This window comes from Cervus canadensis, chromosome 23 (genome assembly GCF_019320065.1).
Source record: "Cervus canadensis isolate Bull #8, Minnesota chromosome 23, ASM1932006v1, whole genome shotgun sequence".
NCBI classification, from domain to species: Eukaryota; Metazoa; Chordata; class Mammalia; order Artiodactyla; family Cervidae; genus Cervus; species Cervus canadensis.
In genome coordinates this window covers 56,539,582-56,602,526 of record NC_057408.1, presented here as the reverse complement: position 1 = coordinate 56,602,526, position 62,945 = coordinate 56,539,582, and the positions used below count along the sequence as shown (strand labels likewise).

Below are 62,945 nucleotides of genomic sequence, written 5' to 3'. Positions count from 1 at the left end.
GACTTGAGGCCTCACTCTGGTAGGCCTGGAGTTCTCTTCTGAGCTCCTCCAAGGCTACCGGGCGCTCAGGAGGAGGTTTGTCAGTAAAGGAGGCTGAGTGTCACCTCACAGTGGCTGAGGAAAAGCAGGGACCACATGGAATCAGGAGGACATTCTGGACTCTGCTGGTGTTTTTCATAAATAAAACACTTATAACAGAAGGCGTGACTTCCATGAGTTTTCTGCCCCTTTGAACAAAGTAGCATCAATAATTCAACTCTTTGTGTTATAGACTCTCAGCACTAGTTGGACTTTAGCATCTGCGTAAAACTTGGTAAAACAGATGAGGACACGTGTGACAGTTTCCATTTTTTTTTTTCCTGAGAAAGCCATAGGTTTTTTGATGTGATGGTGCTGATACTGTTTGATGTTCTTTAATTTTTATCACCATCACTATCATCTTTCATCTTTAGTTTGAGGGATCATAACAGGCACCATCTGCCTACCTCACGAAGATGTGGTAAGGGTTATGTGCCTATGTTTGCAAATCTGGAGATGAATAGACTGTCATGTGTGAAAGAAGGGACAGTTGTGTCATAAAACCCTGGAGCAGGAACATAGCTGAGTTGAGCTTGCATTGCAGCATCTCTCTCTGGGCCAACTCTTCTCCATCCCTTGCTTGTGTCTGTTTCTAGGTTTGGGTAGTCAATTATGACCTGTGAGATTTGAATGTTGCCCATGGGTCAATAGGGTTTAAAGCAGGAACTTGATTTCCTCATGAATGTTGGGCAGTTGGGAATGATATAAACAGCATATTTGACTGCTTAAACAGGACTTAGCCTTGTCACCAACAATACATACTGGAAGGTGTCTCGCTTCTCTATGCCTTCTGTCACTGGATGCCTTTTAGTCTATCAGGAAACATTTGAAGCAAGCAAATGACACGAGAGAGTGTGTAGGATGATGTGTTTATGTACAAGCAACTGGTCATTGAAATGTGAAGGTCATTCATCGCATGTTAGCAGAACAATTAGGTGATAATTTTCATAAATGATTATTTGATCCTGTCATTTAAAAGGAGAAGAAAGCCAACAGGTCAGCCATGATTTAGTGTCATCATAACCATCAAGTTGATACCATTTTTGTCTTTCCAACTGGTCTTACTGGTGTGGTAGAAACAGAGCCAAAGTGATGTCACCAGTTTCAAATCTGTTTTGCCAGTTTATTTTCCACATGTGATGTCATCACTTAAAATGCTCAACCCTCAACATCCAGCCAGAGTTGCTGCTCCCAGAAATTCCCTCACCACCTTGTGCTGGTCTAGAAAGATAGAGTGTTCTCTGTATAGGGCTCATTTTCTACATTATTTTTTGCAGTTGATATTAGTGTACTCACTTCTGGAAGAGAACAGTGATAAACAAACAAACAAATGGTTTGTTTGTCTTAGAGTGGTTACATGCGGATAGATGATTAGAGTCACAGAATTGGAAGGGAGGCATTTCCAGGCAGGTAATAAGGTGACTATGGGCTGCACCTCAGAAGCTGGCCCCCTGAAACCAGCACAAGAAACTTCCCTGGGCACTTGTAAGGACCAAGTCTTGAGCAGGTCCTGGGGTGTTGGGAGAATTCCAGGCAGGCAGAGCTGGACAAGATGCCCTTAGCAGCATCAATCAGCAAGCATGTTAGACTATTTGGAGCTACTCATAAATAACTTTTGTCATGTTGATGGGGAAGAAGAAACACAAAGCGGCTGCTCCAGTTCAGAGGTGCACTTGGAACCCGTGACTGTTCAGTCACCCACTCACAAGGCCGCTCACATGTTTACCAAGAGGTCCTTTCCCACGAGCATTGAAGATCCTTGGAGCCTCTGTAGCTGGCTCAGTCTTTGAAAACCAGACCTTTGCTCTCCCCCAGTAACCCTGGATCATGAGCAGGTTTTCAGGGATGGACTGTGCTGGGCACAGAGTTTGGATGGTCACCTTGGCTGGATTTTCTCAGAAGGTGTCTCCTATCTTAGGGAGCAGAGAGCAGCTCAGTGTCACTTGCATTATCTTGGGAAACGCAAGGACCAAAATCCTTTAAAGCTTTGGCCACAATTTGGTTTCCTAATGTCTGTGAAATTGACCTAAAGGCATGCGATCCTGCAAATCATTTGGAATTTCTAAGATCCCAGGCCTTTCAGTTCTTGAAGAAAATGACAGTTTTAAGAAGGATCAGAGGGGGACTTCCCCAGCGTTCCATTGGAGCTAAGATCCCACAGGCCAGAGGCACATCACAACTAGAGAACCTGCACTGCAATGAAGATCCCACATGTCCCAACTGAGATCTGATGCAGCCAAATAAATATTTTTTTTTTTTAAAAAGAAGAGTCAGAGGAATTAAAGCATCTGTCTGACCGTGAATGTGGTTGAAAGCATCATCCCACATCCTCAGAGGATGGGCAAGGTCTCCAGGAATAGACTTCTCTCATAATTTGCTATTAGATGTCAATGCCAAGCCCATGACACCATGGTGATTCCTCGGTACGTAAGAGCCCAGAGGACAGAAACGGAGCTGGGTCACCTCCCTACCGCTTTGATCACCTGAGCCAGTGTTTCCAGTATTTCACCCACAGCAGAGCTTCACTGGTAAAGACAAAAAACTTGAAAAATCCTACACATCTTCCTCAGAGGCAGAGCTAATAAAATTATTCTGAAGAGTCCTTAGAAAGGGATGGCCTTCTGGGCTGTATCTTTAAGACATGTTAATTAGAGCAAACTCTATTTTGAAATGCATCTCTGTTTAGATGCATCTCTGAACAGCAGTCTTCTGAGCTTAAGAAGTTAAAGTTTACTTTCCATTCTACATTCATAGTTGTCAGAGAAAACATTCAAATGTTTGTGAGCTTAGCAACCGTTCCTTCATCCACCCACCCACCCATCCATCCGTTAGCATGTGTTAATCAATTGCCAAGTGGTGGTGCTAGCCTTAAAGAACCCGCCTGCCAATGCAGGAGACATAAGAGGACACAGGTTCAATCCCTGAGTCAGGAAGATCCCCTGGAGGAGGAAATGGCAACCAACTCCAGCGTTCTTGCTTGGAGAATCCCTTGGACAGAGGAGCCTGGTGGGCTAGAGTCCATAGAGCTGCAAAGAGTCCAAAATGACTGAAGCGACTTGGCACTCGAGCATCTGAAAACAGGGGCAGACATGGATAAGGCTGATTCAGTCTAACCGTCTCTTCACCCTATGTCACAAATTTGTCTGGGAGCTGCTGACAAACTGAAGCCCTACCCACTGAAAGAAAATAGAAGATCCCCCAGGGGCATGAGGCAATACAGGACTTGAGTAGCATTTCTGTCGTACTTTCACATCCTCTTATAACATGCTTTCCTGTAGGGCTGGCTGGATGCGAATTGCTTTATCTGCTCCACTCAATCATCTGGCTCTTTGAGGAAAGGAAGAAAATTGGGTATTATGTTACATCTCCTCCCCTGGCTCCTTCGCAAGACTTTCCATAATGGGCGTTTGTTGTGCTGGTTGATGAGGCTGGATAAGATCAGAGCATCAAGAAAGAGTCTTTATGAGGCCAACACGACCCTTGGCCACCACAGGACACGGCGACAGAAGCAGGAGGAGAACACAGAAGCTTTGGCAGTCAACCCCAGCATGCGCTAGGTTGTCAGTGCACTCGTAGCAATGTTCAGACAAGCTTGACAAATGAGAGGCAGGATGGCGCTTGACTAAGGGGGCCAGAGTCTCCAGGCTCAGATCCCTCGGCTCTGGGGCCTCAGGCAAGCTATTTAACACAGCTGTGAGATGGGAGGAATAAGATTATGGGCCTGCACATGGTCCAGCACTCTGTAAGCGTGCCCTAAAAATAACCCACCGACACTGAGCCCTGCCACTGGGCCACCTGGTGCAACTGTACTGCACCCCCCATCCCAGATTGCATTTGGTGGGGGACGGTGTGAAAAAGACGCAGCTACTGCAATAATCTGTGGCCCTCCAAAGGGTGAAATGTGTACCCATGTTAACTACAACTTAATGGGGGAGAAATTAAGAAGAAATGTCTAAAGCAGTTCCCTGTTGCTGCTGCTAAGTTGCTTCAGTCGTGTCCGACTTGGTGTGACCCCAGAGACAGCAGCCCACCAGGCTCCTCTGTCCCTGGGATTCTCCAGGCAAGAACACTAGAGTGGGTTGCCATTTCCTTCTCCAGTGCATCAAAGTGAAAAGTGAAAGTGAAGTCACTCAGTCGAGTCCGACTCTTAGCGACCCCACGGACTGCAGCCTACCAGGCTCCTCTGTCCATGGGATTTTCCAGGCAAGGGTACTGGAGTGGGTTGCCATTGCCTTCTCCAAAGCAGTTCTCAGGGGGCAACAATGAGGAAAAGTTTGAGAAACACTGTGTTAAAAGACTAAACTATAAGATGACTGCTATTATAATTAAGGATATACTAAAGTTGTGCAATAACTTCGTTTCTTTATTTCACTGTGTACATTTTGATTATATGAAACCAAATTATGTTTCACTTCAACCGGACATCTGGATGGCCTTCTCCCATCTGGTTACATCATCGTAACATCACGTTCAATATTGTTTATCTTTGATTTAAATACTTCAGCTATTACTAATCTCTTTTTACAGAGGGGAAAACAAAGGCCAGAGAGATTCAATAGTTTGCCTAGAAATCACACAACTTTTGGAGGGTAGAAGCAGTAGGTTTTCTAACTCCCAGGAAGGTGCTGTTTTCAGCTCTAAAATGTTAGTTGCTCAGTTATGTCCAACTCTTTGCAACCCCATGGACGGTAGCCCTCCAGGATCTTCTGTCCACGGGAGTCTCCAGGCAAGAATACTGGCGTGGGTAGCCATTCCCTTCTCCAGGGGATCTTCCCCACCCAGGAATGGAGCCTGGGTCTCCTGTATTGCAGGCAGATTCTTTATCATCTGGGTCAACAGCAAAGTCATTCAGCTCTAAGGCTGTACTGTAAAAAAATAAATAAATGTTGTTTACCTCTCAGAAGTAGAAAATTGATTTCCATGTTGTTCTGAGATATTCAGACTCAAAGGGGCTGCTAGCCAGGTTATCTGGACATTTATTGCAGTTGATATCTGGGTACTTGTGTCTGCAGTTCACTGTTTTATGTGTCAGGTCAGTAGCTCAGTCATGTCTGACTCTTTGTGACCTCATGGACTTCATTATGCCAGGCTTCCCTGTCCATCACCAACTTCCGGAGCCTATTCAAGCTCATGTCCATCCCTTCGGTGATGCCATCCAACCAGCTCATCCTCTGTTGTCCCCTTCTCTTGCTTCCTTCAACCTCTCCCAACATCAGGGTCTTTTCTGATGAGTCGGTTCTTCCCATCAGGTGGCCAAAGTGTTGGAGTTTCAGCTTCAGCGTCAGTCCTTCCAATGAATATTCAGGACTGATTTCCTATAGGATTTACAGGTTCGATCTCCTTGCAGTCCAAGGGACTCTCAAGAGTCTTCTCCAACACCACAGTTCAAAATCATCAATTCTTCAGTGCTCAGCTTTCTTTATACTCCAATTCTCACATCCATACATGACTACTGGGAAAACCATAGCTTTGACTAGATGGACCTTTGTTGGTAAAACAATGTCTCTGCTTTTTAATATGCTGTCTAAGTTGGCCATAGATTTTCTTCCAAGGAGCAAGCGTCTTTTAATTTCATGGTTACAGTCACCATCCGCAGTGATTTTAGAGCCCCCAAGAAAATAAAGTCTGTCACTGTTTCCATTGTTTCCCCATCTGTTTGCTGTGAAGTGATGGGACCAAACATCATGATCTTAGTTTTCTGAATGTTGAGTTTTAAGCCAACTTTTTCACTCTCCTCTTTCATTTTTATCAAGAGACTCTTTAGTTCTTCTTTGCTTTCTGCCATAAGGGTGGTGTCATCTGCATATCTGGGGTTATTGATATTTCTCCTGGAAATCTTGATTCCAGCTTGTGCTTCATCCAGCCTGGCATTTCACATGATGTACTCTGCATATAAGATAAATAAGCAGGGTGACAATATACATCCTTGACGTACTCCTTTCCCAATTTGAAACCAATCTGTTGTTCCATGTCCAGTTCTAACTGTTGCTTCTTGACCTGCATACAGATTTCTCAGGAGGCAGGTCAGATGGTCTGGTATTCCATCTCTTTAAGAATTATCCACAGTTTGTTGTGATCCACACAGTCAAAGGCTTTGCCGTAGTCAATAAAGCAAAAGTAGATGTTTTTCTGGAACTTTCTTGCTTTTGCAATGATCCAGCGAATGTTGGCAATTTGATCTCTGGTTCCTCTGCCTTTTCTAAATCCAGCTTGAACATCTGGAAGTTCACAGTTCACGTACTTCTGAAGCCTGGCTTGGAGAATTTTGGGACTTACTCTGCTAGCGTGAGATGAGTGCAATTGTGCGGTAGCATGTGAACAAGCACATTCTTTGGCATTGCCTTTCTTTGGGATTGGAAGGAAAACTGACCTTTCCCTGTCCTGTGGCCACTGCTGAGTCTTCCAGATTGGCTGGCATATTGAATGCAACACTTTCACAGCATCATCTTTTAGGATTTGAAACAGCTCAACTGGAATTCCATCACCTCCACTAGCTTTGTTCGTTTTATGTGTAAAATATCCAAACAGCCTAGTTTTTAGAACAGATCATTGCGATCAGTGAAACAGGTGGTTTGACCAGATAGCCACTGCAGTGCTGCCCTGTGGCTGTGAAGTTCCAGCTGTAGAGGGTATGTCTCCGTTGTCATGGTTTCCAGTGTACGTGTCAGAGTGACGAGCCTTGCAGGCTTGGCTGCACACACCACCTTCCAGCAATCTGAAGTTCAGGTCTCCAGGGCAGGCTGAGCCAAAACCAAACAGTGCTCTGGGCCACCAAGTTCAACAGTGCCAAGTCCACGGTCATGCTTAAATCTCCACACTTGTGTAACATGCTATAATCCTCAAAAGGCTTTCAGATGCGTGGTCCCTCTTGATCTCATGTGGTTTTGTGAAGTCCGGAGGACAGCCAGGGCGGCCCTGACTTGGACACGTGAACCTGACATTGGAGAGGTTTATTTTGTCTGTGCTAATATCTCTGGCTGACACATGGCACTCTGAGGTGGTTCCTCGCTGCACATAGACATTGTGTATTTCATTCATGTCAGATCACATCATGCCCTAACCTAGCATCTCTTTATTTTCATATACAGATTTCGATGCCTTTGCTGCCCCTCTCCTTACAAAGACAGCAGGGGGGAATCTTTTCTAAACACACACAATCATTCAAAAAGCACAAGAATTCAGCTGAAAATAAGGTAACCATATACACCTCAGAGAGCTATATGCATCTCTAGTTTGTTTTCTCAGATTTTGTCTAGATTTCTCATCAGCTTTAGCCCAGTGCCCAAGTTAGTAACTCTGTATGGACCCCCAGTCGATGCATGGATACAAGATGTTCTACTATATGAGAGCCCAGAGGTGAGTGAGAGACGCAGGATTTCTGGGGCAGGGTGGAAGCATAGCTCCCCCAGCACCATCTGGACAGCCACCCCAGCCTGGGCACCTGGGAGCCTCTGTGCTTGTGTGGACGGGGCCCCAGCTCCCTGTGGGGGTGGGGGCGAGGGGGCAGCAGGGCTTGGCTTCGCTGTGTTTATTTTGAACTCCACAAAGCCAGATTTCTCTTTGATTTATGTGATGGCTCTGGTGGTTTTATTTATGATGTTTAGCTGGGGGTGGAGAATTTGGTTACGCCACTCGGAGTGTTGTATTCAGGTTCTGTTCTGACTCGTCAGTGTTATCTAGTTCTGTTCTGTTTTCCACCTTATGTAACATAAATTCAGCACCTGAATTATCCGAACTGTGAATCAGGTTGCAAAACCCTACCCGTTCCCACGTGAAAGCAAAGGAAGATCAGGGAAGATGTGGCTCAGATCTCTAGGTTTGTGGGCTAGTGGCTTCTCCTCTCCTCTCTACATTTTGGGCAGCCCCGTCACCTCGCCCATGGCTCCCCCTGGCCTGTCACCACCCCTGAGGAAGACTTGACAGACAGGGCAGTCACCAAAAGCTCTGCCTGCTTTTCATTCCACACTTTGCCCCGGATCACTGCATCTTCCACTTTCTGGTGGCAATTTCTCCATCATCAGCAAGCCAGGGACCTGGGACTCCTGGGCCCTCTTCTCTGCTGGTCAGTGGCTTCACCCACAAGTCCTCCCATGATAGGTGGGCAGTTGATGCATTTCAAGAACTGGACTATGATTCGGTTATTGAACGCACTGACACACAGCCTTTGCGCTGTCCAAGGATGCTTCATAATGTGGGAAAATGCTGATGTCACCGGGCAATGGTACTTTGTGACATGATGGACCTGGCAAGTCAACGACACTGCATGAGGGTATGGCTGTCCCAAAACTCAAGAAAATTGTTCTAGTTCCGTACTACCTAAGGAAAACAGAGGAATCTATTTTTACACCTGGGACTTGAACATAAATGCCGACTATCACAGACTTATTTAGAGCTCATTATGAAAAGCAGTGTACCTGGCTCAAATAAACAAACCAATTAGGGCAGAGCCTAATTGAGGCCTTAAGATCCCTTCTTTCATTGCTGAGAAGTTTACTGTTTTGGCTCAGGTGGTAAAGAATCTGCCTGCCAATGCAGGAAACCTGAGTTCTATCCTTGGGGTGGGAAGGTCTAGAGAAGGAAATGGCAACCCACTCCACTATTCTTGCCTGGAGGATCCCCATGGACAGAGGAGACTGGTGGGCTACAGTCCATGAGGGTCATAGAGTTGGACATGGCTGAAGCAAATGAGCACAAAGAACAACTTCTCATAATATGAAGACGCATGGTCTCCAACTTACTCAGTTAATTTCACTTCAAGTGGAGACAGAAGTTGTTACAAAGGAAAAATGAAATAGTTTAGCTTTAGCTCATTTGTTTTTGGGGGGTGTAGTTTTACTTACAGCTCATAAAATACACCAAATGGCTAGAAACCAGCCTGACATTACACACACAAAGAAAAATAGCTGTATTAAATAACATTATTCTTACTACACAATGGAACCATCTTTCAGGCAGTTTAGCTCACTCAAGGATTTTAGCTAAACAACCACACTTTGTGTGTGTGGGTCTGTGTGTGTGTGGGTCTGTGTGTGTGTGTCTGTGTGTGTGTGGGTCTGTGTGTGTGGGTCTGTGTGTGTGTGGGGGTCTGTGTGTGTGTGTTTGCAGGGTTGTGGGGGTTGCCTGCTTCTCACATTCCCAGAATACCCGTGGTAAAATGAATAAACTGGAGAAAAAACAAACCAGAACTGGGCCAAGTGAACACTGCCAACTGGTTGACAATCTCCTGGGAGCATTTTGACACATTCATACAAAGAAGGAAAATATTGAGACCATATCGTGGAGAACCAGCTTGTCCTATGAAATTCATGAAGGGTAGATGGTGTCAGTAGCTTGGACAACACGGTTCTGTGAAACCAAACCAAGCCAGGTGCTGAACAAGCCCAGGGCAGGGAGGCAGGGTTGGAGTTGGTGTCTGCACTGAGTGAGCTTCTGGTGTCCTGATCCTCTGTGTCCCAACTCCATGGTGGTGTTGCCCAGCCTCAAGCAGGTGACAAAGGACGTGCTTCATCAGGTGGCCCCGTTGTGGGCTAAACTGACTGGGAGCCGTGGATCAGGCAGGGACAACCTGAGTGTCTCCTGGTGGGGCCCGAGGAGCAGGAGTGTTTGAGGACTTCAGATGACTGGGCTCTGAATATTCTGGCCAATCTACCCGGGGTGGCCTCCACCTTGCTGAGGGTTAGATGAAGGAACATGCATGGGGAATAGAAACCCACATAAGTCTGAACACGGAAAACACCCCCAAGTGTGGGGAACAGAGACCCAGGAGAACTGGCTGGAAACCCTCAGCCCCGGGGCCTTCCTTCCGAGAGGGGCTGGGTGTCTGGTCACTGGGAGGTCAGCGGAGAGAGTGTGGGCCCAGCCCCGTGGCTCCAGCACCCTGGGGCCTCCACCTTGGCGGCTGTGGAAGGTTGAAGAAGCCCCTCGTGCCCCCAGTGCTCCTGCTGAAGCCCAGGGTGGTCTAGCAAGGCCAGGCACCCTCCTGTCCCCAGGCCCAAGACACAGAGAGGAAAGTCTGTCTCAGGTATAATTGGCACATGTGGGTTTTACATCCCAACTCATGGTGATGCCTCTTCCCAAACCTGAGATCGGAGACAGGAAGATGGACACAAACACGGTTGGGAAAGCCATTCAGAGGGCTCATGTCCACCCCATGCCTGAGGGTGATGGAAAGAAAACAGTGGCATTCTGCTTACTTTATTCTTATGTTAGATTTTCAAAGAAGCATAGTCCAGCATGATGCAAGAAGATATTGTTTAATGCCATTAATAGTGTTCAAGAGTCTATTCAGTTTATCCTCTTTTTATCCTTTTAGAAATCATAGTCTTTGTGTATTTTTTTAAGGATATAGTGGAGTGATTTTTTTTTAAACTCAGGGATATGTGATCAAAAATGTTGAGCCATCAGCTCTAGATGTTTCGTAAAGTTGGAGGAAATTGGAACCCTTCCTTCAGGCAAGGAAAATGGAAGATGATCCTCTCTCCATTGGTCAGAGGCTGCTTTCTTTGCACCATATAAAGCTAAATTTAAAACCTCAAGGGGATTACTGAACTCTGCTCATTTGGTCTCAAAACAAAATGTTAAGGACAAAGGTTAGAGTATTAACGTGAGAAAGTGTGTATAATTTCACCTGTTGAACTCTTCATAAACATATTGACTATTACTTTAAAAAACATTACCTGAAAAAGCAAGGATCAAATAGAGCTGCTAGTGGTCAATCAAAAATTATAAAGCAAAAATTGTTGACCAATTAAATATGATAAAAGGAATTTTAGCCTGTTTCATGTAATTTCTGTATCTTTTAAACAACTCATTTTCAACTTCTAATTTGGACACATTTTCAAAATGGTTTACTAAAGAATATTGGAGTGTTTTTTTTTTTTAAGGATTCTTATTGATATGTTCTAAAGTGGAAGTTTTGGCTTCTTAGGTGGCTCAGTGGTAAAGAATCTGCCTGTCAATTCAGCAGACCTAGTTTGATCCCTGGGTGGGGAAGATCCCCTAGAGAAGGAAATGGCAACCCACTCCAGTGTTCTTGCCTGGGAAATCTCATGGACAGAGGAGCCTGGTGGGTTACATTCCATGGGGTTGCAAAAGAGTACGACACGACTTAGCAACTAAACAATAACAACAACAACAAAAATGGAAGTGTGGGGAATGTTTATGCCACATTAGCTCTATCACAAAGATTTACATATTCTGCATGTTCAGTGAAATCTAGTTATTTTAACTCTCTATGAGTACTGTTTTACATGATTTCTTTAAAAAATTTTTCTCTTTTAAAATCTATTTTTAATTGGAAGATAATAGCTTTATAGTGTTGTGTTGGTTTCTGTTGTACAACATGTATCAGCTGTAAGTATACCTATGTCCCCTCCCTCTTGAACCTCCTTCCCAACCCTCATACTTGACTTTAATTAGAGAATCCTATGGAGCTAATGATATAGCAGTGTGTGTGTCTTTGGTCTATTTACCTGCTCACTTTTGATCCATCAACATATTGTCACTTCTAGCAAGTTTTTCATTAGTCACCACCCATATCAATATACTCTTCACATTGTGACTGAATATAGCTGAATTGTAGAGGCACGAAATTTCTGGTCTGTTCAACTCTTATGCACAAAGTTAAGTTAAAAAGCAATGAGCATAATGCAAGATAATACAGTAACTTACAGTGTTACTGAACAGTTACTAAAATATTCAACCATCTATAATGAACCCACCACTGTTTCAGTAGTCAACAAACACATAAATAAGTGAAGTTTCTCATTTGATGCACTGTAAATATAGAACATTTCCTGCGTGAATTATAGTGTAGGTAACTGCATGATTGTATTTGGGTTTTTTGTGTGTCTATTCAACAAAATGGCACAGATAAGCTATTTCAACAAAATTGATCAATGAAGATGGGTCACATAAGCAGATTCCAAGCAAACTCTCAAACATTGTCATTAATAGCTTGGAGATAATTTTAAAATGCATTTTCTTACTTACTGACTTAAAAACCTTCTACTTAATTTTGACCCTAACTTTTCGGAGTCCTTCAGAAACCAAGGGCCCTGGTACGGGGTCTGCTTCCTACTGAGTGTTGGGGATGTCTCTCCCCAATTGCTTCCAGACATCTCCCCTCACCCACACCAGCTACTCGCCAACATGTGCACTTCTTTTGGGCAGGGGCGTAATCTTTTTGTATCAGAATCTGTTTTTTCAATGTTCAGGATATGAAACCGGACTATGAAAACTCAGGCATTTGATGTGGTCCAAAGCCCATCTCTTCTCGTGTATTTGATGAACCTTAATGATTTGTTTTAGGTTTCCTTCTAATGGTTTACTTCAAGAAATCTTCCCAAATGCTTACTCTTTCAAGACAATGTCATATAAAACAGACATCTGAAATGCCACATGTGGCTTGCTGAGAACAATCATGTTTCTTCACTGAAAGTTTTTTTTTCTTTTCTTTTTTCCATAGTTTCACTGACTTTTAAAATGTCAAGGAAAAATCCTAGGGAAAAAAATCAGTTAAATCATATTTATTTGAAAAATAACAAGTTGTCCTAGAAGGCAGGACGATTTGACCACAGCATATACATACTGGTATCCATGTAAATGCACTCACACGCGTGTGCATCTGTGTGTGCTCAGATCTCTGTCTTCAGGCACCCGATGGCAATCATAGACTTTGAAGATTAAGTCTATTTCAAAAAACACAAAGGAAAAAAGCTATAAAAGAGAAGAAAGCTTTGAAACATGTCTGTAAACCATGTGAAATGCATTTAGGTTTTTCAAAGGGAACTGAAGGCTTTCAATTTCAACAGAAGTAAATTGCTGTCATTATTAATAGCAGGCATGTGGCGGGGGTTTTAATTGAGACCAAAAGTGTACAAAGACAGTGGGGGCTCAGAGGCTGTAAAATATTCAAAATCAAATTTTAGTTCTCCAGAGGGTTGTGTTTTTTTTTTTTTTTTAATGTCTAAAACTTCAGTGCATGGCCTTAGAGCTCAAGGGTAACATATTATGAAAAGTAGTGATGATCCTTTGATCAGGAAAAGAATGTCTGTCATTATGACGAAATGAGGGGAACCAAGACCTGTGGCTTTTAGTGAGAATTAGGGCAAAACTCCCTCCCGAGCAACATGTGGACACCTGCTCTTTGTCATTTCCCCACCTCCTTTTCCCTGGGATCACACACTTCTCTGTAACGTGGTTTGACCTGGGGAACAAAACAGAACCTAATAAGTCTGTTCTGTTAATAAAAGAGTTAATAAAACTGCCAAGGATTTACAAAGATAGACTGATGTTACCCGGAGAGCAGCAGAAAGTGCCAATGCTGTCTTCAGAGAACTTGCTGGACAGAGTGGCGGGTTGTCAGCCAATAACTGCACTCAAGTGTCAACAGGAAAAACACCGCCAGGCTCATGGTGATGTGGACGTGGCTGGGGGCTGATGAACCAGCTGGGAAGTGGTCCCTGCTCAGGAAAGGTTTCTGGGGAACTGATTCTCACCCTCCAGGTACAATAACATCCCTGGAGGGCTTGCCAAAGCTCAGAGCACTCAGGGCCACCCCAGAGTTTCTGGGTCAGTAGGTCTAAGGTGGGGCCCATAGATGTGCATTTCTGACAAGGTCACAAAGGTCTCCGGAGCTGCTGGTTGGCGGCAACCCTCTGAGATGGTGCCAACCCACCATCCTGGAAGATGAGATGTAGGCTGGATTTTATAGAAGGAGATAAGAAGACCGTTCTCAACCCACAGAATATGAGGCCTGATGGCCCAGAGGAAGTCTTGGGGGAGCAGAGGGCTGCAGAGAAGAGTCCGGGTAGACAATGAGACCCATCCTATTTTCCTGGTTTGCCAGGGACTGGAAGCTTCCCAGGATGCATGACTGAAACAGGACCGTCCTGCGGGAACCTGGAAGGTTTTTCACCTGGGAAACACTGGGGATGTGACCAGACAGGTGGGCATCACTCACATCTGGTCAAGAGGCTGTGACTCTGACCAGGAAGCCATCAGAGGGGCCTTAGCAGAGGAGAAGCACAGTAAGGTTGTGTGTTGGGACAATCACTCTGGAAGGTGTGTGGATGACAGATTAGAGGAAGGGGGAGCTGCCTGGAGAACTTGCTGAATTCAGGGAGAAAGGAAAAGTGGTTGCTGTGTGACACGTGGATGGAAAAGATGCTCGTATGCTAAGAGGTGGGATCCGCTGGGCTTGCTGGCCCTGAAGTACGCAGGGTTGAGTGCTCAGGGTGATCCCTGGTGTGCGTGAGGGGTCAAACGAGTGGACCAGCCTCTCACAGATGAGGAAGCCGAGACAGTGATAGCTTACATGACCGACTGAGGCCTGAGGGTCAGCCAGCAGAGAGGCTGTGAGTCTACATTCCTACCCAACTCTTCTAACTCCTTACTCACCAATAACATGGTGTTCTAAACCTCTTCCTGGCTGGTGAGAAGCAGCATGCGTGCTGTGGTCTCTGCAGGGCCTTGGGGACCAGCCTTGATGAGGGGCTGTTTGTAACAGCTGTGCTCCAAGCATCTCTTTGGTCCCCAGTTTCCTTCAGGGAGGCATCTTGCCTGAGTCAGAGGGCAAACACCATCCGCTCTATTTCATTCATGGCTCTTCCCTGCCCTGGCCCTAGCATTCCTGTTTTCTCTGGTCCTTGCTCTGGACTCCACATCAGTGAGGCTGGCTACATTCCTGGCCTCTGCCTGTTTTCAGGTGTACCCTACAGGGACTAATTATAATTTTTAAATGAACATCCATTGCTTGAAATGAATCCCTTCTCATTTTTGGCCCATTGAGTATCATCCACTCCAAAATGGTCTCTGCGAACCATGCTGACCCAGGGGTGTTTCCTGGTGGCCTGAGCATCTCCTCCTGGACGTTCCTGCTGACTGGACAGTGTGACTCAGTCAGCCAGACAGGAGTTCAGTGCCACTTGTGAACGACTGCTTTGCAAACGGACCAATCAGGCTTTTGGCTTTTCTCTAGGAGTTGCTGTTGTTGTTCAGTCGCTCAGTTGCATCCGACTGTTTACAAACCCCCTGGACTGCAGCACACCAGGCTTCCCTGTCTTTCACTATCTTCCAGAGTTTGCTCAAACTCATGTCCCTTGAGTTGGTGAGGCCAGCCAACCATCTCATCCTCTGTCATCCCCTTCTCCTCCTGCCCTCTGTTTTTCCCAGCATCAGGGTCTCTAGGGGTAACTGCTTTAAAATTCAGGAACGGGTCGGGGTATTTGAAGTGGTGTGCGGGGTGACCAGCAGAGGGATAGTCCCTTCCCTCATCCAGAGGAGACCAGCGCTCTCTCCCTGGACAGATCCCTGTAGGGGCTCCTGCCTGGCTTGTCAGAAGAGATGTGTCCTGCAGGTCCCCCGGGCAAGGCTGCTGGAGACCCCGGGCAGGGCGAGGATGGGCGGGTGGGTCTTTGGGGCTTGATTACCTACTTTGCCTCTCCACATACCCTCCTCCTTCAGGGCCATGCTGTGCCCACTCCCAGTGGAGACAGAAACCTTCTTGGTCTCCAAGGTTGCGAGGCGACCCCACCCAAGCTATCCCACCTCGGACACACGCCCATTTATATTCCAACATTATCGCTACACTCCTCAGGGACCGAGACCTATGAGTTGAGCCTGTGATGTGAGCCAGAGTTCTAGAACATTTCTATTTCACGTTGTAGCATAGCTCTCTTTTGGAACAATTTCTTTCTCCCCGTTCTTTCACTGAGGCTATTCTATGCCCTGTTTCTTTTGATTTATCACTTGGTTAGCTGGATTTCATTCTCAAATGCTGGAAAGGAAGACTCCTGATTCCACTTAGAGTCCTGTAAGCTGCTTCACTATCTTCTGGAACTGAACATTACACTTCAGTTTCTCCATTTATGCCTCAGTCACACCAGCAAGTAGTTCTTTAGGAAGGACTCCAGGGTGCTGTATTTCCTGAGTCCTTTCAAGCTGGAGATATTTGTACTTGAACGCACCTTGGTTGGGTGTAACATCCTTGGGTCACGTTCTCTTTCCTTTATAACTTTGCTCCACTGTTTCTTGGCTTCAAATGTTGCTGTGGGCAAGCCTAATTCTGGCTAGATACTCCCTAGAAGATTCTTGACTTAGACAACTGAAGAATTCATGATTTTCTTCTAGAGAATTAAATAACAACCAGGATCATAATTTAGGTATTAATTTTCTGGAAAATGTGCCCTGTGATCCAGAGTTTCCCTACTCCCTGCATTTAAGGAAAATTCTTTTCATGGTTAATATTTTTGAGCCCTGTTAGTTTTTGTTTGGCTGACTTTTTTCTTAAGGACATCGACTTTTACGTGTTACATTGTCTTTGTTGTAAGTGACTTGTCTTTTTTCTTTACCTTGACTGTGATCATATGAAAGCACCCTTTTACTTTGGTCATTGATTTCTGACCTTAACTATTGTGTTTCTTGCTGTTTCTAATCTACTGGTTGATCATGTAACGGTATTATTTCCATGCTCAATTTATTTTTGCAACCGTACAATTCCATAATCCTCTATATGTGTTTTTTCTAACCCTATTTTGCCTATTGTTTTATGGGGTGCTTTCCAATGTTAGAGCAGTGATTTTATGTGCAGAAAAGATGACCTATGAGCTATTTGGCTTCAAATGAATATCCAACTGATTAAAATGGCAAATATTAACATCTTATTTCAAGACTTCAGGTGTAACTCACAAATATTATTGTTCTGTTTATACAGGTAAATTAACACAAGTAATTAATCTAATAAATTTAATCTGATTAGTTTATCTCTATATTTATTAATAGTTTTAGAAGCCCATGTACTGGTGCTTCCCATGTGTCACTAGTGGTAAAGAACCCACCTGACAATGCAGGAGACATAAGAGATGCACATTCAATCCCTGGGTCTAGAACATCTCTTGGAAGAGGACAAGGTAACCCATTCTAGTATTCTTGCCTGGAGAATCCTATGGACAGAGGAGCCTGGTGGACTACAGTCCATAGGGTCACAAAGAGGTGGACATGACTGAAGTGACTCAGTGCGTATGCATATATTGTACATTTCCATATTGAACAGGAAGGAGTGGTTTTGCCTACTGAGGTGACTTGGGGTCTCCTGGACAAAAACTCCTAGGGCATCAGTGCCTTTTTGCATTAAAGGGGGATCGGCACCCAGGGCTCAGGAACTGGGTCTGCACTCCAGTGGGTGAGTCCTTCCGGGTGAAGAAGCAGGAATGGAGGTGCAGGCTGTGCCCTGCACCAGGCACTGGGAAGGGGTGCCGACATCCAGCCTGCTGTCTGCCCAGCCGCGGCCCCAGACAGGGTGGGGAGGGAAGGACACCGTACGGTGGCTCTGCCCAGAGGTGGTGCCTTCTCTGACTGGTCCAGCCAGACGGGCGTCTTTTTATTCTTCAACGTATTCTAACTGGAGCTGGCTCCTTTTTCTAATGTGTCCCAAGTGCTAACAGTGGCCCCAAGCCCCAGACAAACATGCTCACCTTTCTGACAGTCAGAGTTAGGGCAGTGGAGAGCCCACACCCACCTCCCTTCTGGATGTGGTGGTAGGAGGGAGGTTGGTTTCACAGCCAGCCCCTCCTGAGTGTGCTGCCCAGCTCTGGGACCGCTGTCCCCTAGGTGTTAATCCCTGACCGGGACACACGGCATTCTGCGGGTGCTCGTGTTACTGCTGGTTTACTCTGCGACGCGATATTGGTACATTCAGTTAACCTTGCTCCTGCTGCGGCGGATATGGCATTACTTTACATTTCTCTTGGCTAGATCGCGGCCACATCCCATGATCATTTATTAACTTGCATTTTCAAAATCCTGTAGTTTGAAGCACTTGGGAAATTTCTTCTTTCCCTCAAGTTATTTTTGAACTTCTTCCATTTCTTAAGTTATGTGTTCTTCCTAATTGGGTCCTTTGTCATTTAATGCCTCCTTTTTTATCTTCTTTTTCCTTCTTTCTCTCTTTCTCTCTCTCCCCACCCCTAACCCCCACTCTTTGTTTTTAATTTTGTTGCAGCAGACTTGTGTACTGGCTAAGAGGAGGCTTTTGTTCTTATTTAAAACACTTTTTTAGTTGCTTAGGATGACAGAAAATTGAGGGAAAAGTGCAGAGAGCCCCAGTACACCCTCTACCCGCCTCCCCCCAACATCTCCCCTGTGACTAACGTCTTGTGTTGGTGTGGTCCATTTGTTACACCTGATGAGCCATCTTCACACATTATTATTGAACTCAGAGCCACAGCTTACGGTAGGGTTCACCTTTGTGTTGCACATCCTATGGGCTTTTGACAAATGCAGACTGACATGTGACCACCTCTACAGCGTCACAGAGAAGAGTTTCCTGGCCCTCCCATTCATCAGAGGAAGCCTGGTCGCCTGCACCAGGCCTGGGGCCCCGCTGATTCACTAGATGTTCTCGGAGGTCCCGTTTATACCACACACTGTGGACAAGACCTGACTCCTGAGGATTAACAAAACCTCCAAATACTAACCTCTCTGTTTGATGCTGCAGATAAGAAGGGGCCAATTGTCCTCAGACGAAAACTGTGGATTCCTTTACCATGGTCCCCACGTAAATGCCAACACTACTTAAGCCCTGGTAAGGCCAAGGTGACAAAATTACAGTTGGTCCACAACACGTTTCCTGAGTGGAAATTGTAGTAAAGTATATGTTAAAATATTTAACAGAAAAGAAATAGTTTGTGCACGAGTATCACTCACCTGCCCTGTTTATTGACATGATGGGAAATCTGTGGAAGTCTAGTAGAAACATTTGAAGTGTCTGAATGGGGAGGAAGTCCTCCTTTGAGCCCTTTCCCCCATGATTTCAACAACCTGATTCACAAAACCCAAGAATTAAAGGTAGGATTTTGACATCACTCCTGGTAACATTACTGACAATATCCCACAAAAACAAGCGAGAAGTGCCACAGGTTGGAGATAGGAAGAAAATGGCCTCAACTTTCAAAAGAGGGAAAACAGGCTGAAGGCAAAATTCCAGAGCAAATTACTGCAGAGTTAGGTTGTGTGTATTCCTTAGACAGGGGCCGTGGCAGCTTGATGGTCCCTCAGATGTGTATGAGTGTTGGGGACAGGGGGGCTATGGAGTGGCTTTGAGGGTCCCATTTGGGGAGGTTTCTTGTCATCTGAAGCATCTTTGAGAAGGAGTCACGCCTTTACCCTCTAAGCCCTGAAAGCCTCTTCTTGACCCCAAGAGGAGGGTGACCCCTTGTTATAGGACTTGCGAGGCCACAGAAAAAGGACAGCCTATGTCACCACTTAGCTCTGATGTCAGACGGACCCGGTTTAGAATCCCGCCTGTGCCTGTTGCTGCTCGTATGATCAAGGGCAAGTTAACTAGCATCTACCCCTCAGTTTTCTTGTCTATAAAATGCAGCAATCAGCAGTTTCTCTTCAGTAAGTTTGTTCCAAAGGCTGACTGAGGATGCACACAGAGCTCTGAGTGTGGGCTATTACTCTGCCCTCAAAAAGCGGAGCTGCGTAAGATGGGTTAAGGACTGGTTACTGCAAACCCAGGCAGTTTTTACAAGCGCTCAGTCCATTTCCCTTAACCAAGACCCCCTCCAACTGGAGCCACACGTTACGTCATTGCCTGGTCCTCCAACATACATCACAGGACCATCCATACCCTAGCTCCATGGGACGTTCTCCTGCTCCATGCTGCCCTGTTGATCCCATTCTACCATTTCTGCCCTGTTCTAGTCCATCCTACCCTTCCATCCTGACCTTGGATGTGCCCTGATGGCTCAAGGGGTTCCTCCAAGTCCACCTGCTCTCCACTCAACTGGCTGACTGCCCCCAGTCTGGGCTCCCCTCTGCTCCTCCCCCAGCCCCCATGCAAGGGACTGCCCACTCTTGGTTCCACCAGGGAGTGTTCTCCTGCCTGTTCGGAGTCAGAGCCCAGGGCCGAGGCCTGCTGATGCCACCACACCCGGTCCTGGCACGCGGCCCCTCCGCCCCCGCTCAGGTGCAGCGCTCCGGGGCCTGCCGCGTGGGAGGGAGGCTCCCACAGTGAGTGACTTGCTCACAGGCTGAAAGATGGCGGTGGAGGCAGGGCACACATTCTAAGTCAGGCAAGCAGGCTCGGAGACCCTGAGCACCAAGGCTGCTTCTCGGGGACCCAGGGGAGCCAGGGAGCCAAGCAGAAAGGTGCAAAACCACCTCCATATGACCCAGGAGGACTGGCCACCACCACCGTCCAAATGGGTCCCAGCCCTTCCTTGGTTTGGGGTTTTCACGCTGCCTGTCTGTCCTGCTCACTTTCTTCTGGGAAGGCTTTGTTTCCCAGCTGCTTGGACATTTTAATTTGCGCTTCATAAGCTGTGTGCAAGGTTCTCACATGTCTCAGGACACACTTCCCAAGTCAGGAGTGACACCGATCCCCCAGGGGCCTGGCGGCCCACCAGATTGCTTGAAACCACCCACCAAGATTGTATGTGGAAAACCTGGCATTTCTTGTTCCTTACCTTAAACCCAGCAAAAGTATCAGACATGACTGGCTCAGATTCCTCTCTGAATGTCTTAAACCAGCCTGCCTGGGTGATGCCCAGGTCACAGCAGCCGTTTGTATCGAAATAATCGCCTTGGTGCCATTTTCAAGGTGCTTCTGAATGCTGTTAAACTTCAAAGAACCTACATCCCCGTTGGAAAAGTGGGTAATTGATGTCTGTCAAGCTACAACTCCATCAGGCACAGAATGTTCTAGAGATTTCCAGTTGAAAGGTCTCCAAGGACCAGAACTCACTGAAGGTGTGCAGTCTTGGGGCTCGGAGTTGAAAGCCAGCATCACAGAGACGCCCCTGCAGAGTCATCACTGGGGATGGAAGGGGTAGGGGGCAGGTGTTTGCGGCAGGACAGGGGAGCCCTGCAGGATGACACTCACAGGGAGGGCATTCTGAACCAGGAGGACTGCCAGCTTTCAGGAGCCAGGTGTGGGCAGCCTGGTCCTTTCAAGTCATAAGAAGGGATCCCATCACCAGCTGACTCCAGTGGTTCCTCCCAAGAGTAAAGTGCAGGAAGCTTTCTCAGCCTTTCTTATGAGTGAGAAAGACAGACTCTTGGGGGTGAAACTTTCCGGGGCTGGGGTGTGAGTGAGCACTTTCCATCTCCTGCTTGTGATGCTCGCTTTCCATCGGCTCCTTTCACGTTGTACTCGGGGGCAGAGAGGCACCCCCAGTAAAGAGATGCTGGGTCATTCAAGGTCATTGGGCAAGGGCACCCTGCCCATACAACAGCGTTCCATGGGCACTCAGACGGGAAGGCATGTGAGGAATGTGCCATAGCCAAGTCTGAACAGAGAGGCTGGGACCTTGGCTCAGACCTGCTGGGTCTTGATTCCAGCCCCGGAGAAGCTGGTGTGGCTGGTAGGCTTCCTGCCTCACCGAGGGTGCTGCGTGGCTGCAGGCAGTTTTTCACCCACATAACACCATCTTTGTGACAGACGCATAGACACATTTGTGATTTTATTTTATTTTTTACATTTGTGATTTTAAATCTGCTGTGTCAGTTGACAAGATGGGGAAAGGTTAGGGCAAAGGTGGGGGCAGTGATGGGAGAGCAGCCACAAGGTCTTCTGTTAACCTGTCCCTCTATATCCAAGGACCCAAATGAGGAGATGGACATCACGTCTTTGCTTTAGAAGCAAAGGTGGGCTCAGGGGAGAGATGGGGCAGCTGCTTCCTGTGATGACTAGACACGCAGAAGGAAGGAGAACTATTTCAAACGTTGACAATAGTTGAGGAGAATCATTAGTCACTGGGATGAGAAGTGGGGAGGCTGCAAAAAAAAAAAGTTCCACTCAGCATCCATGCATGTTTTCTGATGATCAAGACAGTGAAGGATGCATATGGGTTCCAGGTAGGTATACCCAGAGTTCAAAACACAGGGCCGTGATGGACCAGCTCCACTGCCTTGGGCAAGTTAGGATGGCTGCTCTGTTTGATTTCTCAAGTTACTTCAATTGTTTCTTCTTGAGCACCCATCACATGCTGTGATCTAGGAATGGGCAACCAGAGAGTGGGGAAAAGAGGAAAAAATAAAACCCCAGTTTGCATTCTAGAGAGGATGAAAGAAAGTGAAAATGAAGTTGCTCAGTTGTGTCGCACTCTTTGTGACCCCATAGACTGTAGCCTACCAGGCTCTTCTGTCCATGGGATCTTCCAATCAAGGATAATGGAGTGGGTTGCCATTTCCTTCTCCACGGGATCTTCCCGACCCAGGGATCAAACCCAGGTCTCCCGCATCGTAGGCAGATGCTTCACCGTCTGAGCCACCAGGGAAGTCCTAAGAGAGGACGAAAGAGTAGAGAACTAAGTGAGATGTCCAGAGTGCCACATGGTGATAAGTTTAGAGAGAAAGATGAGGCAGAGGACGGGAGGAAGGAGGAGGTGTGGGTTTGGATGTGGGGATGTTGGTGGTAAGAGTCTCTGCCTCCTAAGGTTTTAGGACTGGATGAGAAAACAGGCATCTGAAGCCCTCAACTCTCAGTGAACAGGGAACACCCGCCCCTTCCTGCCCCCTCCCCACTGAAGCGCCACCCCTCGCCCCCGACTCTGCAGCCCCGGCAGCTATTGCTCTGTCTCTGATGTGTCTCCCCAGGAGTGAACGAGCCCGTGTGGACGAGCTCAGAGTACAGCCAGCCCCATGGCAAGCACCCGTGTGCTCATAGTGCAGAAAGCCAAACTCTGACAGTGGGTGTTCACTATTTGCCGGCGCCAAGCAAGGAGAGCAGGCAGCTCATGCTCCAGAGACCCACACTCCCTGATGGCTTTCAGGGTTTTTAAAGATGTGTGAGGGGAGAGGGTTGAAGGCTGCACGAGAGGCTGGTGGACCTTCTGATGGGTTGTTGTGAGGTAATGCGGTGATGTTCCAACCAGTCTGGGTTTTGCATGCTGTGGTCAGCGTGTGGTCATCATCCCCAACCTGGGTGGGGGTCTTAGTTTCTACAGAATATCTTACAGGTATGCATCAGGGTCCAACAACCTGTATTTCTTCAAGAGGAGCTCAGACAGTAAGGTGACTTGCTTATCCTAATCATGAACTTCTGGAGTCTGCTCTTTGGAATTTGGGGAAGGCCTAGGAGACAAAAACTTTTTTTCTACAAATGAGAATCAGGACACAGGGGGGCTTTTTCACCTGGGAAGGTCCCCCAAACCATCTCTCATCACCCACTCTCTCATAACTTTGAAACATCTAAGACATCCCTTTTGTGCAAATTATTCTGAGGGTATTTGAGTTTATTTCAATTTCCCCCTGTTTTGCACAAGTCATTAAAGTTTTTTCTTTGGTTATTTCTGGGGGGTAGGATTTGGAATGGGAAAGGCTAAATCTGAGCGGCGAACTTACTTTTAATATGCACAACATCAGAAATACTGAAATAATTCACCTTGCCACAGGAAATGGAACTGTCTCCTCACAGGCCTACCTGAACTGGGCTTTGTCATTCGGAGACAGTTTTTGTCCAGTTTATGATGCTGATCATGGTACCTTTGGGAGGCTGACACTTGTTGGTGATGCTGTGAGTGTGCACAGGTGGGGCAACATGTTTACTTTCCAAGTTCATTTCTTCATGTACTTATTTAAGCAACATTATGGAACTTTATCAAGATCCATGGATAATTTATCCATCTTATGTCCAAGTCAATTCTATGATATGGTCCATAGAACTGGATGTGGGCTTGGGTTTCAGGAAAGCTAAAGCCCTGGGGATAACATGCAAGTGTGCTTCCTATGAGTGCTCATGCCACTTGTTCATCAATCGACCTAACGAGAATGCTTTCTTGCATCAGTTTGGGAGCATAATGACACCTGATCATACTTGCCAAAAGCACCCACTGCCTCCCCCGGGGCTGGGGAGGCTGGAGAGCGGGCATGCGGGGACAGGTGAGAGGTGGGGGCAGGTGGGAAGGTGGGAGGGTGGGAAGGTGGGGCCAGGTGGGAAAGTGGGGGATGTGAGAGAAGGTGGGGGCCAGGTGAGCAGATGGGGAAGTGTGGAAAGGTGGGGGGCAGATGAGAAGGTAGAGGAGTAGGTGAGACAGTGGGGAGTAGGTGGAAGGTAGGAGATGGGTGAGAAGGGGGGCCAGGGGAATAGGTAGGGGGAGGGTGGGAAAGTGGGGGCAGATGGGAAAGTGCCAGGGTGTTTGAGAGCTGCCGGAGTGCCTGCTGGGAAAGCCCCTCCTTTCCTCTGGATGTTGACCGTGGACTCTGCGTCTACTCTGCAAACAATGGACGTGGGCTGGCGAGTATCCTGGCTGGAGAAGGCGCCCAGCTGGGCTATTTCCACGCTGAACCCTTGATGTCGGGGTGAGGGGGCGACCCCACCTCGGGGAGGTTTCCTGTGGTGAGGAGGGGGCTCAGCCAGGTAGAGGCCAGCAGATGTGCCAAGAAATAGGCTCAGGTTGAGGGGGAGTTCAGGCTCAAACAACGTGGAGGTGACGGTGGGGTCACTCTTGCTGGGGCGGACATTTACACAGGTGCCAGGCGGCTACTCCTCTGTGGAGCTCCCTCCAGGCCAGCGTTTCCGGCCACATCTCTGCTCTGGTGCTGGCGGGCAGCAAAACCTGGATCCTGAGCCCAGCGTCCTCTCTCTCTTGCATGCATGTGATCAGAGTTTGCATTTTTTGGCAGGAAGGGTGGAAGTGCCTTCGTCTTCCCTCCTGACCAGCTGAGGAAGGGGCATGCTGGCTCCTTCTGCACCCCTGTGCCCACAAGCAAGCACATGCACACCTGTCTGCTACACGCAGGTAGAGGCCAGCAGGGTCTGATGAACTCGGTCTCTGTGTCTGGGAGTCACATCGGGGCAGGGGCCGTCCCTGCAGCACAGAAGCTGGGTCTCTGCCGGAGGTAGAAACATACTTGGAGCACCAGCGCCTAAGGCTCGATTTCCAGAAACCAGGGGTGGGTCCCCCAAGGAGTCACTGTCCTGTGGAGCCGGTCCCAGGTCGGCGGGCAGCCCTCTGTGAACAGTGGAGTCATGGTGGCCCCTCCATCAGCGATTTTTGGGGGGCTGGATCCTGTGGGAAGATTTTCCTTTAGAGCTGCGCTGTTCTGGGGCCCCTTTCTCAAAGAAGTGTTCTTGTGAACGTTTTCCCTTCATCGATAACAATATGCCAAAAACTCGACTTCGTGGCCATGACCTTCTGAGCGCCGTTCAAGATATACACCAGCTTACACATGGACTGTGCTTCTTCTTGAATGTGTGAAAGCTAAAGTTCCCATCTTCAGCTGATTCAAAAAGTATCGCCCAAACCAGTGAGTTTAAGGGACACACAGAAAGGCCCAGCTCCTGTTTCCTTGTCACCGTCACCGGCAACGCCGTTTCATGTAGATCCCTTTCTTTGTTGTTAAATATTAATATTTTCTCTACATTTTGATTTCAAATGTCTTCTGTCCTCGGTTGATCATTGATAATGACTTTGATAGAACATAATGGGCCCACATAAAGGATGAGGTTATTTAATGTGCTCCAGATGCAGGCAATTGTCAGGGGAACCTTGCAAGGCTGGGAGCCCTGCAACCCCACCCTCACCTCCCCAACATGACCAGGGCCCTGGGTCCTGCTCTGATTTCCAGAATCCATTTTCACATCATGGGATGGGGTTGAGATGAGGTGGAGGGTCTGGAGCATTTGTGAGGTTCCATAATGATGTTGTCAAGTTTTATTCAAACCTCCTAGCTATAAATGACACTGTGCACTGTTTGTCATCAGGCTGAATGGTCCATTTGGATCCAAATTATAGTCACAGAACTGAGACATGAGGGTGAGTGATTACAGATGAGAAGAATGGAATGAAAGAACATACCTGATTACTCTATGCCATTAACATCACACAAATTCAGCTATCTTTAACTTCCAAATTCACTTTTCCTTAATAAGTGAAAAATCATCTTGTATTTAAAATTTGTTTCTGAGACAGGGATGTTGTGGAAGGACCCCACATCTCAGGTGTAAGCAATCTTTGTTTAACTGATTCTCATACTGCAGTGTTATGAAGCTTAACTTTGTTCTGAGTCATAAAAATGCTAATTTGAAAATGAAGGTTCTTAAAATCATATTTTAAGGCACTTTTGAATCCTGATGTGTTTTTAAGCCATTTTCCCTAGTTATCAGGTCTGTGAGTGCACAGAAGTGCTGGCAGACTGGTGACCCTGCACCATTTAAAACTAGAGTCAAAACTTAGCATCTTCATTTTTCCTAATTTGCCACTAGAATTGGAGATGAGAGAAAGGAACACGTACTCATGGCTTTCAGATTCTGTGATCCCCTGTGTCATTTCCCCCTCTTCTCAACTCCTGCAGTTTGCTCGCCTCCTTACCGTGAGTTTAATCCTCTTAGGGCCCCATTCTCTCCGGTTGCCCCGAACCTCCAGGAACAGAGGAAGGCATTAACTCTGATCAGACCGATCGGCAGAAAGACCAACCCCGGCTTGTCCTGCTCAGACTCTACGCTCAGAGAAAAGGCTGGAGGAGAGACACTGGGGGTCTTTCAGACACAAGATAGGGGGGTAGAGACTTGGGGCTGGGTCGTCGCACTCCCTGCAGAGCCAGGCCAGCCTAGGGGCTGAGCTCAGAAGCCCCTCTCAGGCTGGAATAAGGTGTTCTTGCAGGTCTTATCAGAAACTTGGCATTGAAGCAACGGGCTTTAGGGATAAGGATTTCTCGAGCACCCCTTTTATTCAATTTCATTTCAAATAAATCCGAGTGCTTTGGAGTTCCTTGGGTGGTTGGGCGGATAGGCAGGGCGATTATGACTCTGGTGGGTGGAGTACAACGGCCCCTTCAAAGCCACAGGAAAGGAAACCCAGGCAGTAAATTAGCCGCAGGCTCAAAGCCCCGCTCAGCCAGCCATTCACACCATCACCCACCCCACCCCCAACATCACGTGCCCTCGCTGCTCCTTTCTCTGCCCTGCGTGTAATCCCTGGAAAAAATAGAAGCCTTTTTGTGTGCCGGGGCTGGGGTGGGGGTGGGGACGGGCCGGCAAATCCTACCCCCCCACGACGCCCCCCCCCAACCCAGCATGGATGTGAAGCTGTCCGAGTTGCTAGGGAGCTTTTTCAGCCTCTGCAGAAATTCAGGAACTCCTGGAAGGGGGCTTGCCCTCCAGTGATGGGGAGTATGAGTGGACAGTGGGCCGGGTGGCCGAGGATTACCCAGCCAGTGACAAAAGGCATCAGGACCTTTGAGTCTGAAAATCAAATTTATGAATCCAGTGACCCCACCGCCAAGGAGGGCACCGTGCCACATGAAGGAACCTCTTTTTTTTTTTTCACAATGGCAAATCTCTCTTAGTGCGGAAATATTGCTGTGAAGCTTCTGATGTTTTACCAGCCTTTTCAGAACCCTGATTGCATAATCGCACCTCTCAGGAGCCTGCGAGTGTAGGTCATATCATCAGGGGATTGTGGACACCGCAGTCCATGCACCCCTGGCCTGGGTTGCCAGGGGAGGTGGGGCGGGGTCATCTCAGAAGGAGGAAGGATGTGGGTGGGCCACGGGGGACCACCCATCCTCCCCAGACACACTGGCTCCCTTGAGAGATGTGTGGACATTCAGTTTATTCATCCATCCTCTTCTGTCCTGTTTTGTTTCTTTCATCTCAAGGTGCTTATCCCCTGGGGAAGACAACCCATCAGAGTACAGCCTGAAGAAGAGTAAACTATTTTAATATATCGACAAGATGTGCAAATTCTTACTGGGTGCTTGGCTAGGATTTAGGCCTTCCTGCGTCCTCTGTTCTTCCCAGGTGGCTCAGTGATAAAGATCTGCCTGCCAATGCGGGAGACACAAGAGATGTGGGTCCAATTCCTGGGTCAGGAGATGCCCTGGAGGAGGGAATGGCTACCCACTCCAGTATTCTTGCCTGAGAAATCGCATGGACAGAGAAGCCTGGTGGGCTACAGTCCATGGGGTCTCAAAGAGTCAGATATGACTGAGCAACTGAGCGCACATGCCCTTGCCCTTCTGTGTGCATGGATGAGCATGGTTTTGCATGTTAGGAAGATGTTAAATCTTACCAACATTCACCCAAGGGAGACAGCGACAGTGAGCCTTGGACTTCTTAGAGCTGACCTGCTTGATGCTGTGCCCTTAGGCGACTGGGATACAAGACTGCACCCCTCTGCACCCATGCGGACCAGATGGCGCCAGGACCATCGCCAGGTGTGACTGAGTTTCAGCCACATGGAGAGAAACTTGTGGGTCTTTAGAAGTTCCGTTTTAAAGTCCGAGGAGTGGCTGCTCCTGCTTTGTGAACAGCAGGGTGAGGCAGACCCAGGCAACCCACTGACCCCTGAGATGCGCCCCCAGGGAACAGACTTTGTTCTCAGATGATGTCTCCAAGCTCCCGCCCCAGGAATTGCTGCGGACATGTCCCCAGAGTCAGCACCCTTGTTCTGCTGTCCCTCAGTGCCCTGGAAGACCCACTGAAGGCTGGTGTCATGACAAAGAGCAGACCTGAAGGTCTGAGGGGCCCCGAGGGGTGAGGAGGGCACAGGACAGGCGGCCACTCAGGATACCTGAGGCTGGGGAGGTGAGGCAGGATGCAGGTCCTTCCCCCCAGCTGTCTCCTGCTGCTCTACACTGGAATCCAATGTCATCCCAGGAGGCTGACTCCAGTTTTCATCAAAGGACTGAAAGCTTGGCGGTCTGAGTGACTTCACCCGTGATGGAGGTCCCTAGACTGGGAACCCAGAATTCTCGCTTCAGTTCTCTGGGCCTCGTAGCTGAAACCACGAACTAGATGGATGGGTGGGCATTGGTTTCTCAAATCACATATCCCTGCGATTAAACAATACCAAGAATTGGGCCCTAAGAAGTGGGCTGTTTTTGTTCAAATAAAAAGAAAAACAGATGACAATAAATTTATCTAACTCATTGTGCCAAGAGCATTTTCAGACTAAAAAGAACCTTTATCATAAAAGCAAATTCTTGATCACCCTCTTTCCCCCCTCTCTTCCCCTCCCCCAATGAGACCCCAATTCAGGATTCAAGTCCCCAGATCTTCATCTCTTGCTCATCCTTGCATAGACGATATTGGTATTTCCTAATTCCACAGATGTGAAGAGCCTGCCAGTAAGAAATGGCACAGGTGTCCTTTAGTGTATAAAAGACTTGAAACCTAAATTGATGTTCGATCGGCTGTTGCTCTGAGTGATTTCAGCCTTGTATCCCCTTCTCAGCAGGAGTAGCCCAAGCCAAGAAGGGGCCCTAACACCTCCTGTGGGCAGGGCATGGGGGAGGGGAGGTGGCCCCACTCTTGCCTGACGCCCACAGATCCATCCATGGCGCCTCCCGTCTCCACTTGCCCCCCACCCCCAACGCCGAGAGACAGATGGTGAGCAGCCCGTGTTTTGCCAGGAGAGCCTCTCAGAGCTCTCAAGGGCGAGGGCTCCCTGGGTGGAGGAGTCTGTGAGAAGCTGGCCTTCCATCTCCAAATAATGAATAGGCTCTAATGTGATTCTAGAAAACCATTCAACCAGGAAAAGTTGGCACAGATGCGTGAAGCGGTTCCCGTCTCATTTACATTCCATCTTCCAATTGGCATTTTCTTAGGAGCCCAGAGATGCAGTGGCTCTCCCAGTAACTGATTAAAAACTAGTCAGATACTCTGCCCCAAACAGACACTAGTCTTCCTGTGCTTTATACTTATCTTCAAGGCCATGGTATCAAATTATCAGATGAAAACCACCAGGGACATGGCTATTGCATCACCACGAACTTCTTACCTCTTAGTAAGTACACTGAAAATAGTTGCCTACCCTTATATTTGTTAAGAGAATGCAGTAGATTCTACAAATACATCACTTGGTCCTCGTATAAGCCTACCAACCAGATGATAAAATAATCCCAAAGTCATTACTGAGTCTTCAAAGTTTCCATAGCAACAAGCACCTCTTGTCTGAATCACACAACCTTTGCTGTGGTGAGTGCTCTAGGGCTTCTCTGGGGGCTCTGTGGTAAAGAATCTGCCTGCAATGCAGGTGATGTGGGTTCGATCCCCAGGTCAGGAAAATTCCCTGGAGAAGGGAATGGTAACCCACTCCAGTGGGTACAAAATTTTAATCTAGACAGGACCCAGACTCAACATTTTTCTTGCACATACTTTATTCCTAGTAAGCACAGAGCTTTTTTGTATAGAGTACACGGTTTTATTAATATTCAGAGCAATCAAAGGACAGATTTATGACCATTTTTATGTTAGAATCTAAAAGGCCATCTTCTCAGTTCTTAACATCACTGAGATTGTCCTCCCAGTGGACCTGGCACCCTTCACCTGCAGGGCACAAGTGCTCACCAGCCTTTATTCTAAAGATCTTCTTTCTTCTTTTTTTATTTAAAGCAGAAGCATGTACAAGCATCCAAATGCTCCCTATAAAAGATAAGAAAGTTAGTATTTAGTTTTTCTTTCTGGGTTTTATTAAAATGAAATATGTAGAAGATGACAAACTTGCACCAAATGTTGACCCCCAAGTAAAACTTGCTCGCCACTCCTCAGAGAACCACCATCACAGACTCACTGAGTGGCCCTTCAGTTTATATATTTTACATTTTCAGATGCCATGTGGTAAAGAATCTGCCTGCCAATGCAAGAGACGCAGAAGGCTTGGGTTTGATCCCTGGGTTGGGAAGATTGGAGAAGGAAATGACAATAGTCTCTAGTATTCTTGCCTGGGAAATCCCATAGACAAGAGGAACATGGTGGACTACAGTCCATGGGGTTGCAAAGAGTCAGACACAACTGAACACACACACACATATTTAAGTTACAAAATTCCCATTTGCCTCTTCTTTCTTTCTTTGTACTTCTTTTATGTCTTTGCTGAGACTATATTTTCCATTTGTTTCAAACATGTTCAAAATTGCCTGTTGAAGCATTTTTGTGATGGCTGCTATGAAATCTTTGTTAAATCATTTCAACCTCTGTGTCACCTCAGGGCTAGCCTCTATTAAATTGTCTTTTCTCATTCAAGTTGAGATTTCCCTCGTTCATGGCATGATGAGCGGTTTTCAATTATATCCTGGATATTTGGGTATTATGTTGGAAGATTCTGGATCTATTTAAGTCTTTTATTATAGCAAGTATGTGTGTGTGTGTGTGTCTGTGTGTGTGTCTGTGTGTGTAATGCTAGTGTTGTCATTTAGTTTATTTCTATGTATTTCATAAGCCCCATATTGTTAATATTTTCCCTTTGAGTATTCAATGATCTTTCAAAGATATTAAAAGTAAGAAAAGTGCCTATTATATGGAACATTATTTTTATTATTTCCATCATCCTGCTTTTCTTTGTGTTCAACCACATTTCCATCTGCTAGCCTGTTCTTTCTTCCTGAAAAACTTTCTTCAATATTTCTTGGCAGTGAATTCTTTCAGCTTTTGTTAAAAAGTCTTTGTTCTGTCTTCATTTCTGTAAGATATTTTCACTGGACACAGAACGCTGGGTTTATTGATTTTTCTTTCAGTACTCTAAAGACATCTCTTGATTTTCCTCAGGCTTGATAAATTTCTGATGAGAAATTGGCTATAATTTTTTTTCCTCTATGTAAGTTTTCTGCTGCTGCTGCCTTCAAGATTTTTCTCTTTTATCTTTGGTCTCCAGGGGTTTGATTACGATACATCTAGGTTTGTTTGCTTTTGTTTGTTTTTCTGATTTCCATTTTCCTGAGCTTCTTGCATCTGTAGTTTGTTGGTTCTCTAACTTAAAGCAATTTTCTCCACATATTTCCTTTGCCCATCCTCTTTCCCTGTCCTCTCCAATCATATGGATTCCAATTTGTCCTACAGCTCTTACATGTTTTGCTTTGTTGTTTTGGTCTCTTTGTTCTTTGAGTTTCAGTTGGTTTAATTTCTATTGACCTATCTGTGTTCACTAATTTTTTTTTAGTCTGATGTGGCCAGTTTGCTGATAAGTTCATTGAAGGAGTTCTTCTCTGATAGTATGTTCTTTTCTTTCTTTTTTTTTTTTATTACTGGCATTGCCATTTGATTCTTTTTATAGATTCTATCTCTCTGCCAAAATTCTCCATCTGTTCATGCATGTTGTCCATCTGTTGAACTGGATTCTTTAACACATTTGATGTCTTTATTTAAATAGTTTACATATTTAGCATCTCGTTGATAGTTGCAATATTGAGGTCATTTCTAGATCAAGATCTGTTAACTGTTTATTATCATTGCTACAGCTGAACCTGGTACTGTAGGTAATAGTCATCATTAGAAAGAAAGATAGAGAAAGAAAAGCCATGTAATAGTTAAAAGGGGAGAGATAAATATATCATTATTTTCAGACACTGTGATCACAGAAAATTCAAAAACTCCAACAGAAGCAATGAGAGTTTACCAAAATCAAATTTTAAAACTCAACAGCACTCTGAGCTAATCAACTAGAAAACAAAAAGAAAAAAAAAAAGCTGCCATTCACGATTGTAACAATATCTGGGCAGCATCAGAAACTAACAAATTATGAATAAAATCTGCTTAGAAAAATGTTACAATTTAATTAAATTTTGTAAAATAGACTTTAAGTAAATGGAGAATCAATCATGTTCTTGGATAGAATAACAAATTTTTGACAAATTAATTCTCTCAACACTGTTCTATAATTTTAAAACAACTTCAATCAAATGTCAGAGATGTATTTTAATGTATTTGGTGAACTGGCTCTGAAATATACGTGGCATAATATTCTAATGTCTAATTGTCTATGAAAAGTTAAGTCAACTTTGAAAAAGAAGACTGGAATTGTGTTCCATGAGGTATTAAGTAAGATATGCTTCATAGGCACATTTTAAAAACTGGATGTCACTCATCAAAGAACATAAATAGGCCAACAGAATGGCATAGAGAGCTCAGATACAGATCCTTGTATTGGGGGATCTTAATGTATGATAAAGTAGCAGAGCAGGTCATGGGGGAAAAGATGATTAAGTAGACCAATTAAGGATCTACTGGTGACCATCTCTCTAAGGGAAGAAAGGCCTGCTTTATGGAATTTGCTGATCTCCATGGTATAAACACTCCATCACAGCGAACCTCAAACCCTCCAGCACTCAGCAGACATGCCTGCTTGGAGCTGCCCCTGCCAAGGGCACAGTGTGCAGCCTTGGGATCCATGGTGACCACAGGCTCCTGTCTCCCAAATTCAAACGCTGGAACTCTGACCCCATGGGATGGTTTTTTGGAGGTAATTAAAAGTAATTAAGAGGTAATTACCTTTGGGAGGTAATTAAATCTTGGTGAGGGAAGTCTCATGATAGGACTGGTGACCCTGAGAGAAGAGACAGGGGAGCTTTCCCCTTCTGTCCGTGATAGGCAATCTGCTGGCACCTTGATCTTGGACTCCCAGCCTTCAAAACCCTGAGAAATCATTTGTTGCTGTTTAAGCTGCCCAGCCTGTGGTTTTTCTTATAGCAGCCAAAGCAGAATCTGTCCCCCTAAGAGAAACATGGGTTTTCCCAGCTGGGGCTAGAGGTAAAGAACCTGCTTGCCAATACAAGAGATGTAAGAGAGCTGTGTTTGATCCTTAGGTTGGGAAGATCCCCTGGAGAAGGGAATGACCACCCACTCCAGTATTCTTGCCTGGAGAATTCCATGGACAGAGGAGCCTGGCGGGCTACAGTCCATGGGGTCTCAAAGAGTTGGATGCAACTGAAGCGACTTAGCATGCACACACACAAGAGAAATGTGGTGGCCGGGGGTGGGGGGTGGGGGGGTAGTGCGGGCGTGGCAGGTGCTACAGGGATCATCAAGCAGCTAGAAGAGAGAGCAGACCCTCCGTGCAACAAGGAAGGCAGACAAAGAACATGGACCACCACCCACATGTAGAGCAAATGTGCAGGAACAGCCCCACAGCGAATGATGAATCCGTATACCTTCCCAGCAGCTGGCAGCTCTCAGGTCTGGGAAGGAGAAGCAGAGGAAAATTGGTGATCTGTTGAGGCTCCACTTGAATTTGGGGAACCTTCAGAAGGAGCAGGATACAAGAAGATGAGTTTCAACTTGCTCAGGTCTTCCTCATTCCCCAACAAGGGCATACTCTGGGTCTGCAATTTAGAAGCTATGTGACCCTGAGTGATCACCTAACCTCTCTGAGACTCAAGTCTCCAGCTGGAAAATGAAGGGACCACACTCACCCTCAGCAACGTGTGTCTCTGAAGCCGACGTCCAGTCTCGCTTGGAATCGCGGTGAGATGCCACTTAACGTGGAAAGGACGAGAAGTTGACTGTGGAAAAGAGATGAATGAGATGATAAACAGTGGTTTGAAGGGCATGGCACCTGGAGACAAATGCTGCAATTTAATAAGCGTGGCCGAGAACAGGCACCAGCAAGGCAGATACAAGTGGCCTGCATCAGACTCTAAGGGAGATACACCCAGAGATGTAAAGCATGCGGGGGGGAAGGGCAGGCCAGGGTGGGTCCCCCTGCAGGCTCCCCGCCAGGAGCGTCCAGCTGCCCAGAGAGAAGGTGCGTGTCTGACTTTGAGGTGTGCCGAGAGCCACAGGTCGGGAAGGGCAGACAGGATGCCCTCCAGGGAGGAGCCACTGAGAGCATCTTACAGAGGAGACACTCATGTGGGATCCGAGAGGACAGACAAAGGGCCCTGCGGAGCCTTCTGCTCATCCAGCTGGACTCCCATCGGCAGACTTTCCATGTGGAGAAGTCTTGAGACTCTAAAGCAGGTTCTGTCAAAGACCTGAAATACTGGCAAGTCTTAATGGTGTTGAGATCTGTGTATAAAATAAAATCAGTCTGAGCAGGTTCTAGTAACAAAGGTAGATGATCAGTCTGGGTAATAGCATTTTGAGCCAAAAAAAAAGAAAAAAGCAAGAAAAAAGTCTACAGTCATAAGACACTCTTATCTTTGGTGGTTAATATGCTAGCTGTGATGCTATTTCCCCAAAAAGAGCCAGAGAAACTGTCAGGCACCAGCCAGCTCCCTGAGTAACTGAAGTAATGAATTTCTGGTGTTTCCTTAAAAATGGAAACAATGTGACATTCAGCGAGTTATGGAGCTCTTCTAATGCTCACGTGCCCTATTGGTTGTGGGGTTAATATTACTCATGAGGTTGTTGTGAAGTTGAAATGACAGAACACGGGAAGTCACTCAGCACCGTGTCTGCAAAGCACGAAGTGCTTCATGAGGGTCAGCCAAGAGAGATGGTTGTTCAGAACTTCTGCTTCTCAAGTCCCTCCCCCGGGAGCAGTTAAACAGAACTTTATTCAAAGGTGAACCCCACCCTAAAATTAGGGATTTTTGAACTGAGAAACCTAAGTCTTGGGGACTTCAACTAAAGCCTGAGTGAACAAGTGGTGAGCGGCAGGATTCCAACCCAGGTTATGTGGGTCCACACTCTCCCCGCTACCCACAAACCTCACCTGTGCTTCTGAGTTCACACTGGCTTGGTCCACACTGGTCTGCAGGTGCGGGCAGCCGGGGGTTCCCCTCTGGTGAACAGATGGGGAATTTAACTAAGTGCCCCTTGCCCAGTGAAATGGGGAACCTGAGCTTGGATCCATGTTCACTGACTTACAGGCAAGAGTTCTTTCTAAACCAGTGTATAATACATGCCCCCTCCCACACCAAGTCCACAAGCAAGCCTGCTCTGTCTTTTTCTATCTGAACATCATACTATGCCATCCTCATTCACCTCCTGAAACATGGCCCCCAAACACCCTGCAGTGATAGAGGATGCATGAAATGTGATTTACCTGGAAACCCTTGCGATGAGCAATGATGGTTTTGGTAAGACCATGTCATCAGGAACTGCTGTAAAATGTCTGAGGAAAATGACTGAACTTCTCTTTGGAAAAGATTTGCCAGGATCATCGGCCCGCTCTTGCTACAACTTCCCATTTCAAATTTCTGCTTTTCTCTAGGAATCTGGAGTCTCATTCTGTAGGAATGAGAGTCAGTTCAGTAGGAAGTGATTGTTGGATGAAATCCTGAAATGCTCACGCAACAAGCAGTCTCTGATGGAGTCACCATGGCCATTGTGTGTTCCTCGCTGGGTCTCCGTGGCTGCACTGAAACAGTCGCTTGTAGCCTGTGGGTTTTGCCATCACCATGGACCACAAACCACGGCCCATATCCTTCTGCTGCTGTTGGTGATGCAAAGTCTAAATTACTGCTCATTTTTAAATCCCTGTAGGATGGCCCTGAGGTGTGGATACTTCTGGTATATTGGTCTTTTGCTCTGTTTTCTTTTGTAGACTGGGGTATCATTGGGTAAACCACCTTTGTTCCGCAATGACTAGAGTGTCCATTGGCTTAACAAGGACCCAGCCCTCTGCTTGTTCTTGTGCTTCTCATAGGGACGGGTGACCAGCGGTCATGTTCCTGCAGTGGGGTTGGACCCTGCGGGAGTTTCCCACAAAACACTGGGGCTCCATCTCTGCTTTTGCCCACATGTGTCCGCTTCCATCCACCTCTACCTCCCTGCTTCCCTGGAAGCTTCTGCGACTTTAGATTTGTTACTGGTAATTTCTGTAGCTAAGAAAGAAGACAAATGTGGACTCTGTTTTTTTAATTGGTTAATGTATAAAACAACTGGGCTAAGCTATTTGGGTTGAAAAGAGAGGTCTGTTGGCTCTTCAGTGCTTGGGTGAGTGCATTCATTAGTAAGCACGTATTTACATTAGTTTCAGCAAAAACACATTTGTTTGTACAAACATGGAGCAGAGTAGGAGAATGTTTACAGTATCCCCACTTGCCAACTCAGAAACAGATCATCCTGCAGACGCAATGAGGCATCAAGCCTCCGTTCTCCCATGGAGCACCAGCAGGGAGAGCAGCCCAGGCTCTGCATGGAGAACGCCCCTCTTACAAGGAACCGCCCAGTCGCCCGGTCGCCCCTCCCAAATTGGAGGCACCTCCACCAGCATCCCTGACAGGTGCTTTCATAGCCCTTCCTGAACAAGTTCAAAGACAGAGCCCCTCACTCCCTGGAGAATGACCACTGTCTGTCTAAACAGTTCTGTTAGAATGTTCCTTGCTATTGATGCGAAGTCTGGATCCTTACAACCTCTTCCTATCTGTTCTAATTCTATCCTCTGGAGCCAAACAAAACAAAGCTCCTTCCTCCTCCAAACAATGGTGCTTCAAACATGTGGAGGAAACCCTGTCATCTACGCTCTGTGTTTTGTCTCCAGTAAACATTTAGTGCTTGAAACATTCCTTTTAAGACATGGCTTCTATTTCTTTCCCCATCCAGGGCCCCGCCCTGCCCTTGGGCTCGACCTGGAACAGAGGGGATGATGCCCCCTCCCCTGGTATCTCCGTTCACGCTCGCTCCCACCCTGGCTGTGGACTTCCTCTGATAGACTGTAAGAAGCCGGCTGCTGATCAAAGTCAGAAAGCAACTGTTCTCGAACATCGTGCGTTTACTGTAAGGTCATGGAAATGTATCTGACCTTCTGGGTCTGCTCCACCAGCGGTTGGGATAGAGACGTGGATTCTAGAGTTGGGCACACTTTCTGTGCCCACACCTCTCTGCTCCTGCATGGCTAGTGTGGCTGCCCCAGTTTGCCTTTCTCTGGGGCAGAGGTTCTTGGGGAGCAGATGGAGAAGGCCAGACGCCCCCATCTCTCCAAGGGATGGAGGCAAGAGAAGTTTGCAAAAACCTCCAGGGACTTTGACATGAAGCTCGTGTCCCTTCCCAGATCTGAGAACCCTCCCTCAAGGACCAGGCTGCCCCTTGAAGAAAGACACCTGAGATTTCCCTCCTGATTCCTCAGAGGATTTCCTACTCACCAGCCCAGGAGAACCTGCTTATATCCACCACTCCACTTTCTCAGAATCTTCAGGAGAAAAAAGTTATCTATGAGCTTCCCTGGTAGCTCAGTTGGTAAAGAATCTGCCTGCAATGCAGGAGACTGGGGTTCAATCCCTGAATCAGGAAGATCCCCTGGAGAAGGAAATGGCAACCCACTCCAGTATTCTTGCCTGGAGAATCCCATGGACAGAGGAGATGGTGGGCTACAGTCCATGGGGTCACAGAGTTGGACACTGTGCAACAGTGTGGACATTGAGCAACTAAACCACCAAGGGCTTTGAAGCTGATTCCGGACTGATGTCCACACACACGCCAATAGTTTGGAACATCGCATCCCCCGGGACACCCAGAGCCCAGCTGCCATGTTCTCACTCAGCAGGCCAAGTGCATCCCTCCCAGGAGTCCGGCCAGTCTCCCCCCTTGATGTTACGGAGGGAGGGGGGCAAATGCTGTCCAGACCCAAAAAGCAGAAGGGATTACAGTCAGAGATCATTTTGAAGTTTAATGTCTTGGAACATTTTTTCTTTCAAATCTGTTATTTTAAGCACACACATTGTGATTTAATGACTCTTTGGGGGAGTTCAGTCTGTGGTTGGGGCTCGGGGCCCTGAGGAATGCATGTTTAATTTTTTTTTCATCCTATAACCAGTATTTCATCTTAGACTAAATAGATGCACATTTTAGAAATCCCACAGAATCACTGAGAGAAACACTGCTGTTTATATAAACGAGTGCTTGTTTGAACGAATTTAGCTAAAGGAAACAGCCAGAGCTGGTTCTAGAGGCGTTTGGGGGCTTCCTTCATCTCCTCCCAGTTCCTCCCAATCTGCATTCTTACAGGACTTACACGCATGCCCAACCCTGTAACTTGTCTGCATACCTGGTGCCACCGCTGATTCTAGTCTCTGTGACATAAAGACCAGGCCCCGTGCTGCTAGACCCAGCAGCCAGAACAGGGACAGCTCCCTCGCTGCACCGGGTGGAACTCTGGCTGAGTTTGGACACATGGGTGAAGTTTTCATCCTCTCTGAAGACATGGTGAAGGGAACTGGCCGGTGCAGTGGAGAGAGTAAGAGAGAACTTTGCAGTGGGACTGCAAGTGAAGTCCCTCTGCTTATACCTCTCCTGCCCCCTAAATCCTCCAATGGTGGCACAGGAAATTTCCTCAAAACTTCAGCTGCCACCTCTTCATCCACAGTATCACTGACTCTGCCTAATCCACTGAAAACCAAGAGCCAAAGGAGTCCTAAAATATAATGTGCAATCAACACCTGAGATTTAAGAGGTCATGCATTTCTGCTCTTTGTCTTTCGAAAATGTTTGAGCAGTCATGGAACAGATATGAGGGCTTCCCTGGTGGCTCAGATGGTAAAGAATCTGTCTGCATTGCGGGAGACCTGGCTTCAATCCCCGGGTTGAGAAGATTCCCCTGGAGATGGGAATAGCAACCCACTCCAGTATTCTTGCCTGGAGAATTCCATGGATAGAGGAGCCTGGTGGACTACAGTCTATGGGGTTGCAAAGAGTCAGACACGATATGACTCAGCTAATGAAGTAATAATGAAATGTATAGCTAGCTTTTCTTTGGGGCCTCTTTCTCTGAAGCTTCTGACAGCCACATGGTTTATCCACACTACACACCATCTGTAATTCAGCACTACCCTCTGCAAAAAGAGCACTGTAGGTACCATAAAATAGCCTTGGTCTACTGGGTGGACCCGACGGGACATTCTTAGCATCCTAGTCAAGGTGTCCAGGTGGGTCAGCTGGAATGGAACCAGATCATGAAAGATTGTATCCTTGGAAATGATTTTAAACCACAGAGGGTTACTGAAAGCTTTGCACACTGGGTTAATGTGGACTTGTTTGCATCTCAGAAAATTGCTCAGGCAATGGGGTATATGGTGGTTCAAGAAGAAAGAGAAAAGAAGGTCAGTGAGAAAGCTGCTTCAATAACCCGTCCCTCCAGCAAACCAGCGGGTCTCCCACTTCTAGATGTCCCATGTCCTTGGATTTGGGGGCGGGAAGGCAGGAAAGAGTAAGCAGTGATTTCATCTGTTTCTCCAAGTTACAGAAAGCGTGCCGGGCCCTTCTTGGGGGTTTTGAGTCTTATGTCAAGAGGTGGGGCCCTGGCTTTGACAGGTGGGGCTCTTCCCATCTAGTTGCCCTTGGCAGTCAGTGTAACGTGTGGAACGAACAAATCCCCGAAATGTATGCACACAGAGGGGTCTCAATACGTCAAAATGTAAAACTTCACTATGTTCCTTCTTTAAGGTGCAGCTCAGAATGGCCTCTGGAGAAGGAGTGGGAGTTATTAGCGAACATGGTAAACTAAGCACACACAGCCTGAGGATAAAAACTGTTAGCTGACATTCCCAGTGCTGGGGAGACTGGAACTTCATGAGCTGGAATAAGTAATGTGTTACGAGGATATTTCTATTGCAAATTCTTCACTGACTACTAGACTCTAACTTGCCGCCTAAATTATTTCTCAAAGAAATCTACTTTATATTGTTCCAAAGAGAAAGAAAAGTTCTGTGGTCAATGATCTCTCCAAGTGCATTTGTTTACTTCAGAGGTCAGCTGGGAAGACCGGCTTAGGTTTTTACGACACACTCACACAGGCTGCAATTACTTTAAATCCATTGATGCAATTGTAAGTCATAAAGGTTTGAGGACAAATTTGTAACTAGAAGTAAAAAAATCTCATGACTCTCCTTAACTTTTTTTTTTTTGAAGTTCTGGAAAAGTTAGTTTCAAAAATCAGTTGTGTAACTTAACTTTCACTCTTAGAATTTGAGAGCTCAGTGTTGGGGGTTGGGGGAACACAGTTGCCTGGAACTTAGTTCAGAGTCTAGAGCCCTCCTGCTCCTGCCTGGAGGTTGCACCAGTTTCGGGCACAGGCCCTGCTGACTCACTCCCCCTAAACCTGAACTAGCAGACTTTGAAGTTAACTGATGGTCTGGTTTGTTTTACCCACAATTCATTTGTTAGCAGAGGAATAATTCCTTTTTATCTCTGTCTTCTCTTGACTAATTCAATTAAATCGGCCCTCAAATATACCATGGGATTAGTGAGGTCATATAGCTTTTATTCTTGAATGATGTAAATCCAACTTCCTAATTTCTATTAAAATGTCTTTTTTTTTTTTTTTTATGAAACTTGCCTTTGACTTCCTGATAATTGAAAGAAAAATTCAGATATCATAAATCATAGTAATTCACACAGAGCTTAAAGGGCTATAAAGTATTAGTCACTCAGTCGTGTCTGACTCTTTGTGACTCCATGGACTATAGCCCACCAGGCTCCTCTGTCCATGGAATTCTCCAGGCAAGAACACTGGAGTAGATTGCCACTTCCTTCTCCAGGGGATCTTCCTGACCCAGGGATCAAGCCCACGTCTCTTGCATTGCAGGCAGATTCTTTACCACTGAAACAACAGGGGAGCCCCAGAAGACTGTAAGACCCAGTCCAAAAGGAAAATGTTTGCTGTAAATGAGTTGATGGTGGTACTTACTAAAACCTTGTCAGAACTGTCAGAATCAGGCTCAGAAAAGAGCAACCCTGGGGATTTTAAAGTTTAAGAAAAATCCGTCAATCAGTTTTGCCTTCTGCCTCTGATCAAACACCCTTCTTCAGGCTCTTGTGTTTCATGCAGCGGGTGTGGAGCTCCCAAGGGGGCAGGTGGCGGGGCTGGCACATTCCTGACACAGCACCCAGGTGGCTGGGGGATGAGGCCTTGCCTCCCAAGGGCCTCCAGCCCAGCCTCCCAAGTCCCAGGAGAATGTGAGCACTGGGGTCCCTTTCTCCTCAGGGGCCCTGTGGGGCTGGGGTGTTAACAGGTAGGGGGCAGAATCTGTAGAACGAAGATGCTTGGTCCCCAGAGCACCCCCAAACACAGAAGGCATCCGGCCTGAGGCCAGGGGTGCACCTACAACCTGCTCTCTGGGCCTGAAAAGACCAGCTAAGGTCCTGTAGGTGGGCCTGAAGCACCAGCTTTGGGTCAAAAACCACTTGGAACTCCAGGAAACACAGCAGCACAATGTGTGGGGCTGGAGGATGGGAGAAATGTAGGTCTGGGACACAAAGGCGAGAAGTGACAGAAGTCACATCACAAAGGGTCCCATGAGGCCCCTGAGACAGCTGATGCCTCACTTCCCATCAAATTTGGATTAGCCACTGCAAAGGAGGAAAAAGAACAAATAAAGGAAATCCACAGATAATCCCCAAACCTCCCTCTGCCCTCCCAGTTTAAATTCCTCCTGTGCCAAGGCAGGCCTCCCTTCTGTTGACCGGGGCTGATAAAGAGGGACAAGATTAACCGGCCCTCCTATGAGCTCTGTCCTGTGCAAGCACACGGGAAATAGGGAAGGATGAGGGACCCCTGATTTGCACAGATCTGGAGCTGCAGCCTGGAGGGGCTGGAGAAGGGGGTCCCGGCTGCAGCGTGAGGAGCAGAAGAGGATGTGGACTGTGCTGGGGTGGACATGCAGGGACACACTGGTGGGAGCAGGCAGGGGTGGGTGACAGGGGACCCAGCCACGGAGCCACACAGTCAGGAGCCCTTGAACCCAGCCAGAGAGAGAGACAGGACAAGGTAGGATGCTGAGGAAGTGAGCCATAAGCAGCTGGATGGCATGAGGCTGGGGTCTCACTCTCCCTCCTGTGGACGCCCCCTCGATTAAACCCACAGCACTGGGGTGGATGACACCAGCCCGGACTAAAGCCGACCGGCCTGTCATGACACCTGCTGCGGGGCTGAAGCCGTGAGCCCCACACCCGGGCATGTGGAGGGTGATTTCCTCAAGTCTTCAGACATGGAGCCAGTCAGGGTTTCTCGGGGACCCAACTAGTGAGACGGCGTCCCCTGCTTCCTCAGGCCTCCTCGAGGCATCTCTATTCAGCAGCTGCAGGGCCCTCTCCCGGCTGTGTCACCAAGGAACGTGGTCTCTCAGGCAAGTCCCCTTTCGTCTCTGGGTCTCTGTCACCTTCTCTGGCTGGCCTCGGGTCACGGGGCTGATGCCTCCAGAGGGACTTGCTTCCCAAGTGATAACAGAAAGAACTCGTCTCAGGGTCTTTTTCTCCTCCCTTCCTTCCTTCCTATACCCTTTCCTTTTCCTTTTCCTCATTTTAGATATACCTCTGGAAGAAAGTCCAGCGTCCTCTGCTGATCTTCTGGTGTTTTTTAGCCCTTTTCCATTTGGTGTGTATGCATGCTAGGTCATTCATTCGTGTCCAGCTTTGTGCAACCCCATGGACTGGAGCCCAGCAGGCTCCTCTGTCCATGGAACTCTTCAGGCAAGAATACTGGAGTGGGCTGCCATTTCCTTCTCCAGGGGATCTTTCCAACCCAGGGGTCCAAACTGCATCTCATGTATCCTGCATCAGCAGGTGGGTTAACCACTAGCACCACTCCATTTGACAATAACTTCATAAATGTGTTCTGGAAAAAATTTTTTTAATTTAATTATAGAAATCGGTGAAACAGAGGACAGAGAAGTCTTTTGGACACTAAGAATATTCTACCAACAGAAGCTGCCACACTGTTATTGAAGAGCTGGTCTTCTGGGGTCACAGGACACACCAAGGTCAGATTGGGCCTGAGTCCACCTCACTTCAACAGGGCGCATTCCATCCAGATTCCTTCTGGAAAGTGGAAGCCCCGGAAGTGTGTTGTGTGTTTGTGACCACCTCAGGCGCTCCTCCTCCTGGGGTCTGAAGGGCTTCAGTGTAGACAGGGACCCCAGGGGCCTTTGGCCATCTGTCAGTAGTTCACACTCTCAGGGTAGCGTCGCGTGTCTTCCTTCTGAGAACAGAACAAACCGGCTTGGTTCACTGCTGAGCCCCTAAGCGTTTCTGGTTGAGAGGCAGCTCACCCTCCTCTGTCATCTTCAGTCTGAGTACAGAAAATGGGCCCGGCCCTTCCTCACCCTTCCACACACCCCCAGTGCAGCCCCCACCCACCAGTCTTGGAGCCCAGAGAGTGAGCAACAGGGCTGGCTCATCCTCTAAGAACAAAGGAGTCCCACGTCTTGGGCAGCGGTGTGTCCCAGCACCCCCTCCACATCCCCACCAGCTTGGGGACCTCCTCCAGCACAGCCTGTCACCTTACCAGCCCCCTTTCAGAGCCCCGGGCTCCAGGGCCCAGGGCACATGGCCCGAGGCCTGGACTCACCCGGCTGCTCCTGAGGGGGAAGCAACGCCCTGAGAGGACACAGCGCTGGGGCTTCCTGAGGCCCTGCTGTCTCCGGGTCTCAGAGGACACCACACATCACATGTGTCTGCACAGGATGGTGGGGTCGCTAACAGCAACCCCACCTGGGAGTGTAGGCCGCTGCCCGGATTTAGGTCCTGTGGTCTCCCCTCCCCCCGTCCTGACCCTCCCCTCCCCTACCCCAACCCCGTCCCCTCCTATCTTCTCTTCTCTTTTTTGTACTAGGACACTGAGGTCAGTGGATCCTCAGAAATAACATGAAACTGTTTTTGTTATTACTCAGTTGTTTTGGGGAAACGTGGTCACAAGCTCCATTCTGACCCTCTCTAGTGGGTCACTGTCCTCATGCATCACTAGGAATCTCAATGATCACTCAGACCAGTGCGGGACCATGCCAACCCAGAGGCTGCCCGGTTCTGAGCACATGTCTGCCGTCTTCAGGGTGCTCGCCTGGCCTCGGCAGCCCTGGAAGGACTTCTCATGCAACACGAGTCGCCTTCCACAGAAGGCATGTGAAATCCAACCATTTTTTAAGTTGCAAAAGAGACTCCCTTCTGCAGACCATCTGTTATTCAGTAATGTGCAAATTACCAATAAATAATTCCAGATTCTTCTTTGCAAGCCCAGCTATAAACAAACGCTCCACAGGCCGAAATGGAAGTTGTTTTCCCTTTGAGGACTCATTACATTCTGCGTGATTGGAAGAGATCAGGGTGGGGAGAAGCCTCTCAGCAGAGGCCCAGAGCATTGTGTCCTCGCACAAATAACTGCAGGAAGTCAAACCCGGCACGTCTCTGGACTGGGACCCTCTCCTCCCAGGGCACTTCTGCTCCAGGCCCTCACCGCATGGTGCATCTGTGTGCTTGTGAAACCCACAAGGCGGGTTTATGTGGACTGGTCTCATTTGTTCTTTTAGCCATCGAAAACATTGGCAAACTCAGGATTCCTCTCCTACGAAACAATAGAACATCACACATGAAAACTGCATCTGACCTCTTGTTCCCAAGATGTGGTTGGGAAACCATATTTCCTAAGTGCTTCAGTAACCAAAGCACAGCCATTTCGTAGGACGCTCTGATCATGTTCCTGCTGAAATGGTCCTCGAGGGAGGGTTTATGAGAAGTAGAAGAAATATAATGAGGAGGGAAGTCTTTGTTGAGCAGATTACAATGCTCACCACAGTTAACTGTTCATTCTCCTGCAGCTAAATCAAACTCCAGGGTCAGGGTCCAGCCGGCAGTAGGACATGGGTCAAGTTCTCAGCTGTCTCTATGTTCCTTTCTGAGGAACGTCTATGCGACCTTCAATTTTCTTACAGCCTCAAAGTCAGTAAGCTTAAAAAAAGACCTTAGTTTTACCTTTTTTTCAGTAAGGACTCTTTCTCTATTGAAAAAGAGATTTGATTCTAGACAGCCTGGGTAAATATGGCACATTAGAAGTTAGCTTTGTCTTCTAGTTAATGGCTGGAAATTTGGCTGGTTGAGCACTCCTACAGATAACATTTACAAAACTTGCACAGAATGCTGTACCCCCAACTCCCAAATCACAGCTAGACGGTGTGTGCTCAGTCGCTTGAGTCGTATCTGACTCTGCAACCCCATGGACTGTAACCCGCCAGGCTTCTCTGTTCATGGGATTCTCCAGGCAAGAATATTGGAGTGAGTTGCCATTTCCTTCTCTAGGGGATCTTCCTGACCCAGGGATCAATCTTGGGTCTCCCACATTGCAGGAAGATTCTTCACCATCTGAGCCACCAGGAAAGCCTGTACATGTCATAAGTATAATTTTTAATAAAGCTGATTAAGGAGTAAACAATAGTATTCAACAATGGCAAGAAAACGCTAACAGAGAACACTGGTGTGGTATTCTGAGAAAGTTATATGCCCAGTATTTAACTGAGTGTAACATTGCATTTTAAGGCATTCACAGCACAATATGTAAAGAGCATAATAAGACATTTTTAGGAACAAGTTCAGAATTTTATTCTAGAATGGTAAACATGAAAGACAGATAAGAACAATTAAACAAATGATGAATCTGTTGGAGGGAGAATTCAAAATAAGATTAATAGCTTGAGGAATGATAAAGTAAAAGAGATCAAGGAGATCAAACCAGTCAATCCTAAAGGAAATCAACTCTGAATGGAAGGACTGATGCTGAAGCTGAAGCTCCAATACTTTGGCCGCTTGATGTGAAAAGCCAACTCACTGGAAAAGACCCTGATGCTGGGAAAGATTGAAGGCAGGAGGAGAAAAGGGTGACAGAGAATGAGATGGTTGGATGGCATCACTGACTCAATGGACATGAGTTTGAGCAAACTCTGGGAGATAATGAGGGACAGGGAGGACTGGCGTGCTGCTGTCCATGGGGTGGCAAAGAGATGGACAGGACTTAGTGACTGAATAACAACAATAATAAAGTGCAAGAAAGAAAAAACATGCATAACAATGAGAAAATCGAGTATTACTTATCTCAACTAGGTCATACCTGAGAAAAATGCACGTTGAACAACTAATATTTATTATACTTGTTGATCTGCCTTCAGAATGAAAACAAGGAAGCTGGGATTTGTGAGCAGCTCACTGCTTTCACACCTGCTATAGGAAGTACAGGTTTAACTTAGGAACTGTAAAAGTAACTTTTAACATTAAGCAGTTATTAGAAAACCTTTCTCAGAGAGCCTGTTTAAGGGTGAATAATCATAGGATGGTAAAGAAAGAGGTGTCAGCAGAGTTCTGGCCAGAAATCCCAAAGGATTCTTGTGTCAATAAAGATGTCTAGCGTGAATCTGAACCAAGAAGATATGGTCTCAGCTGTGAGGGTGTTAATGACATTCTTCAGAACCAGGCAGTGACCATCTATGATACTTTTTTGCATCTTCCCTAAAAGGAACATCCCTATGAAACCCATAAAATATGACTGTATAGCCACTTTGGGCTATATGATGGGAATGCCAATAAAATGCTTTAAAAATTAGATTTCTTTGAGAATGATATGGGATGCACTACAAGAGTTAAGAAAATAAGAGAACATCATCAAATAAGCTCATTCTAGCCTTCAGATAAAATGAATTTAACTTTAAATTGTGACATTCACAGTTATAATTAGCATGAACCATTTCCCACTATGAATATAAGGCTAACAGATTGAACTTTAGCTATTTCACTTTCAAAAGTAGTGAAACTAAATTTTTGGAAAAAATATTTTCTTAAAAATCAAAGGAAATTTTGTGTGATAAAGTATCTGGTGGAAATGTTTATATACCCAGAATTAATAATGCATCAAAAAGAAGATTAATTACTTCTATATAAATAATTATATACTTTTGTAAGTATTACATAATTCTGTATGTATAAGAAATGGAGAAATGGGTAAATATGGAATGAAGAAATTGATAGAACAATGTCAAAGGTAGAGAACAGGCGGTAGGCACAAGGTGTCTACTGAAAATCCTTTTGAATTTGTTGTCTTTAAACTTATTCATGATAAAGTGATGGGAAAAAGAGAAATTGTATGTGAAATCTGCAATGAGTGGCCTTCCAATAAACTATAAGAGAGTTTTTAAAATGAAAATGTTCACATAACTGAAAAGATTCACATACAAAGAATGCCAAACCCAATTTCTATGGAGATAATATTCTGGCCATTAAAGATCAAGCTACAGTATAGTCTTAATTAGAGATTTCAAGAAATTGAAAATTGAGCAGTAAAACTGCTATTTTCAACTTTCTTCATCATAACCCAGAATTTTAAAATTTGGAAGTGGAAAAACAAAATACTGTGTGGATCAGTCGTGAAAAGTCATAATATAAATGATAGCAATTTATATAATAAAGTTAAAATATTTCATAAAATTTTCTGTGATAGAGACAATTTTTCTCAAATAACCCATTGTGTATACATTTTGATGTCACATTTTCAGTTCATCTGAATCTAAGAATTTCTTTAACACTTTTGTGGACATTCTAGTTGCTATTCTCTTGGCAGAAGAATTTCTCCAAATTGAAATTAAAGTCAGTGTAATAACCACAATGACTCGAGAAAGTCTGCTTCATTAGGCATTAATGACAACAGAACACAAATTACATAAAAATTTCAATTATGAAAACAAAACTAGTAACTCCATTGGAAGGAAGGAAAGCAAGAAAATAAATTTTGGGAAATAAATACACAATAAATGACATAAATGACTTATTAAATACATGAGTCATCACCAGCTTATCAACGGATCGCTCAGACATTTGTAGTAATAATTAAATTCAATTATCTTTGATATCTTTCCAACTTTCACTTTGCACTTATTTTTCAATTTAGATAATATGACTTGAAAAATATGAATTGCCAAAACCAGATTCTAGAAGTAGAAAACCAGAATAGTACTATTTTTAATAAAGAACTTGAATTTGTAATTAAACACATTCCCCAAAATCTCCAGATCCAGGAGGATTACTGGAAGATTCTTCTCATCAGTCTTACATAAACTTTTCCAGAAAATATAAAAAAGAGCCTACTTCCTTGTTCATTTTATGAACCCAGAAGAACTAATAACAAAACCCAGTGACAAGGACTCTGGAAAGAAAGAAAATTTTAGGCCAGTCATCCTCATAAGCAAAGATCCAAAAGTCTTAAATAAAGTGTTAGTGGTTACTTTAAGTCATATATGCTTATGGTATACAGATGAATATTAGCAGTATATAAAAATGACCAGCCATCAGAAACAGTTGGGTTTGTTCTGGGAAGCAAGGTTGGTTTCACGTTTGAAAATGAATCAATGTCATTCACTACGTCAGGAGAATAAAAGAGAAAAAACCAGGATCGTGTTTGTGGATGTACAAAATACATTTTTAAAAGTTCATTACCAGTTCATGGAAAAACAAACAACTCCGTGCAAAGCAGAAATGGCAAAGCAATGTGGCATTGTCAGTGCTTTACCCGCATCCCAGCTGTGACCCTCCCTCTAGGGTTTTTTCTACTCTGGGGGGAGAGTAAGTCAGAAACACTGGAGGGCTGATGTTTACAACACAGCCCTCACCCCTGCAGATGGGTGGGGGTGGTGGGGGTGGTAAATACTCCAGATTCCTTGCCCCTCTGAACAAGGATATGCGGGGTAGGCCCCCACGCCTCTCAGATTCCCCAGGGCCCTGAGCCCCAGCTGACCAGCTGACCTTGCACCGGGAGCTGGTCTCCGTCCTTGCAGCTCTCTCCTCCCCAGGACCCTGCTCCATCAAGTCCAGCCAGCCTGTCTCTTTCTGTCTGCTCTGTTCCAGAGACATCCGGCCTCCACCGCGATCCCTCCTAGAGCTGCAGCCAGAAACCTGAGCAGGCAGTGAACTGGGGTGGTCATGGGCTCTCTTCACCACCCCCTTTATATAAGTCAGTGAGGACCACCAAAGGGACACGAGCAGATGCCCCGCCCATGTGAGAACTGCGGGCATGGGGAGTGTAGATGACACGGCAGCATCTGCTCCACCAGCCCCACGGGGAACATCTCACCACCGTCTGGCCATCACCCCAACCCTGAGAGGCCGATCCAGCCCTGAGCCATGGCAGGACTCCTGGGGCTGCACTTGGATTCACCTGGGCATTCGCCCAGGGCAGCTTCTCACCAGATCAGATGCCCCAACCCTTGGTGAGCAGGCTCAGGCACCCCTTCTCCAGAGGGCAGGGTGTTTTAGAGGAAAGATCCTCAGAATTTGGGAAAAAGTCTATTTCCCTTGTACACAATCACATCTTGGAACGAGTCTTTAGATTTCAAACATGTCTTTAGCTTTTGGAAAGTGTTAGTTGCTCAGTTGTGTCTGACTCTTTGCAACCCTTTGGACTGTAGCCCACCAGGCTCTTCTGTCCATGGAATTCTCCAGGCAAGAATACTGGAGTGGGTTGCAGTTTCCTTCTCCAGGGAATCTTCCCAACCTAGGGATTGAACCCTGGTCTGTCGCATTGCAGGTGGATCTTTACCACCTGAGACCGAAGATCCATATACGTGTACACACTCCAAGGTATACACACAGAGATAAGTGTACAATTCATTGAATTTTCACTAATAGAACACACCTATACAGCCAACACCAAAATCAAGAAACAATGCTGGAATTTCATTTTTGTCATATTTAGCCTGGCGGTCTGTGTTCTGAGCTGTTGGAAGCTCCCTGAGGACAGGACTGTGTCTTGCTCCTCACCTCTGAGTTTCCAGGGTCCCATCAGAGCACGCACCCCACACAAGGGGCCTAGCTTGCTAAGTACATTTGCTGACTGCAATGGAGGAAGTGGAGCTATGCTTATTGGAAAGAAATCGAGCCCCATCTGTAAAACATGAAATTCCTTTCCCCTTCGCTGTTACGAATCTCCTTCTCCCATGTATGTTAATACACAACAGAGCTCAGGAAAATTACTGTTATTGAGAGTAAATTCAAATAGCACACAACTCAGTCTCTTTCTCTGCACTGTACCTATGAGCCGAGCCACCCAGGCCCTCCCACCCTGGCAGTCTGGATGGTGTAAATAGCTGTGTGTGTTGGCAGAAAAGACACTGAAGTTGGCAAAACGCATGACTGTCTGGCAAGCTGAGCAACAATGAGAATCTGATTGCGTTCCTCTTGGATGAAGTGGCGTGGGGGCAGCTGGGGTGCAGGCTCCCCGGGCTGAGTGGCTATGATCGTGGTGTGGCCTCGTTAAGCCAGGGGCTCATGACCTTGTCTTTGAGAGACTTGAAAGTGTGACTTCTTTGCTCCCTGCAAATGTGGGGGAAATGTGTTTGGTGATGACATTATCCCAAGCACAGGATGCTCCCCAAGGTGACCAGGGCTGGAAGCAGGAGAGTATCCTGTTAGTTGCAGAGAAGGGCAGGCCCTCTGCCCCCTGCAGAGAAGGGACTCAGAGAAGGGACCAGTCTTCCCCCCATCACCTGGTCACTGAAGCAGCTGCCAACTCCTTTACTGTCTTTTCTTTTTTAAAGAAGCTTTGTTGAAATATAGTTGATTTACAGTGTTGTGTTAATTTCTGCCATACGACAAAGTGACTCAGTTACATATATATATTCTTTCCATATTCCTTTACATTGTGATTTCTCATAGGATATTGAATATAGTTCACTGTGCTATACAGTAGGACCTTGTTGTTTACCCATCCTATGTAAGAGTTTGCATCTGCTAACCCCAGACTCCCAATCCTTTCCCACTCACCAGGGGTTCTTTGCTTTCATGAAGTCTATCTTGATTCATACCCTCCAGAGGAAGAACCCAATAGAACCTGGTTTATCTTGTGAAGGCAATGCAGAAAGCCTGGTACAGTTGGGAAGAAGTGACATCCTTTTATTATCTAAGGAGATGGGAGAGGGCTTCCAGTTGGCACCCCACTGGATGTGGGGGTGCTGGAAGTAGTGCCGGGGGTTGGGAGGAGACACACAGCCGGGCAGGCGGCTGTGCGATGTGTGAACTGTTCCAAACCCTCCGAGCTTCCTGCCAGGGCCCTGGATCCTCAGGCTCGTTGTGGAATTTGGATCTGGGACAATTTGCTCTAAAGGGGGTTTGGCATCAACCAGTCATTACTATTAACAAACACTTGGCGAATGCCAACCACATGCCTAATGCTGGAGCAAAGATTTCCTTTGCTTCCTTCCCTCTTCGGTTAGGTTCCCAAGTCGAGGAGAAGATCCCAGACCCCATTACCCAGAGGAGGCTCTTGCCCAGTCCTCCCAGCCCCACCCTGCCATCTCTGAAGCCCTGGGAACTTTTTCCAAGGGGCTTTCTCTCTTAAGAGAACATTTCAGAACATCGTAAGTGGTGGCCTTAAACTCTTCACCCCCTTATTATCCAGAGAGAACAGATTTAGGAGAGAAATGTGTCTCCTGACCCAGCCTTAGTCTAACCTGCTCTTAGGGCTGACTCAGCCAGGAGGCGGAGTGGCCGGGCTCTCCTGCTCTGTGGCCTCCACCAGGGCTGTGTCTAAATGACGGTTCTTGGATTACATGGAGGAGTCTTTAAAAATACAGAGCAGGATGAGCCGTGTTTATTTTTAGTGGGCTTTTCCCTGAGCTGTCCACCAGCCTATTTCCCTGTCTGTGCATGTGGTCTCACATGGAACCTATGAAAAGTGTGGGTCCTTGAAGGAAAACGTGCAAGAAAGGTTTGGACAGGGCTCCTCTTCTATTTCCCAGCTGTGGCTTGTGTTTAAGACAATTGGCATTAAGAACATGATAGTTTGACCCTTTTTATTTTTTAAGCAAGAAGTGGTTCTAAATGACAGTGATTCCCATTGAAGAAGACAGGCTCGGGGTTGGAAGAGCATCACAGGAGATGTCCCAGAAGCAGGGGGCTAGCTAGAGGCTCCAGCACCTTCACAATAGGTTTTCAGCTCAGGATCTATGGGCACCTGATAAACACATGTGCAACAAGGCTTAGCTGCCAGTGTACCAAATAGAGGCCAGAGGAAAGTAGAGCGTTCCGGGGACTCTGTCACAAGACCCCTGTTTCTCTCATGGCCCCCCCACGTCAGCTGGTGTCTAACCTCAGGCTACATATGTGCCCCTATTAATGTCATCCAAGACGTTACCCTTAGGTGGCTTCCTGGCCAGCCCAACAAAGTGCTGGAAAATTTACCACTAAAGAATCATTTATTTATCCATCCTTTCATTGAACAAATCCTTCCTTGGTACCTGGATCTTGTGTTAGAGCATAATGGCCGGGCTCGGTGTGAGTTGCTGGTACTTCTTACTGCTCGAAGTCTTGGCCAGCATCATTGATGAATCACCCTGCTATTTCTTGGAGATCCATGGTGCTGACAGCCTCCCCAGACACCACCATCTTCAGTCCTGGAGTGACACAGAGACCCCAGGCTGGATGTCCCTCCCTCACAGACGCTGGTGCTGGGGTCCTGCTCAGCCTCGGCCTGGGGTCTGGTTAGGAGGAAGACGGCAAGTGGTAATGCCTTCCAGATGTCAACAAGATGACGTTACCTCTGCAATTTAATTGCTTGTAATATTGACAGGGTTGAGAGAGGCAGGGAGTAATTAAAGATTTGGAGAAAGCAGAAGTTCAGGTTTAGCAAGTTAATGACATTGGCAGGACACTCCAAAGCCTCAGCCACCTACTCTTTTTGAGAAGAATGTGGTTACAGTGACTGTATTTTATAAACCAAAAATATGGCCTGACGAAGGAATCAAAACCATGCTGTAGAAAAACACCACTCTTGACTTTGGAATTTACTTTTTATAAGTCTTAACAAAGGAAAGAAATAAATCTATATACTTATACATTTTAAATGGCCTTTGGAAAAGAATAAAAGTACCTAAGTTTGGGACTCTCCCAGAAAATCTGCCTTATAAATATGCCTCCAGAGAGAAAAATGACTCTTGTTCACTGGGTCGTGTACACGAGTCTGTGCAATTTAGAAGTTTCCATTTTGCCTACATACTTACTCCCTCGATCAAATCATTGAACTCCTCTGGGTCAATTCTCATGTCCATAAAATGATAGAATTACAGAAATTGCTATGGACCTTTCTAAATTCTATGACTCTATAACTGCCTCAAGCATTTCCTTTCAAAGGTACTTGTCATGTTTTGTTAACAAATTGGTTTAGTGAATGGTATAAGAATGACTGGAGGGACAGGTGTTCACAGCTTCATTTTCTGTGGCCCCTGAGAGCATCATCTGGTGAAGGCAAGACCACATGCCTTATGTTCACTGCTGGGTTCTAGGTGGCTAGACAGGGGATGGCTATTGAATGGATGGGTCGATGTATGAATAGATGAATGGATGGATGGAAGGATGGATGGGTGAATGGATAGGTGGGTGGATGGTGAATGATGGATGGATGGATAGGTGGATGGATGGATGGATGAATAGGTGGGCAGATGAATAGATGATGGATGGATGGATAAATGGTGGATCGGTGGTTAGATGTATAGATGGATGGATAGATGAATGGATGGAGGGATGGATGAATAAATGAATATGTGGGTAGATGGGTGGATGCGTGGATGAGAGGATAGATGGATGGAAGGATGGAAAAAATGATGGATGGATGTACATGCGGATGGAAGGATGGATAGATGTGTGGATGGATAGTTGGATGGATGCAGGGTGGATGGGTGGATGCATGGATGGGAGGATAGATGGATGGGTGGATGGGAGAATAGATGGATGGATAGGTGTATGGATGGATGTGTCCATATCTATTATTATATATGTTCATTCAGGAAATGGCTTTTCTTTTCTGGAAGAATATATCATTTTATTAAAATATTTTGTAAAGTTTTCAAACTATATCAAAGTAATCACCCTTACAATCTCACAATTTATGCAACAAACTAACATATACTGATATTCATTTCAACATAAGGTGGTAAAAGAAAATTGCAAAGAAAATATAGAATTTATCTTGTGAACTCTTGGTTGGCCACTAACTGAAACATTTTAAACAGCTTTACTGATATATAATTAACACACTGTAAAGTTCACCCAATTAAAAGAGACACATGCACCCCAATGTTCATCGCAGCACTGTTTATAATAGCCAGGACATGGAAGCAACCTAGATGCCCATCAGCAGATGAATGGATAAGGAAGCTGTGGTACATATACACCATGGAATATTACTCAGCCATTAAAAAGAATTCATTTGAATCAGTTCTAATGAGATGGATGAAACTGGAGCCCATTATACAGAGTGAAGTAAGCCAGAAAGATAAAGAACATTACAGCATACTAACACATATATATGGAATTTAGAAAGATGGTAACGATAACCCTATATGCAAAACAGAAAAAGAGACACAGATGTACAGAAGAGACTTTTGGACTCTGTGGGAGAAGGCAAGCGTGGGATGTTTCGAGAGAACAGAATGGAAACATGCATATTGTCTAGGGTGAAACAGATCTCCAGCCCAGGTTGGATGCATGAGACAAGTGCTCCGGCCGGGTGCACTGGGAAGACCCAGAGGGATCGGGTAGAGAGGGAGGTGGGAGGTGGGATCGGGATGGGGAATACATGTAAATCCATGGCTGACTCATGTCAATGTATGACAAAAACCACTATAATATTGTAAAGTAATTAGCCTCCAACTAATAAAAATAAATGGAAAAAAATAAATAAATAAAAGAATAAACAAACAAACAAAAATAAATAAAGTGTACAATTCAATGATCTTCAATAGATTTATAGGGTGGCCCAACCATCACAATAATATTAGAACATTTTTTTCACTGTAATAGGAAAATTTTACTCATCAGCAGTCACCTGCCTTCCCTGCTCACTTCCCCTCCCAACTCCCCATCCTAGACAATGGCTAATCTACTTTCTTTCTCTGTAAATTTGCCTATTCTGAACATTTCATATAAAGCAGAATTGAAAAAGCTTACATTAGCATAACCTCAGTTATGATATATCCAATTTCTTATTATGGATATTCACATATATCTCCACACTGAAGGAAGCTCACCTAAATATTAAAGTTGATGGTCTTTGATCATTTATACTAATCTTCATTTTCTTGATAATGTGTGTTCCTGATATTTTTCCTGATAACATGTTAGTTCTCCATCAAAAGTTTGTTTTTCAAAGTTTTTAGAACATTGAAGTCACATTAATTATGCTATGAATGATTGTAAAGGGTTCATAGGATCCTGGTTTTTTGAGGGAATGAAGTATGAGAATTAAACTGAAACATTTCTACTTAACGATGAACACTTATCTTTTCAAACTGAGCAGTCTTGACTCAGTCTGTACTTTCCTCAGTCTTTTATTATCAATTTTACTTCAACTTATATATGATGTAGTTTGTGAGAGGCTTTGAAATTCTCCCTAGAATGAAGCCAAAGATAAACATATGGGCTAAAAACACAAAGATTGATGAATTTAATGCCCATGCATTAGTTAGAGACAGACAGGAGAGGAAAACCCTTAAGAACTGAAATTCGTAGTGAGGTACAGTCACTTGCCTTTTCAGATTCGCCAACAGGAGAAATGCACACCAGTATGGAATCTATGTTCTTTTCTTGCTCCCTCAGGATGCTCCTTATGTGTAAGGGAACGTGTCAGATTTGGGAACTCGACAAACTACTTCAGAAACGTGCACAGTGTTTATTAAAAGTTCAAGGCTTACTGGATTCAGAGCTCTAGGGGCCACATCTGGGATTATCCATCACTGCTCCCTGGGTAACCTTGAGTGGACACAGAAGCTTGGAGCCCCAGAATGGAAGTCGAGTGGAGAGTGAGGACCTCGCAGTCTGATAGACACAGGGCCCCTCTAGCCACTTCCCTCAGGAGGAGGCGCATGGACCTGGTCACTACTGCCTGGACGGTTCCTGGAGAGGCTGCCCTGTCCCTCGGCCAGGACCCCCCCCTACAACTGCTCCCCGCCACCCCCACCACGAGCTCAAAGTCCAAAGATTTGGGGGCCCAAGGGACAGGGTTTTCCCAAAGTAAACAATCAGTGTTTTTGTATAAAAGCCCAGTGGCCTCACCAAAAGACTGTAAACCTGCTCCCTGAGTTCAAGGATGCTGAGATGTCGGAGGAAAGTGAATCGAGGATATGATTCATGCTCCTCCTCCATGGCCCTGGTCCCTGGCAGGGCTACCCTGAGGCCAGAATCACTTTTTCTCTGAGGTTCACTTCCAAGGAAAACCATCCTCTGTACCAGCTTGCATCTAACCGGGGTCACTCCGGGCGTTTTCTGCCCACAGATGAGGTCTCACCAGGAACCTCGCTTCAAGGGCTTCCCTCATCTCAGGCTTGGCCTTGGAGAGAAATACTTCTTTCCAAGGGGCAAACACAGAACACAGGTAAACATAAGCTGTTTGGGAAAGGGTGAAGTATGAGGTTGGACATTCCTACAGTCTGGTTTATATTTAATGTAGTAAAGTGAAGATGTTTTGGTAAAATTATGGTTCAAGGGGAAAATAATTTGAACTGGACCAGATAGTTTGATAACTTCCACCCTGCTCTTAGGTTTCTGTAGAAAATAAAAGAGCTTCTTTATCAAGAGCAAGAAATCTGAGGGTAGTTTCAGATTGCAAATGCATGAATTAGGGGTGTGTGTGTGCACACGCACGTGTGTGTGTGTGTGTGTATGTGCGTGTGCATGTGTCTGTGCATGTGTGCATGCCTGTGTGATTCCAAAGATTCTTTCCTGCTTTCATACTTTCCACAACCCATCAACAACTTAGATTATCAACAGGGTTTCCCTCTTTTTTCATGGAAAATAAGCTTTCTGCCAAGCAGATATGATTTATCCTCTTCGGGATGTGGAAAACAATGAGGCTTCAGAATGTCTTTGCTCTGCTGACGTCCTCCTATCTCCACAAACACCCTTCTCCCCTCCCTGCAAGCAGACCATTTTGTTCCGGTTGCAGCATCGGTGGCAGACTGTGAGTGTGTGAGAGAGCTACGTGTCTGTGGATGCCATGTGTGTGTCTGTGTGGGTATGTAAGTACGTGGGTGAGAGTGTGTGTGAATACTTGTGCATATATGAATGTGTGTATGCGTGTGTGTTCTGTCAGCATCCTAAAATTCATAACGTCTAGGAAACCAAGGTGTCCTGGGTCTTTCAGGTGCTGGTTGCTTATCCAATGCACCCAGGTTTAGTCTTTCTAATCCACTCTTGGGTTCTGGCAGCCTAGGGAGCTGGAAGAAATGGATGAGGGTATAACCACAAGCCTAGTGCCTAGAAATTGGGTCCCCGGCCAGCCCCCCACAGCTAGCACTGACGGATTCCCGACTGGCAGGCCACTTTGGAGCTGCAAGCCCTGCATCACCCCTGAAGTTCCAACCTCACTGTCGTTTCTGGCGACCTGGCCTCAGGCCCGAGACTATGCAATGGGGTCACCTGGAACCCAGATTGTTCATTCCCAGGAGAAATTCTGTGGGTTGCCATGGATGGGCGCTGCTCCCACTGCTGTGATAAAACTTCATAGAGGATATGTTCTCACATTCACAGGAGGGTTTATTGGAAGGATTAATCCTAAGTGTTTGATCCATTTTCAAAACTAATTTGCCAGCCACTCCAATGATATGTACCACGAGAGGGACGCTGCCCAGCCAGAGACCCAGCACCTTGTATCCTTGATTCACTTTCTTCCGACATCTCAGCATCCTTGAACTCAGGGTGCAAATTTCCAATGCTGTGGGTGCAGGGCCAGCCTGCAATCTCGTGAGCCGGTGCCCTGGGACGGGGGCTTGCTCAGGGTCTCCGCCACAGACATCTGCACCGGAATCTCCAAAGGGCAGCTAAAGGCAGCCGGGCCAGGCTGCCCTCCACCCTCATACACTTCCGAGAGTGCAGCCCCCGTCACGCACTGCTTTACCACTTCCTTCTCTTACTGGAAATAATCCCGCCTCCCTCTCGGACTCTCTGCCACAGGGGGCTGGCGGCCAAGTCCCTCACTGAGGGCCCTTGTCCGGCCAGGCGGGCACACAAGGCAAGACAGAGCAGGGAGCGGAGGCTGGGCTCCCGAGAGACCCCAGTGATGTGGGCACCCAGCCGGGGATGTGGCCACAGCGGTAATGAGGGTGAGAGGAGGAGCTTGCGGCTCCCCAGAGGACACCCCTCCACCCCCAGCCGGGAGTGACTGCCTCCTTGTCTCTTCCCCACCATCCACCTTGTCCCAGCATTTTCCTTTTCCGAGAGGCAGCTGAGCAGGTTCACTTTTGCAGTCAGTCTCCCTGACGTGCCGCACAGAGGGAAGGGGACCCCAAGATCTCACCAGTGCTCCTTACCCAGGCGCCTCTGCTCCGCGGTGACTCCAGAACAGTCCACTGTCTGGTTGTCCCCCTTCATCCCCCATCAGCTCGCAGGTGGAGAGTCACTGGGCACTTGTGTGTTGTCACAGAGCTGGCAGGGTCCTTTCCATGTGGCAGGGCAGGTGTGGACAGTGGTCCTTGGTCACAGAGAGGGTCACGTGCCCAGGGCCCCCTGGTCTGCAGACAGCATCCCCAGATGGGTGGTGGTCGCTGTTTTGGCCTCCATGAACCTACCCTACAGACCAGGTGGTCCCGGTAAACCTCCACCTGAGGATAGCATCCGAGTGACTTCTCAGCCACCTCTCCTGCCTCCTCCCCGGGGCCGCTGGGAGCCATGGCCGGCCCCTTCCCGGGTCCTCTGAACACCTGACACGTCTGCGGTGGCCTGTGGGGCTGAGCAAAGGCCCCGGGGCTTCCTGGCGGACGGGCTGATTTTCTTGGCATTTTCTTTGTTGTTTCTTCCTACCGTTCCCATGGGAAAGTGGGAGCTGGGCTGGCCTCCCTGGCACCCACATGGCTGCCGCCCCAGGACCTGCGCAGGAGACAGAGGCTTAGTTCCAGGTCAGGAACAAAGGGCCCATCCCGGAGGCCGGCTGTAAGGGAGACCTTTTCCAGACCACACTCCTGCCCTCCTTGTACCTGGTTCCCATCTCTGGTAACGCAAGGCCATTTCTAAAGGCTCGTCCAGCACTGGGCCGGCAGGTGCTACCCCAGAACTGGATCCCCAGACCTCGGCCCGATGTCATGTGTTCTCCCACGGGCGTGCATGCTAAGTCACTTCACTCGTGTCCGACTCTTTGTGACTCCATGGACTGTAGCCTGCCAGGCTCCTCTGTCCATGGCATTCTCCAGACAAGAAGACTGGAGTGGGTTGCCATTCCCTCCTCCAGAAGATATTCCCAACCCAGGGATCCAACCCAGGTCTCCTGCATTGCAGGCGGATTCTTTACCAACTGAGCCTTGTCATAGGGTGATTCAGATTTTTTAAAATTCTCTAAAACAAGTGCTTTTTTTACACTGAGCTTAAAGTAGATTTACACTGAGCTTAAAGTAGACTTCTGAAAACTTCTCACAGAACAGAACCATTGTCCTGGGGATACTTCCATAGCTTGAGAACCCAGAGAATTTGGGTAAATGTGTCATTTCCACCAGGGGCATCTCCCTTCTCTCTCTGGAAGCAAAGGTGCTTGCCGACACAGTGGAGCAGGATGGAGCCTTGATGCTGCAGGGCAGAGATCGTATGCCCTTCACAGAGAGCATCTGGCTTCCGGAGGAGTCAGCTGGCATGCCAGTCTGCCTCTCCACCTCCCTCACGTTCTCCACCCCACTGACTCATCTGGAAAGAAAGTCTCTCTTTTGATTGACTCCAATATGGGTTAATTAAACTAGAATCCAACCGCTCATCACATTAGCCTTAGAGATAAGCCTTTCCTCCACATTTGTATTGGTATGATTATTTCCAGGTTCTGGGCAAGGCGGGGACACCCTCACCAATATCCTTAATATTCATGCAGTTTATAAGCCTGTTCATACACAAGGTGTGTGCAAACACCACTGGTGTCCCTATTGTCTGTGTGGAGTGTGGGTCTCTTACACACGCATATCTCATGAATCTTCCCTCAAGAGAAATTTGTAGGCAGTGGGAACTGACATTTGTTTTCCCCTCCTGTGTGTCACTCGCTTCAGCTGCTCTAGTTTTCATCCCCTCTAATCCGCACTCAGTCCTGCAAGGGCCAAATAATTTTCCTGGTTTACGTTACAAAAGTGCTGGGAGTCACCAAGGCTTAGCTAAAGCCAGACAGGTGCTGACAGATCAAGTCAAAGTTCAGTGAAACCTCAACACTTCCTAGTTCAGAAATTTCCAGCTACTCTCCCAAAAGCAGAGCTAACAAATCCAGCAATGCAGGAACAGGCGATGAGGTAGAAGCTCAGAACCAGGAAGATGGCCCGTGTACCTGGGGGTCAAACCAAAGCAAAGTTCAGCAAAAAGACCATGATGATAAACATCATAAATGCAGTGGCAGGTGTTTCAACGATTCTGTATCATCCTTTTTCCCAATAAGCATCTAGGAGGCACTGAAACAGAAATGTTCATTTTGAATCTATGTGGATTTGCTTGTTGGGTGTCTTTAAGCAGTGGCATTGTATTAGTTACTATTCTATTTCCTTCAAACCCAAACTTCATTTGAGTTAGACAAAAATAAAATTCATTAGCATGAACTAGCAGTACTGTGTTTCTTTGAGCCCAACTTAATATTGTCATTGGCTGTGTCCTCATGTCTCCAAGGTCAGAAACACAGCCTCTTTCTCTCACAGAGTCTAGAGGTCAGTGGCTGGTTCCACCACTGGTGGGCATCACCCAGGGCCATGGGCACCCAGGTGCGGTCTGTCCCCAGTCTGTGCCTTGGTCAGTGTGGCCTGGCCTGCCTGGAATCCATCGAGACTTGGGGACACTACGGGAACCCTTTCAACTCTACCCAGCATTTTCAAGGACGGCTGATGAGATGCGAGGGTGACCCTGGGGACAGTTAAAGAGATGAAAGGAAGCTGCTCAGATTAAATAAGATTTAGGAAATAAAAGGATTAGCAGGACACAAAAGCTAGACTTAGCCGTTTATTTAGCCAGTGCAGTGTGGCATGCGGGGACGCAGGACATCCAGAAAGAGATAAAAGAGGCTCACTCAGGGGGTCACAGGGCGGCAGGGATGAGCAAGGCCCCCTCCCGAAAGCCTGGCAAATCTTCTGATAATTGAAAATGAGTCAGAAAGGGATCCTTCCCCATGGCTAATTCTGGCGCCTCCACCAAGTAATAAGAAGAGATACAATGAGCAGCCATCTCCCAGACTGGGGGTAGGGCGCAAAGAAGCTTAGGATGCAGAAAGCCCATTTTATGGCAAAGTCTTATCCACAGATCATTTCTATCGAGAGCAACAAAGCAAAGGTTAAAATTAGGGGGGTGGGGGTCAATATCATTTGCGGGAAGTAAAAATCTCCAGGATCCTGTCTTCTGACAGCTTAGGTGGCACTAGTGGTAAATAACCTGCAGGAGATATAAGAGACTCGGGTTCAATCCCTGGGTCAGAAAGATCCACTGGAGGAGGGCATGGCAACCCACTCCAATATCCTTGCCTGGGTAACCCCATGGATGGAGGAGCCTGGCGGGCTACAGTCCATGGGGGCACAAAGAGTCGGACACAACTGAGTGACTTAGCAGCACAGCACCACCGCTGGTCCCAAGTCTGCAAGGTGATCACTCCCAGGCCAAACCCGCCGTGTCATTTACACGACTGCCACTCACACGTCCGCAGCTAGCTGGGAGGATGTCCTTAAACATCCACTTCTCTGGTTGAACTCACCTCTCTCGGTAACGCCAATGATTTGAATCCTGGTTCTCTCCGGGGGGCGGTCACCGGAGGAGGGTGTGGTTCCGAGCCTCCTTCATACCTGCTATGCCCAGAATTCCTGGGTGGCAGGGGGCGGTGGGGGGCGGCTATCTCCCCGATCTGGTGTCTTCTAATCCCTGGATCACTGTGCTTGTTAAACATCCCCTGAGGCTGTCCATGCAGAGTCTGCTCCAGTGCGAGGCTACAAAATCTGCCACCGGAAACCAACCTCAAGAGGTATAGTTGGTGGACATGACCCATCTGCTCATTTACAGGGCACCTGATGGCTACCTGGTGTCCACCAGAGCAGGAAGGGGGTGTTTAAGACACAGTCTTGGCCCTGGAGGAGCTCATGGTTCAGGACAAGGCATCCATACAAACAACTGGAATTAAAGCTGATAAAGAAGCAAGTTTGGAAGAGCAGTTTTGGGAACTTCTGAATGTTCTCAAGGAAACAGCGAGGGAAGGACTTTTCTCAGGAGGAGGATTGTGGCGCGTGGGGTCATGGAGGCAGATAGGAATCTGGCATGTTGAGAAAACCACAAGCAAAGTTGAAAGGCTTGTAACCCAGAGTGAAGCAAAGTGGGAGAGGGAGGGAGGAGGGGATCTTACTCCAGCCCCGGACAGGGAGACCTGATGGAGGTGACAGGTCTGCCTGAGACTAGCGGCTCCATACAGGTGGAGCAGGGGGCAGAGGTGAGGGACTGCCATATGTTACCTGCCGTCACAGTGATAAGGGCCACCTTGAACTTCATG

The 62,945-nt window shown here is 46.8% G+C and overlaps 1 long non-coding RNA gene across 1 annotated transcript; it reads right to left on the bottom strand.

The window, feature by feature from the left end:
• Nucleotides 1-30,174: 30,174 nt before the first annotated feature.
• On the bottom strand, nucleotides 30,175-35,885 carry LOC122425427. The gene is made up of 3 exons (XR_006264845.1): nucleotides 35,790-35,885; nucleotides 34,213-34,302; nucleotides 30,175-30,451 (listed from the first exon to the last, which is right to left on the bottom strand). It is a non-coding gene; the product is annotated as an uncharacterized LOC122425427 (long non-coding RNA).
• Nucleotides 35,886-62,945: the final 27,060 nt, after the last annotated feature.